General features: G+C 41.7%; 3 protein-coding genes across 7 annotated transcripts in view; 1 reads left to right on the forward strand and 2 right to left on the reverse strand.

Moving 5' to 3' along the window:
- Nucleotides 1–1,061: 1,061 nt before the first annotated feature.
- Nucleotides 1,062–23,648, reverse strand: SRPX2 (sushi repeat containing protein X-linked 2). 3 transcript variants are annotated; one of them, XM_081223295.1, is made up of 11 exons: nucleotides 23,276–23,648; nucleotides 21,358–21,440; nucleotides 16,820–16,900; nucleotides 10,356–10,547; nucleotides 8,065–8,241; nucleotides 7,661–7,787; nucleotides 7,380–7,501; nucleotides 6,110–6,289; nucleotides 5,319–5,452; nucleotides 2,701–2,822; nucleotides 1,062–1,590 (listed from the first exon to the last, which is right to left on the reverse strand). In XM_081223295.1, the coding sequence occupies exons 2-11, from the start codon at nucleotides 21,437–21,439 to the stop codon at nucleotides 1,410–1,412; spliced, it is 1,398 nt and encodes a 465-aa protein (XP_081079421.1). In that variant the 5' UTR covers nucleotide 21,440; nucleotides 23,276–23,648; the 3' UTR covers nucleotides 1,062–1,409. The 3 variants fall into 3 exon arrangements, with proteins under 3 accessions (XP_081079421.1, XP_081079420.1, XP_081079422.1); XM_081223294.1 differs by having other exon boundaries at nucleotides 21,358–21,590; XM_081223296.1 differs by lacking the exon at nucleotides 6,110–6,289 and having other exon boundaries at nucleotides 21,358–21,590.
- A 7,681-nt stretch (nucleotides 23,649–31,329) lies between these two features.
- TSPAN6 (tetraspanin 6) lies at nucleotides 31,330–37,387 on the forward strand. Of its 3 annotated transcripts, none has more exons than XM_081222442.1 (8): nucleotides 31,330–31,881; nucleotides 32,776–32,817; nucleotides 33,219–33,293; nucleotides 34,146–34,244; nucleotides 34,534–34,668; nucleotides 34,989–35,072; nucleotides 35,779–35,884; nucleotides 36,522–37,387. In XM_081222442.1, exons 1-7 carry the CDS (start codon nucleotides 31,795–31,797, stop codon nucleotides 35,845–35,847), a joined length of 591 nt encoding a protein of 196 aa, XP_081078568.1. In that variant the 5' UTR covers nucleotides 31,330–31,794; the 3' UTR covers nucleotides 35,848–35,884; nucleotides 36,522–37,387. The 3 variants fall into 3 exon arrangements, with proteins under 3 accessions (XP_081078568.1, XP_081078569.1, XP_081078567.1); XM_081222441.1 differs by having other exon boundaries at nucleotides 31,332–31,881; nucleotides 32,776–32,964; XM_081222443.1 differs by lacking the exon at nucleotides 32,776–32,817 and having other exon boundaries at nucleotides 31,331–31,881.
- A 26,025-nt stretch (nucleotides 37,388–63,412) lies between these two features.
- Nucleotides 63,413–70,913, reverse strand: part of TNMD (tenomodulin) — a gene marked incomplete at both ends in the record, with an annotated part of 17,549 nt that continues 10,048 nt past the window's right edge. The window contains 5 exons of the mRNA XM_081222665.1: nucleotides 63,413–63,622; nucleotides 64,104–64,270; nucleotides 66,146–66,299; nucleotides 70,083–70,184; nucleotides 70,843–70,913. The exon at nucleotides 70,843–70,913 is cut by the window's right edge and continues 70 nt beyond it. Of these exons, the coding sequence (XP_081078791.1) occupies nucleotides 63,413–63,622; nucleotides 64,104–64,270; nucleotides 66,146–66,299; nucleotides 70,083–70,184; nucleotides 70,843–70,913 (704 nt within the window). The remainder of the gene's footprint in view (nucleotides 63,623–64,103; nucleotides 64,271–66,145; nucleotides 66,300–70,082; nucleotides 70,185–70,842) is intronic.

Consider the following 70,913-nt stretch of genomic DNA (forward strand, 5'->3'; position numbering starts at 1 on the left):
TTTAGGAACACTGACTCTGGAGCCAGGCTGCTGGGGTTTAAATCCCGACTCTGCCACTTCTGAGCTGTGTGATCTTAGGCAAGTTGCCTAACCTCCCTGTGCTTCCATCCCTGCGTCTGTGAAATGGGACTCATAACAGGACCTACCTTACAGGGTTCTTGTGAAGATTTCAGTCAATCCAGAGTGTTTAGAACGGCACCTGGCACATAGTGAGTGCTCGAGCATTTCAGCACTGCCTCTCCGCCTAGCCTGCTTCCTTCTCCCCTCTAATTTCCCACCAGTGAACCCCTGGGGAAAGTGGAAGGTGAATGGCTGCTGAGTCTTAGCCATGACACTGGGTTCCAAGAGAGTAGAAAAGAAGGTTCCCAGCAGCCTGGGGAAGAGCGCTTTTCTTTCACACACTGATGCACGCTTGAGTGCGGCCAAAGCCAGAGCAGGGTGTCTGAGTGTGGCTCTGCTTCCCAAGAGCTCAAATAGCCCACATTTCCTTGCAGGCCTGACCCTTAAGGCTAGCCTTTGTGCTGCTGTAGCTCTCACCTGCTCTGCGCCCATCTCTTCAAAGTGGGTGGCTGAGTAAGTTAATACATGAGGCTGAGGCTGTCTTTTTTCCTTCTCCCTGATTTAGTTTATAGTTGGTGGTTCTGAGGTTTCCTAGGTCACGAACTGGGAGCTTCTCTGAGGAAGGGGCAGCATTGGCTCCCTTTTTGCTATGAGAACTGGAGGCTCAGTAAGGAGAGAGACTGTTGCCCATGAGCTGGTTGGAGGGGCAGGAGAAAGCCTTCTGCTCTGGCCTGATTTTTCTTCCCAAGCTCCCTCCCCCTGCAGCAGTTTGCTAATTCTTAGGTGAAGCGATGGCTAACAGAACATTTGTGGCCCAGTACCCTAAAAAGGGAAAGGACAAACAAGCTCAAGAACGTTTTGGTGCTCCCCCCACCTCCAATCACACAGTTAACCTGTAAGGAAGATCAGCCACACTTGCTAGTGTCCTGGTTGTCTGTTGTGATGGTGCTGCCCTCTGCTGCCACTTCAGGGTAGAGAAACCATTTAAAACACAGACGGTCAGTGAATGAATTTAGAATTTACTTATCTTGAAGACTTTGGAGAGCTGGGCAGAAGCCCAGGTTAGGAAAGCAAGACCTTCTGTCCACAACCTGCTGCCCAGGGCCTGTCCTCAGTCCCTCCCTAGCTTCTTATGCTCCTCCAGTGCTACCTAAAGCAGAGACTTGCTTAAGGAAACTATTCCACAGCCCTAAAAAGGTGCCTGGAAATGTCCCAGGATCAGGGAACCTCGCCCACCTCAGAGTCCTTTCCCTAGAGCTGTGGAAAAGCATGTTCTCCTTTTATTAGGCCCCAGTTTCAGCTGACTGCGGGACCTTTCCCCTTGACCTCAACCATACCCTGGCTCAAGTTCACTCGCATATGTCCCTTTGCATCCTGCGCTGCGTCAGCTCCTGGTTGCTCAGTAGATAGTCATCAATGAAAGTGAAGATTTCCTCGGGAGTGACAGGTTCCATGTAGCGTTCCCGGTCAATTCCCTGCTTGTCAATCAACACCATGTTGAAGTAGGAGCGAGTGAGGTGCTGAAATTGCCTAGAGAGAAGAGCCCAGGGAGGTCTGAGACCTTGTCTTGACGTCATCCCACCAGGCTCTACTACCCTCTGACCTTTCACAGTTCCACCGATGGACTAATTTTTTCCCCACCCAATCCCTTGGCCCCATCCCCGCCACTACCTGTCTCAAGTCTCTTTGTTTCTCTCTGCCCAGACCCGAGTCTTGCTGCCCCTACGTGTCTAGCTCTCTTAGGCTGTCCCTTCCTCACCCCAGATGGAACAGCTTTGTTATTACCAAGCTGTGTTTGCCTCACAGGCCCCCTTAAGCAGGGCTATCACATACAGCAATGCGGGCTCCATGGAATAACTCCAGGGAGCACCAGTCACATGCACTATGCTTCGACTAGTGTTTCCTAGAGTTGGGCTGGGCACAGCCTGCACAACAAAACATGGCAGCCCTGAGGTTGATGAATGTCGCCTGGTCAACCTTGAAGTTGAGCAACATCACCAAGTCTGCAGTCTCCTTCCTCTGAGTGTTTCCCAGTCTCTCTTCTATCTGGGACTGAATCTTTCTGTCCCTACTGAGACTGAGCCCTAGGGGCAGGTATTGTTTATAGAACAGAGATCAGTGATGGCTTTATTGGCTCTGAGTATATGTGGAGGCACTGGAAGGGTGATAATAGATAGATAATGAGAAAAGTCAACTTCTACCCCCTGTTGCCTATGGTCTTCTCTCCCCCCAGGGGCAGATGGGTATGATTCAGATTTCAGTGCCTAAAATGTGTTTTGCTCCTTTGGAGACTGAGGGCAAAGGGATAAGGCCATAAGGCAACAGGATCAGAGGCTTATCTGAGTCATGTCTGGGTCTGGGTCTCAGCCCTGGCTGTGCTTCAGAGTCACCTGAGGTGCCTCCTAAAAGCACAGTCCTGAGGTGGTTTGGGGTGGTCATCTGTATTTTAAGCACCGCCCAACCCCCAATTTAATTCTGACACCCTGCCACTCTCTGACCTTACCTAATACATCCAAAGAGCTCAAACACAAGGAATTCCCCAAGAGAGTAGTGTCTGCTGATTGTCCCACAACCCTCCTGTGACCAATGTCCTGCCTAGAGTTTCTGCCCAGCCCTTCCCTGTGGCCTCCCAGCCCGGACCTGAGCTCCTCGATGATGCTGGCTGACAGCTGTTGCTCCCGGATGCGCCCCACTTCCTGAGGTGGCTGCCCCACCAGCTCAATGATGGTCACGTGCCGCAGGTCCAGTCCGCAGATGGATTGCTGGGAGGGGAGAGAAGAAGGTTTTCTGGAATAGGCTGTCAGACTCAAACCTAAGGCTACTTAGCTGATTCCTCCTGGGACCACGTGGAGGCAGTGTGGGAAAGGAGGGGCTTCTTCCCCAACCATCACACCAGGGGGTCTACGACCTCTTCCCTCTGTCATTCCTGAAGCACTTGCCCTAACAGTGTTTCCTTTATTCTAATGAAGCGTGGGACACTGGTTACACCATGTGGGGTAGAAATGTAATCGATAAATTGCAGGAACATCATCTCTCCTTGCTTAGTTTTGCATAGGTTTTTAAATACATAGGTTCTTTTTAAAATTGAGATATTATTATTATTATTATTATTTTTTATTTTTTTGCAGTACGCGGGCCTCTCACTGCTGTGGCCTCTCCCGTTGCGGAGCACAGGCTCTGGACGCTCAGGCTCAGCAGCCATGGCTCACGGGCCCAGCCGCTCCGCGGCATGTGGGATCCTCCCGGACCGGGGCATGAACCCGTGTCCCCTGCATCGGCAGGCGGACTCTCAACCACTGCGCCACCAGGGAAGCCCGAGATATTATTTGACATATAACATTATATTAGTTTCAGGTGTACAATATAATGATTTGATATTTGTCTATATTGCAAAATGATCACCACAATAAGTCCAGTTAACATTCATCACCACACATAGTCCCAGTTCTTTTTTCTTGCAATGAGAACTGTTAAGATCTACTTCCTTAGCAAGTTTCAAACATACGATATAACTATAGTCACCGTGCTGTACATCACATCCCCAGGACTTATTTATTTTATAACTGGAAGCTACATAGGTTCTTAATGGATAGCCATTGTGATAGGATAACAATGACTATTGTTCATCAAACACACATACCTAATGCTTCGCGGGAATAATTGAATTTAATCCTCACAACACCCCTAACAGGGTAGGTGGTATCATTCTTATTCTATAGAGGAGAAAGTAACTTGCCCACATTTGCATGACAATAAGATGCTGAGCCAAATTCAGAATGAGGGCCAAGGCTGCCTTCCCCAAGTGTGTGCTCCTTACCACTAAGCTACATGGCCATGGCCTTCTCTCAGTCTCCAGAATTTCTCCAAAATGGCACCAGTGCCCTTTCCATTACCCTTTCTCACGTTCCTCTGCACTGGGCAGGACACCCTGTAACCCTACCCCGGCTCTTTGTCCTGCCTCATCCAGCAGGGGCGCCTCTTAGCCAGTTACCTGGGGGGAGGTTTAAAGCAGCAGTGAGCACTGCCTGGTGCCCACCCCTTGTTTAATCTTTGGGCTACTCCTCTAGACCTGGCCCTCAAAGTCACAGTCCTCCCTGGCTGGTTTCTGTTCTTCTTGCTTTCTGCTCAAGCTGAGGTATTGCCTTTGTCTGCCTTTTTGGGATCCCTGGAGGAACTAGGTCCTTTTTGGTCTAGATACCCAGGGTCATTCTCTTGATACAGCTGCTTTCATCCTGGGCCTCTGAATATTGACTTGGCAACTTGTGAGATTCAATTTTAGAAACTCCCTAAATAACTTCTTCTTTTACCTGGGTATCCAGCCCCTTTCAGCTTATCAGAGCTGGTTCTCCAAGCCTTGTCAGCATAACTTGAATTCTCTTCAAGAGCCTAGTCTCTTCTTCATTTTTATCATTATATTATTTCTCTCCTTTTTACTGAGGTATAGTTGATTTACAATAGTATATAAGTTTCAGTTGTATAACATAGTGATAGAATTTGGTCTATTCCTTTCACAAGTCCCAATGGTCAGATCTGTTCTGTCCTTTCCACTTCTCCTTCCCCCACAAGTGGCTTTAACTAGATATCTGGTAGAATGTTAAAAATCCTCACGCAATTCCCTCATATTACTTTGCAAAATCACAACACTTTTCCTTCTCGTCTGCTATTAGTCGTGGTTAAGAGCACAGATCCTGGAATCAGACTGCCAGGGTTCGGTCCCGGCTCGGCCACTTACTAGCTAGTGATTTTGGGCAAATCGTTAACCACTCTATGCCTCAGTTTCCTTACCTAAGAAATGGGGATAGTAATGGTACCTATTTCATAAGGGTTGCTGTGAGAATTAAGTGACTGTGTGTAAAGCACATACTTGTATACCTGGTCCTTATATAGCACTTACTGTCTGTCTGTTAGTGCTATTATTCCTTGAAAACATAAACATAATTAATTCCCCACATTTACATTTGATCATCCATCTTACAAGTCTCTCCAGAGTGTTTTGCCACACAGCCTTCTCATGCTTCACCAAGCCTCCTGTAACCCACCATTGCAGTGACCTCACTGTCTTTTCAGTAAAAGCAGCAGTTTTTAAAATGTGCTAAATTTTTCTACAGTAAAACTGACCAAATGTGGTCCACAGAGTCTGAGGAAGTAGCATTTGTGCTGCAGAAAGAGCAAGTCTTTGAGAAGAGGTAGGAGAGTAACGGAGTGGGGTAGGGGGGAATGCAAAGAAGCTAAGCCCTGATTAGAGGAGTGGCTCTCACCTGTAGCATAGAGATCTGCATTTTATAATATCGGTTGGAGGGATCAGGAGCCGAGATGATGAGGAGTCGCCGTTTCTCATAGAACTGATCCAGAAGGCCAGCAGCCGAGTTGACATTGACATTAATCTTCATAGCTAGGGCAGAAGCACATGGCCAGTCAGAGTATGGACTGCTCCTTCATCCCAGCATGGATAACAACATCCTGGGGTGTTCCACCCTTTCGGGTTAACCTTTTTTGGTTGTTTCTCCCTTTCTTTTTTTTTTTAACATCTTTATTGGAGTATAATTGCTTTACAGTGGTGTGTTAGTTTCTGCTTTATAACAAAGTGAGTCAGTTATACATACACATATGTTCCCATATCTCCTCCCTCTTGCGTCTCCCTCCCTCCCACCCTCCCTATCCCACCCCTCTAGGTGGTCACAAAGCACCGAGCTGTCCTCCCTGTGCTATGGGGCTGCTTCCCACTAGCTATCTATTTTATGTTTGGTAGTGTATATATGTCCATGCCACTCTAACACTTCATCCCAGCTTACCCTTCCCCCTCCCTGTGTCCTCAAGTCCATTCTCTACTTTCCTTGGGGGAAATCCCGAAAGAACACTTGGAGATTTTAAACCCTTTTTCTTGGAGGTGGAGTATGCTAAGGGCGAACACTGGCCCTGAAACATCTCAGAATCCCTCATTCCCACATCAGACACATTGCTCTTGGCCCCTGAGTCATAGACATTGGGAGATCCCCCAAAGTAGCCCTGATCAATATGTCCACTCTCCCCATTTCCTAGTTTCACTCACGAGCACAGATAGGTGGTGATCCTGACCACTGGCGGCTGGACTGGCACACCCGGGACGGGGTCCCTTGGCGCTCATACCCTCCATCACAGTGGTATTCACAGGTGGCACCATAGTTGTCCCCCGCTGAGGTGCAGGTGAGGTAGCCATGCTGTGGTGGTTTCAGAGTTGGGCAGCGTCTCACTATCAGGGAGGAGTTCAAGTTAGGGGCTATGCTATCTCTTTTAGAAAAAAAAAAAGGCTAAGAGGATGCCTATCCTGGGTTGCCTAGATCAGCAGACCCAGAATGATCAGAATGAGTGACTTGTCTGTGTTTCCAATGGCCAGAGCTAGAGCCAGAATTTTCCTTCCTTACGGAATTAAATCTGAAATGTAGACAAAGGTGTTTATAAAATGTGGAAGCACAGGTGAGTATACATATTGTCATCAAAAGACTATCAATCTGTAAGAAGAAATTGCCATTTTTGTTTTCAGACTTTGGGGACACCCCACATAAAGATGACTACCTTACAAATTACTTTTAATATCAAAAAGAAATTGGAGGAGACTTAAATATCCATCAGTGGGAGAAGTGTTAAGCAAAGTATGATATATTCTTAGAAGCAGATTATTGTACTGTCATTAAAACACTTCTGAAGAAACTTTAAAGAATATGGGAAAATTACTTGTGTTATAATGAAAAGTAAAAAAGGGTGACATAAGATTGGATATGCAATATGATCTCAATTATATATTTTTTAAAGTATGTGTGAATAAAAGACTGGAAGGAAAATACCAAAAGATTAACAACAATTGCCTCTGGATGATAGAGTAATAGTTTTTTTTCCCTTTATATATGTCTTTATTTCCCATATGTTCAACAGTGAGCATGAATTAATTTTATGATGAAAACAAAACAAAACAAAAAGCAAGAATCGGGCAGCCAACACCACCAATTTCAGCAGAGGAGGAAGATGGAGAATGAAGGCTGATTAGCTTTAATCATTAATTTGAAGGCCAAGAAAAGAAATGGATAAGAGTGCCTTTGTGGATTTTATGTAGATTTAGGAGAGTGAGAAAGTCTTGTTGGGAAACAGAGTTTCTGAAACATGTGTATGCACATGTCATGCAGGTTTCCTGAATGACCTGTTTAGTGAACTTATTTTTCCCATCTCCCAATATATATGCATTGTCTGTTTCAGGCATAGAGAGGAGAGGGTTGTGATGGGCATCTGGAGGGTAAGGGAAGAGCAGGAATAATAAGCAATGCAGAAATGGAAGACTTCTTTCTAACCTTGTACTTTTACAATGAACTTGCAGCTGGCCCGGTTGTAGGCTTGGTCATAGGCAGTGTAACGAATCACGTGCTCTCCTTCGGGAAAGTGAGAGCCAGGCTCAGGGCCCCGAAGTGTCACCCTGCATGGGACAAAGTGAGAGAGCCACTGAGGAAAGTGACTCTTAGAACTGGGGTCTGGGGCATATTATCACTGTACCCTCAGTCTGTGCGGTTCAGTGTGGGCAGCCTGAGTGCCTGGGAGAAGCTGGTGGGAAGCATAGGAGGCATCCATTACTCACCTGGTGATGGTGCCATCAGCCGAATCTTTCACCAGGGGTGGGTCCCAGTATACTCGAGCAGTCAGTTTCTCTGGCTCTGCCATCTTCTCACGGGAGTGGGGACAACGGATCTTGGGGGGATCTATGTCTGCCAAGGTCAGAAATCAAGTGTTGACTCGCGGGTCCCCTGCCTTCCTTGGAGGGAACCCATAGAAACAATGCCACACCACTGGGTAGGTAAAAGATGCACTCTCAGTTCAAGATGCTCAACAAAACTGGGGAGGCCCAGCTCCACGGGAAGTGATCACTTTGTTAAGCCCATGCCCAGGGTACCACTCTTGAAGCGAGCAGGAATGCCTTCTGTGGTGGACATAATGCCAGGCTGGCTCTTTGCAGCAGGACAGCTGGGAGCAACCAGCATTTACCTACACATACAGGCTCGCCTCCACTCCATCGCCCATCTTCCATGCAGATTCGGCTGCGGTCACCTTCTAGGTGGTAGCCACTGGAACAGCTGTAGTCACAGCGAGAGTCAAGAAGCACCCCATTTGTGCATGTGTAGGTGCCACTCATGATGAGTGGCAATGCGTGGCATCTCATCTCTAAGAGAGAATGAAGTGGCAGGTTCAGTGGCCTGTGGGGTTATGTGGAGGTGATGCCTGGGCATCTAGCACAGGGAGAACCGTATTGGAAACAGCAGAAAATACAGAAAACCCTACACCAAACTGCCCTGACATTTTTGTGCCTGATTGCCTCTTTTTCCTAATTGCCTTCTTATTTTGATATTATGAAGTATGGTACTGCTCTTGGTGGCTGGGGCTGGGGTGGTGGTCTCAAAGAAGTAAATTACTCATCAAAGTGCATGGATTTGAGAAACGCACCTGAGTTTGGATCCCAGCTCCACCACTTACTAGCTCTGTGACCGGAGCAAGTTACCTCATCTCTCCAAGCCTCAGTGTTTTCGTCACTAAAATGTGTATACCATGAAGTAGGATTGTTGTGCCGACTAAAGAGAAAATGCATATTAACCTCTGGGCTTATTCGGAGCCTCAGCAGCTGATAGTTTTCCTCTCTTGTTCCTCAAATGCTAGACGCCCTTGAACAAATTTAAGGCTCCTTTTTTGAGTATAATGTTGGTACTACCACAAGCACTCCTCAGCTGAGGCTCACTTACAGGCAGGCTAGTCCTCTGTGCCAGTGAGGATACAAGTCAGGCCAGTGCCTGGAGGGCCAGCTTTGGTGGCATTTGCTTAAAGATGAGTCCGTGTGCTTTAGACATCACGTGTGCCAGAAGCGGAGACAGCTTCCATGAATTGATTGTGAGCCTGTGCTTGCCAAAGTCTAGTTTGAAATACCTGATACCTGAAAGAAGTAGGCCAGCCATATCTTCCTTTAGGTTGTCTAAGTTCTAACCCTCCTTAACTTCAATTATTGGAGCTTTGAATAAAGATTCTATGGGCTATGTTTGTTTTGCTTCTTGGTCAAACCAGACTTGAGGATGATTGCCTTTTATTTTTTCCAGTCTCCTTTATATAAAGACCTAGGCCAAAATGACCTCCTTGAAATCAGGTCCAAAAAAAAACGTTTGTCTTTTCAGCTGAATTTGTTTTCTTAGTATTATATGACAGTGAAAATGATAGATCCAAAGTGTTTGCCCTTGTGTCTCTTATGAGGAAGGACACAGCCAGATTCAGTGTTTAAATATAGTAATTAACTCATTCTAGGCACCTGGAAATCTGTACATCTCCATTTTTTAACTGGTTTTATGTTCATTTGTAGACTTATTTTAAGTTTTATGTTCATTGTAGACATTTGTAAGGCCAATTCAAATTCATTTTGGAAATGATGGTGTCTAAGTCCTAAAACAAATGCATTATGGTCACCTAGAGGGGCGTGGTAGCTTCCCTCTTTCTGGCTATCAAGCTTCTCCTGTCCTCCACAGCATCTTCTCTGACCAACCCCATTTCTCTCTGAATGCTCAGCATTCTGCATCCCCTTACACTCCATTCACGTGCACACATTTGTGTTTCCATCCCATTAGTCTATAAGCAGCCTGGTAACTGGGGAACTGGCTCCTGAAGTGACCAATACAGGGCCCTGCACACATGGGTGTTCTACAAATGGCATTCAGTGATAGACATAGGGACAGACAAAGCTCAGCTGCCAAAATGAGGTAGGCTGTAGGGCTTGAATAAGAGGTAGGGATTTGGGAGCTAAGGGGGACATGATGTGAAACGTGCGTATTAGCATGCCCACATTCCAGCCTTAGGGATTCTTCTTGACTTTCAGAAGAAAATGAAGACTAGTGGATGTCTTATAGTTTCACTGCCAAGGCCTTCTAAGGCCTTAGGTCAGGAAGTACAGCAGTTTGCCACAAGTGGGAATGAGTCTGAGACCACGTATGCTCAGAGCTCCAGAGGAAGGCCCAAGTCTACATCAGGCCCCAGGCGTAAGCCTTCCATGCACTCCTCAACCTCCTGAGCCAGAAGGGCTGGTTGCTACTTAATGCCCCTATTGCTTGACCAATGACCACAGGGAGAGAAAATGAGCTAGAATGTTAGGATGGGGAAAGACCCTGTTGGGAGCCTGTGGAAGATTCTCAGTTTGCACTTGACAGAGGTCAGAGTAACACCTCCAGGCATATATCCTGGGTGGCTGGCCAGCCAGCCTCTCTCACACACTCATGTCAACATATGCATGCACAGACACCACTTACGCCTGCAGTAGGCAGTTCCAGACCAACGGCGGTTTGGCAGGCATTGCACCGACCTCCTTCCAATCAGTCGAAAGCCCCGGTCACAGGAGAGCTCACAGCGAGTGCCCAGGCTGCTGTGATAATTTCCTCCTCTCGGTGAGTAGCATGTGGCTTCTCCATCCTGGATATTTAATGTATAACACCATCGGGGGACTGTAGCAATAGAAGAAAAGTAAGCTAGAAGTACAGTAATCAAGACAGCGTGGTATTGGTGAAAGGACAGACACATAGATCAATGGAACAGAACAGAGAGCCCAGAAACAGACTCACACAAATATACTGAAATGATTTTTGACAAAGGTACAAAAGCAATTTAATAGAGGAAATATAACCTTTTGAACAAATGATGCTGGAGCAATTGAACTTCCATAGGCCAAAAAAAAAAAAAAAAAAAAAAAAAAAGGAAAAGCAAAGCAAAGAACCTCGACCTAAGTGTCTCATACCTTAAACAAAAATTAACTCAAAATGGCTCATGGACTTCAGAGAAAAAAGTAAAATTATAGAACTTTTAGAAAAAAAATAGGAGAAAAATCTTTAGGATTTAGGGCTAGGCAAAGAGATCTTAGACATGATGCCAAAAGCACAATTCATAGAAGAAAAAAAATCAAGAAACTGAACCTTGTCAAAGTTAAAAACTTTTGTTCTGTGGAAAGCACTGTTGATAGATGAAAGACAAACCACAAACTGGGGGAAAATATTTGCAAACCATATATTGGACAAATGACTGGTATCTAGACTATATAAAGGACTTGGAAAACTCAACAGTAAAAAAAGCAAACAATCCAGTTAGAATATGAGCTTTAGATATGAACAGATATGCCACTGAAGAGGATATAGGGATGGCAAATAAGCACATGAAAAGATATTCAGCATCATTAGTCATTAGAGAAATGCTAAATCAAAACTACAAAAAGATACCCTTGTACACCCATTGGGATGACTAAACTTAAAAAAAAGGCAATTCTAAGTGTTGGTGAAGATGGAGAGAAACTAGAACTCTCATACATCGCTGGGGGAAATACAAAATGATGCAGCTACTTTGGGAAATTATTTGGTAGTTTCTTAGAAAGGTAAATGTACACTTGCCAGGTGACTCCACAGTCCCACTTTAGGTATTTACCCAAGTGAAATAAAAACCCATGTTCATACAAAATACTGTACACAAATGTTTAAAGTATTCTATTCATAATTGTCAAGCACTGGAAACAGCTCAAATGTCCTTCTGAGGGTGGATGTTTAAACTAACTGTGGTTTATCCATACAAAAGAAGGCAGTGCTGATACATGCAACAACTTGGAGGAATCTCTAATACAGTTTGTGAAATGAAAGAAGCCAGAAGCAAAAGGCTGAAGGCTGTAGGATTCCAGGTATGTGACATTCTGGATAAGGCAGAAATATTGGGATAGATCAGTGATTGCCAGAGATCAAGGGTAGAGGGGTGGATAACCTCAAAGGGACAGTCCTGGGCAAATTTTTGGTACTGTGGTACTGGTGACCTGACTCTTTGCATTGTCAAAACACCAAAAAGAGTGAATTTTTACAGTGTCTACATTTACAATAACTGTTAAAAATAACACAAAGATGTAAGCTAGAGAGAGGAAGGGAATGCCATGTCAAAGTAGGCTGCTTAGGAATGAAAGTCCAATCCCAGTTCAATACTGAGCACAAAAGGTAATAGGGCTGTTAAATCATAAAGCTATCATAAAGATGCCTCATCTGCTACACAAAATAAATGACTCTTCAGTGGGTTCAGATTTTAAAGGGGAACATATAAACAAGCAGAGGGCCACCTGCCCAAGGATGCATACATAGGCTGACACAAGTTTCTTAGCCTGGGGCTGGGAAGGCTAAAGCCCAATATGAGCTAATTTGGTTCCCAAATCCTAAGAGACAAATAAAGGGGGGCTTTGATAAAAAGCTCAACAGGAGCTAAAGGAACAAAGAAAGGCTAGAGCCTCTGTTTGAGGGCAGCTGGAGAATGAAGACAGATGACAGTAAGAAAAGTAGCCTTTAAGCCACAACAGCCTTGTGGCTTCTAGCGTTAGCTTTGAGCCTGTGGCTGTGACACACAGCTGCCATCTGGAGACACCATCTCCAAATGACAGAAAGTCTCTTAAGCACTACAGTTGCAGAGCTGTTGATTATATGGTCACAACACATATCATCAAGACTTTACATTCGAGGCTGGGACCTCAACAATTACTCTCATCCTATTTTTCACCCATATTCTGTCAAGGAAAATACACATAAAATTGGAATGGATAGAACAAGCAAGCAATAATAAAGGGAAATATATACCTCAGGATAAATGCTGAGACAGTAATAGAGGGTCTAGCTATTGTAAGTAAGTCCAGATTTGCTGGCCTCGAGGAATACTGGCATAAAGAGAACATGTCAGATTTGTGATTAGCAGAGGCAGGGGGTGGGGGGAGGGGGAATTGGATGAAGGTGGTCAAAAGGTACAAACTTCCGGTTGTTAGATAAAGAAGTGCTAAGGATGTAATGTACAACATGATAAATACAATGAACAGTGCCGTGTGTTATATGTGAAAGTTGTTAAGAGAGTAAATCCTGAGTTCTCATCACAAGGAAAAATATTTTTTTCTATTTCCTTAATGCTGTATCTATATGAGATGATGGATGTTCAATAAACTTATTGTGATAATCATTTCATGATGTATGTAAGTCAGATCGTTATGCTGTACACCTTAAACTTATACAGTGCTGTATGTCAGTTATATCTCAATAAAACTGGAAGAAAGGAAAATAAAGATTTGAACCATGAGGCACAGCAGTTTACCAAAAGGAAAAAAAAAGAACACGTTGGAAGGCTGGAAAGAGCAAAAACACTATCCCAATTTTCTTTTTTTCCAGATTTGTTGAGGTATAATCAACACATAAAATCGTATATATTGAAGGTGAACAATGTGATGTTTTAATATATGTATACATTGTGAAATGATTACTGCAATCAAGTTCATTAACACATCTATCACCTCACACAGTTACCATTTTTTTTTTGTAGTGAGAACACTTAAGATGTACTCTCAGTGAATTTCAACTATGAAACATAGAATTATTAACTATAGTCCCATGCTGTACGTTAGAGCCCCAGAAGGAAGAAGAAGGCAGCCTCTGGGAACTATAGTCTGGTGAGACCGACAGCACTGATAGCAAAGTGTTCTAGAATATTTAAACATAGGCTTATGAGCAGTTAGGAGAAGAGGTGGGGATCTCCAAGTGACCCCAAAAACAAGTAATTGAAGACTGACCTTGTTTCCTTTTTGGGTATGGTCACCAGTCTAGTAGAGCAGGGGAAATGGTAGGTGCATTATGTGGAAGTCAGTGAGGCATGTGACAATGCCTTTCACGCCATTGATGTGGATGAGATGAAGAAATACATCCACGTGGGAGAGGTGACAGTGCAGTTATGGAGATTCATAACTGGCTGAACAAAAGAGTACTGATGGGAAATTGAAACTAAGAACATGGTAGGAAAATTGTTAGTCATTATGGAGTAGCTACGGTGTGCTAGTCACCATGCTTTATATTTTCATTTTCCCATCATCTCATATAGTTCTCCCAATAGCTCTGTAAGGTACAATATGTAGGTATTTATCCTTATTTTGCAGATGAGGAAGTAACTTGCCCAGGATCCCTCAGCAAGTAAGGGACAGAGCTGGAATGTGAACCCCAGGTTTGTCTGGCTCTAAAAGCCATTTTTTTTCTAACTATAATTATCTGTCATTGCAGCATGTTAGGCTGCTGTTTTGAAGTATACATTTACATTTTTGATTAGGTACTATAGCCCTATGTTTCAAAACCCCAAACGTATAAAAAATTATGCAGTAAAATTCTCCCTCCCACCCCTGCTCCCACACTTACCCCCACTAAGTCCCCCCATCAGGAAACACTGTTAATAGTTTCTTTACACATATACAGCGAATCTTATTTTCCCCTCCACTTTATCACATAGAGTAGCATATTATGTCTACTGTTCCCACCAATGCTTTTTAAAATAAACTTAACAATGTGTTTTAGAGGTCTTCCCCTATCACGCCAGAGCAAGCATGAAATGTAAACGGAATAACATTTATAAAATACATAGCACAGTGACTGGCACATAATACGTGTTTGTCCAGGGTCAAAACTGCTGGAAGGTGGAGGAGCTGGGATTTGAGTTCAGGCCTGTGGCCTCTGCGATCCACATTATCTCTTTCTAGAGATTATAAAGAAAACAATGTGCTGACAACAGGATTGAAAGTGCCTTCTTCGTGATTACCTTCAGATAACTCAGGCAGAGTTATCAGCTTGCCCAGAGCTGCAGAAATCTGGGAGCAAGTGGTGGCCCAGAGGATTGGGACGTACCTCAGAGAACGGTTTCTGACTCTAAGCTAGGAGTCAGTTTAAGAGAATGAAAGAAAGTTCAAGATTAGTGAAAATGGTACCAAAGTACATGCACACTTTGCTCTAAAATATTGATCTGCTTTTTCCTGGTTAACTCTTGTTTTTGTTTTTTTTTTAAACCTTCTTTGCAAAAAAAAAAAAAAAAGGGTTACCTTTTTTATGAAAGAGATAGAATAAGCATGGCTTTGAAGTCAGACAGACCTGGGCTTAAATTCCTGCTCTGCCACCCCTGAGCTCTATGATTCTCTAAACTGAACTTCCCTGAGCTTAGTTTCCTGATCTGTAAAGTGGGGGTAATAAACCAGTTTCATAGGACTGTTTTGAGAATCAAATGAAAACGTGTGTGTGAAATATATCTAGTCCTGGGAACGGGAATGATATTCCCTGAATCAGTGTCTGGGTTTGAGCCACCGGCTCATCCCGTCTCAAGCAACAAAACGCTGCTGCCATCTGGAGATGCCATCCCCAAATTACAGAAAGTCTCTTAAACACTACAGTTGTAGAGCTGTGGATTATGAGGTCACAAGACCTTACAAGGAATGCTGGAACCTCAGGTTGTACTTTCCTGGCCACCCCTCCCCCCTCAACATAGATAACCGTACTGAGTTAGTTTTATGCCCTGAGACGAAGTCCCAGAGATAGCCATGAGACACTTGACCCCAAGGCCAAAGGCCACCATGTGGCTTATTTTTTTAATGGCTTTATACACATTTAAAAATAACCAATGAGGCAGATTAATATTAATCATAGGGCTGTTGGACCCTCCCTCCCGAAAGTACCTTCTGCACCTGTTGCTTTTTCCTATCTACTTCTCCCATTTACAGTCTCCTACAATCTGGCTTCTGCTCCCAGAATGCCAACCAGCCAGTAAACATTTCTTGAGCATCTACTTTTGACATAGCTCTATGGGGTGTCATATGTGGCTCCTTCTGTTAAATAGGTAACTATTTTGTTGAGGGTGATAAAAAGTAAACCAAAGAGGCAGTATATAATGAATGCTGAACGAGCGGTCCAGACAATAACCATTTAATTCAGAAGAGGTATACAGTAGGTACTCAACAAAGAGTCATTGAATAAATGAATGAAAGAATGAATGGATGATGGAGAGTTCAGCATGGGCCAAAGCAGTTAGGGAACAGTTAGGGAACAGCATGGCTTGCAAAGCACAGAAACAGCATGGCTTGCAAAGCATGGCTTGCAAACAGTTAGGGAATAGCATGGCTTGCAAAGCACAGAAACAAAGAATCTTAGAGGTGGAAGGGATATCAGACATTGCGTGGTCTAAATTTCCTTCTAATGCAGGAATCGCTATTCAGCATTTTTCACAGATAGTCCTCCTGCCTCTCCTTAGAAGGGTCCCTAGATCATGGAGCCTTTCCAAATTTGGTCTCACTCTTCATATTTATCTCCTACTACTCCCTCCACATCCCATCTCCTCTAGTCAGGCTGGATTCTTCCTAGCTCCTTCCTCTTACACGTTAGTTCTTACCTCTATATCTGTGGCCATCTGCTTTGCTGAAGGCCCTCCCATCCCCTTTCCAGTTCTCAGATCCACACATCATTCAAGGCCTAGTCTCAATGTCATCTTTCATGACCCCTCCCCTGACTTCTTTTTCTTAACTCCTATCGCATTTACTGCTAGCACAGAGTTTCACACTTACTTGCCCTCTGCCTGCTAATTTTATTGCACCCTCACCCATATCTCCGAGCAGAATGTAAGCTTCTTGAGGGGGACAAAACCCTACCTTAGATTTTATATCACCCAAGGCTTTCATTACATAGGATTAGGTATACAGTAGGTACTCAGTCAATAATTATAGATGGGCAACCTTAATTCTAGACAGGTGAGATCACACAGCAAGTCAGTAACCAAATTCATGACTGGAGACCACAGCCCCTGCTTCCCTGAGCTGCAGCTTTGGCACAAATGAGCCAAGCTGGGTGAGGATGCTTCAGGCAGGGCCTAGGCCTTAGGCCAGATAAGGCCCTTCCTGAGCCTGAGAAGCAGTGAGGATTACCTCGGTAGTCTAGGGCAGGGGCCTGTGGGACCTCTTCAGCATATACTTCATTGTAGCTTTCATCTGGGTAGTAGCCTGAACCTAGAATGAAGAATATATCAAGATGACATATTGGTTTCTTGCACAAGTCCTTCCCAACCTTTTCCCCTTTCCAACTTGGTCCCTTTCTGAGGACATGACACTCCATGGGTGGGGAGCTAGGTGGCTATTTAGTGGGGAAAATCCTGCCTTGTGAAGCAGCAGAACTATTGTGGGCAAACGTCCACACCTCAGGTGCACAGAGGGTGAACTCATGTTGGGGGAGAGGTGGGTGGCTTACTGGTAGCACTAGAAACCTCCATTCAAAAGAAAAAAATCAAAATTCTTGACCAGCCATGAATCCTGCCCATCTGGACTAGAAATGACCCATTTCCTTGATGTAACACATGAGTTTTGGTGAGACACTGATGACCAAGCTCTGAGGATGGACAGTTGTTGTCCCAGGTAGGAGGAAAACATAGAGCCTGAGCAAGGGTCTTTCCACTAGTGATGGGCCTTCTCACAATCCTCAGAGGGAAATAATTCCTCAAGCTCCCACCAGCCCACAGGGCACCAGCCTTTTGCCACCTGGTTGCCAGGGCTAGGGTTGGCATGCGAAGGCAAAGAGGGAGGGCTCAAAAGGCGAGGGGGCATGAGAAGAGTTTCACTTCCTGAGCAGTTTGTCCTGCTTTGGAGAGATATCTAGTTCTTCTAATCATCAGGCGCCTTAGTAGGGGGCTGCTGAGCTAGAGAACATTCCACAACCACCCTCATCCCGTTAAGTGGGCCACTCCCTGGTGGAGGCCAGTCTATGGCTGTCCGGGAGACTAAACAGTGCGTTCCACCAGACGGCAGGAAATGGGTCATGAATACGAACTAATTGGAATACAACTTAGTCCTTTCCGGAGGGAAGTTGCCGGAAGCCCTCTTTCCAGCCTTCCAGAGCCCTAAAGCACACACAGAAATAGAGCAGCCAGCCGTGCTGGAGTCAGAAGACAATTCAGCATTCCCAGGAGAGGGTGTGCTTCCAGGACAGGGCTGGGTTTTAGTGCTGAAGCCCTTTGGCCTGTGTCAACACTCCGACCACAAGCTCGCCTGCCTCCTCTCTGCGCAGAGGCACAAGGCCCCCTGCACTAAAGGGTGGAGCAGAGCGCAGATGATGAGGCTCTTCCAGTCCCCACAGGCATAGGCTGCGGGTGGGGGCGTGTTGGGAAACCAGTCCAGCTTGATGAACAAGGGAATGAATCAAACTGAAAGTTTGCCTTATGAAATCATGTCCTTGTTGGTTTGCCCTCATTCCAGAGGAAAGAGTTCATTTTTTTCTCCTTCCCTTTATTTTTTCCTGGTTTCCCATTTCGCTTCTTCTCCTGGATTTCCTTTATTTCTTCTTAGGCCTCCTCTCCCTTGCTCCCTCTTTCCCCACCTGGGAAGTTTCTTTGTAGGGAGGTGGGAAACAGAATTCTTGTCAGCTGTTTCAGTTTAGTATCAAAGCCTTACAGCGCCTGTAAACAGGAGGACAGATGTGCACGATTCTCTAAACGCTTTGGTCCCCCTACCCTTGTTCCAGAGCTTGCTTGTGAAGAAATGCCCAGCAGGGAGCAAGCCTCTGTTTACCAGAAGAGCAGACAAGGATGTCCAAGGCCTGTGGCCAGATAACAACAACCACAGTAACAACGGCTGCTAACGTCACTCAACACCTACTCTGGGTTCAGTTTACCAGAAGAGCAGACAGGGATGTCCAAGGCCTGTGGCTGGATAACAACAACCACAATAACAACGGCTGCTAACATCACTCAACACCTACTCTGGGTTCAGTGCGTTACATACGTCATCTCATTAGATCACCCTGACATCTCAGTGAGGTAGACACCCATATTGCTTTCATATACACTTGAGGTAACAGGCTCAGAGGAATTCAGGGAGTAGCCCAAGGTATCCCAACTAGTAAGGAGCAGAATGGGCATTCCAGCCCAGGGCGGTTTGATCCCCTCGAGACCAAACTCAGACACTCCACTAAAGATGGCGGTAGGGGAGAGCTTTGGACAACGCCCAACAGGAATAAAAATCCAAAATCATTCTCGCAATTCAGCCTTTTTTCACTCTATGTGTGCGGGATCGAAGGCCACCAAGCATTTCACATCATTCCAGAATTACAGGGGATGTGGGAAAGCTGAGGGGAAGACTCAGTCAGATAATTACAGTCTTCACCAGGGTACAGAGGTGGCTGGCCCAGTGCCAAGTCTGCTTTGTGACAGGAATAAGTTGGGGCCACCTTACCACTTTAAGCTTTTCCATTTCCCCTCTTTGCCTGTCTTTGTGTATTTTTTGGCAAATATTAAGATACTGAGATGAGATATGGGAAACCAGAGGGTCCCCCCTTCCCACCTTGTTCTATCTGCTTGTCCCTCTTCAGTCCTGGTTGGGAGAGATTTGGGCAGCATTCCTTGGTTCCTTTATGCTGATCAGTGGTTACTCTGTGGTCTGTTACTGGGTTCCTCCAACTTCCACAGTATAGTCAGACCCTCTAAGCACTACCCTTCACAAAGGTGTGGTTGGAAATGTAACTGATAGTTGATGACAATTTTAAGGTCCCCCCTAATGCTTTGATTATGATAAGAAATACTGTCTGACTTCCTGAACTGCACAGATATGCCAATATGCACTTTTAACCCACTGTTGGCTTGATTTATATTCTTAACGCTTCCCACCCCCTGCTGATTATTCTTGGATCCTTTTTCTGATTAGCCAGGAATCCACACTTGGCTGCTTTCCTGGTACTATTCCCATTGGAGGACAAAGCTATAGTCATGAACAAAACAGTGCTGAATGCTTAGAGAGTGGTCATTAAATATCTATTGAATGGAGAGATGAACAGGTGGGATGGAGCAAGCTCCGACAACTGAGCTAGTGATGTAGGGGAGGATTATCGGGAAATTTCCAAATTTCTCTCATCACGTAGCCTCCTAAGAAAAGAGAAAGGCAGAATGAGTGGGTTTGCAGGGCTGTCAGAGACCTCACCAGCCTGGGGTCCTGAGAAGGAGTGATGACCAGAGTGATTCTTGTGAGAAATGGGGAGTAGCCACCTTTGCAAACAGCCCTTTGAGAGTTTCAAATGAATCCAAGTCTTTAAAAAAACTTGCACTGTCCTTAAGACTCCAACAGTTCAGGCTTCCACCCTGGGAAAACTCAAGACCTTTGTGTGCCATGAGGTTTCTTATAGTTATTCAAAATGGGGCTTGAGCCATTTAACCTCCACTCCATAGTCTCATGGTCTTTGGCCGGATTTTGGTGTCATGTACTTGAACTGAAGCTGGGGGGAGGTTGGGGAGGACGGCTGCACATGGTATCTCCTGGGGACTTGGGGCTCCTATAACCCCAAGCAGTGTGCACTCTTCCAAGGGCTTGACTTGAATTTCTTCATCTCAGTGTCAGCCCTTATGCTTCACCCCCTACAGAGCCAGGTTAAGCCAAGGAGGGGAAGAAGTGTGCATATTTGTTGAAAGCTTGATGCAGCTGTTCCAAACAGAGCTACTGCCAGAAGCCTCCACCAGGAGCTAAGGGCATGTGGAAAATTTTAGCTACAATGACTGCAGCTGTGATGGAAGCAGTTTCTTATTTACTCATCTTTGGATGTTTTTCTAACTCCATTAGTTGGGCCTGTCTCCTGCCCCTACTCCCCCCAGCCCCCGTGAAGGCAGACGCTGCAGGCCACAGAATATTCTTAGCACTTGGAATGCCAGCTGGGCCCCATCAAAAACCCCTGTCTGGCACCTCATTATCCTTCCTTCATTCCTCCCCTTCCCCTCTCCCATGTCCTTGCTGGGTCTGTTCTCTTGAGCTCCCTATGTCTCCCCAGGGGCAAAGGATGAAACATTCAGGGATCTAGAAATGCCCATCCCTTCCAAAATAAGAAACAAGCCAGAAGAAACTGAGGGATTCCTGTTTAAGAGAATGTGGTCTGAATTGTCACTAACAATCTTCAGCAGAAAAGGGCTATAAAAATCTCATCCTATAAACAAGGTCTGGGAGGAGGGAGAGAAAGAGAGAGAAAGTAAGTGGAGAAGCAGGTAAGATAGTGGCCTCAAAAGCCATGTTGACCAACCTTATTTTTTAATATTTATTTATATTTATTATATTTATGAAGTATAGTTGATGTATAATATCATATAAATTACAGGTGTACAATATAGGATTCACAATTTTTAAAGATTATACTCCATTTATAGTTATGATAAAATATTTGCCATATTCCCTGTGTAGTACAAATAAGCTACAAGGATATATTGACCAACGTCATTTTTATGCTGGTGCAGCCTGTTTTCAAAAATCTCTTATCAGTTTGCCTCAAAAACCTCCCTCGGTAGCCTTTTGCAATGTTTAACCATCTTTGTTGTTGAGGATAGTTCTTCTCTGTATCTAATTTAAGTGCCTCCTATTGCGGTCTAACCCTTCCCTTCTCTAACACTTGCTCTAAGCCCTGCCCTTCCTGGAAATAATGGGCAACAGCTCCTAGAGCTTACCTGCATACCATGTTGGCGTCACTGCTGGAGTGAGGAAGAGCAGCAGGGAGAGCGCTCCTCTTCGAGTTAGTTGAACGGCCATCCTTGAAAGGGGGAGAAGGGGGAGTGGGAGGGTCGTTTAGGGAGACAAGAGTAGGGGTATGTGGCCAGAAGCACCAGGGCAAAGGAGGATGACTTTCAGAAATCAGCCATCAGTGAACTTCCAAAAGTGAGAGAAAGCAGAAATGCAGTATCTGCAAGGAAGAAGAGAGATTTTTAAATTAATGAATGCCTGTTATATGGTCCCCCTTGTAAGGATCTTCCACTTTATAGAATAACAACACTCTGTTTGTTAATTTTGGTCTTTTCCTCCCAGGAGGAAGAGGACATAAAACAACCAGTTCTCACTTGACCCTGGTGATATCTGATGCCAATGTTCCATGGTCCAAGTTACAGAGAGGGACAGTGAGGTACCAAGACGAGGAAAGGGCCAACATTAAGTCATATAGAACCAAGAGGGAATCCTGCAATCTAAAGGCACCAGTTGATGGTTTCATCCACTTAACTAGTACTTCCTAACCACAAATCTGGGAAAGTGTTAGCATATATGGACTAAGAACTTGAACTCTAGAGTTACACAGATCTGCATGTGTATCCAATTCTGTCCCTATTAGCTATGGGGCTTTGGACAAATTCCTTACCTTCTCTGAGCCTCAGTTTCCTCATCTATAAAATGGGAATAACAATAGTATCTACCTTATAGAATAGACTATTGCCTGGCACATAGGGAAGCAATCCATGTACATTAGATATTATTATTACCAACTCCATCTTGAACAGGACTGGATGTCTCCTTTCTGCAGTCTCTCAGGTGGTGAGTATACCCTGGCTCTGTTCTTAGCTTTGGGCTTTGAGGCTTAGTGGTTTAGTAGTGGCTTCTAGCTTTCAAGTCCAGCCTAACCTTCTAGTTTTACCCTGCTGAGCCAGCAGGAAGTCAGTGGGGTTGGAAAGGACCTACTGAGGTACGTGAGGAGAGGGTAAGCAAGCTCCCACTGCCCTCTTACTACCCGTCCTGTCCTCACTCTAATGGGATGAGAGTTGTGTGGTTCCCAGTAGGCAAATACTTCATAAATGACAGTATTAAAACTTGCTGCCCATTGGTATAAACTGGCCACTGGACTTCTCAGCAAGCACCCACAGGCTTTCAATGAAATGCCATGCTCGGGGGAGGTGTCAGCCCCAGAAATGGAGGAACAAAAAGATGGCAGATTCTGGCCAGCCTCCCTAAGGGGCGTGAGAAGTCCAAGAATGGCAAAAATTCACTCTCCAGTTCATTACTCCCTGGCTTCAGATTTTGTCTAGAGAGTTTCAAGGAAGCAGGATGGGAAGAAGTAAGAGCAAGCGGGGGAGGCAAGGAAAGTGGAAAGATGTGGAAGGGAAGCTTAGCAAGAAAAGACAATCTGCCAGAGCTGAAGGCAAGAGATAAAAGCAGAAAGAGGGAGTGAAAGGATGAGAGAGAGGAGATTAAAGAGAGATTCAGGAAAATGAACAGCTAGATGCCCTAATCATTGACCCCTCTCCCACATGCAGCTTCCATCCAGTTCCTTGGTTTGGGAGCAGGGGCTTTCCTTTGCAGACCCAGTGCTCTGAATCCGTGACCCCTTCCCTGCCCACCTTCTCCCCAATCTCAGACTGAAAACTTGACTCATCACAGGGGTCAGCCATCCCTCTGCTGTGGGCCGGGAAGGTAGTGGGAACATATGTCTGCAGCCAGGTCACGGCTCAAATGGAAAGCAGCATGTGGTCCAGTTTCATAAAAGAACTTCTTCCTCCCCCCACCCCACCTCCAAGCCATGTTGCCCAAGTCCTGGGTCTCGTTATCCTCCCGGGTTGTGAAATGGGGTAGTGTGGTGTGGACGGATGAAGCAGCAGATCTTACCTGTTGTACGGTTTTTTTGTGTTCTCCCTCTCTCCTTCTCTTTCTCTTTCTCCTTCCTCGCTGCTCCTCTCATCAGTCGGAAAAACTTCGACTTTTTTACATTCCTAGAACGAGTGGCTCCTGGTCTGTCGGGGCCTCCGGGATTCTGTTAACACTGCCCAGATGTTAGGATATCAGCATCTGCCAAAAGTTTCCTTAAAGCTATATTATCCCCAAAGCTATAGCTGCTCCTCCCTCAGAAAAGAGTTTTAGAGAGGTGGGGGAGAAGGAACTCAAGGATGAGAGGAGCTCAATCCGTCTGCTGCAGAGCAGAGGAAAGTGTGAATGACGCTGGCCCCAAGCCTGTGAGTATAGTAATGACTAACAGGCTGGCTAAAGGGCTTCCAGAGATGTGGTGCACTGAAGAACACTGTTTTTTTTTTTTTTTTTTTTTTTTTTTTTAAATGACTCAGCATGACCTCAGGATTGAATGAAAAGGAATTCCACAAACTCCTAGGAGAGGGGAAGAGTGGAGCTGATTTTGACATTCCCTGCAGATTTCCCCTGTAATTCCTTAGTACTCTTCATCCCCAAGTTGCCCTGCCATCCCTATGTACAGGGTCAGATCCACTTTGAAACCCTCTCTGATGACCTAACTCCTATGGACTTCAGTTTCTGATAAGATTATGTTGCTGACAAAAAATACCATGCACTTCTAGCCTGCAGAATCAAAACTGATTTCCTGTAATAAGAGTGGAGACAAAGGATGCTTAGAGAAGCTTTAGGGGGAGGTTGTTTAAGCCAATTGAGATGATCTATCTGTGCATGGGCAAGGTTATAGCTATTGCTAAGCTGTTTCCTGGTGATCTTTTATGGAGGGCTGTGTTTCTCTTCACTAAGCAAGCTCTGTTCATTTTAGTATCTGATAATGAGACTGTTCTACCACAGTGCAGAACAGCTCCTGATACTTTCCCTCCACTTAGAGTTTAGTTTCCATCCTTTTAAATGCATTGTCCTGGAAGAAATTTTTTTGGCTGCTGTAGAAATGATTTCTTCCTTGTGTGTGTAAGCAAGCTGGTAACCCCTTCTCAGTCATGAAGTAATGAGTGTTTACCATGTGTTCAACAGTGTGATCATTGTATAAAGAAGGCAAAGACATGGTCTTGGCCTCATTCATTTAATGAGTTTATCAAACATCTACTGTGTTAAGGATGGTGGACAAAATCCCTGACATACTAATCCATAATTAATTAAACAAATATTTGTTGAGCATCTATTATGTGCCACACACCATTAGAGGTATCAATACTTGATAGACATCAGTGTGTAAAATGGAGATAATCCTTGCCCTCATGTATTGGAGGAGACACACAGTCAACAAAAATGTTCTTTTTTATCTTTAACAACTTTATTGGAGTATAGTTGCTTTACATTGTTGTGTTCATTTCTGCTTTACAACAAAGTGAATCAGTTATACATATACATATGTCCCCATATCTCTTCCCCCTTGCATCTCCCTCCCTCCCACCCTCCCTATCCCACCCCTCTAGGTGGTCACAAAGCACCAAGCTGCCCTCCCTGTGCTATGTGGCTGCTTCCCACTAGCTATCTATTTTACATTTGGTAGTGTAAAATACCAAATGTAAAAATAGAGAGTCAATGCCACACTCTCACTTCGTCCCAGCTTGCCCTTCCCCTTCCCCGTGTCCTCAAGTCCATTCTCTACATCTGTGTCTTTATTCCTGTCCTGCCTCTAGGTTCTTCAGAGCCATTTTTTTTTAGATTTCATATATATGTGTTAGCATATGGTATTTTTCTCTTTCTGACTTACTTCACTGTGTATGACAGATTCTAGATCCATCCACCTCAGTACAAATAACTCAATTTAATTTCTTTTTATGGATGAGTAATACTCCATTGTATATATGTGCCACATCTTCTTTATCCATTCATCTGTTGATGGATACTTAGGTTGCTTCCACATCCTGGCTATTGTAAATGGAGCTGCAATGCACATTTTGGTTCATGGCTCTTTTTGAATTATGGTTTGCTCAGGGTATATGCCCAGTAGTGGGATTGCTGGGTCGTATGGTAGTTCTATATTTAGTTTTTAAAGGAACCTCCATACTGCTCTCCATAGTGGCTGTAACAAAAATGTTCTTAACTACAACTGTGTGTGTTTAGTGGACCAACCTTCATTGGACATCTACTATAAGCTAAGAACTGGAGGACAGTGATGAGTAAAAACTGTGTGATTCTTGATCTTACGGAGCTTACTCTCCAGCTCCCAGAGGGTTTATGTTTACTACGGGAGAGAAGGGGGACACAAACAATTAGAAAATTGTACAAGGCCATATAAATTTCCAAAAGCTATTGAATACACTGTGAGGTCTCTGTGGGAAGACATGGGCTGTGGTCTGCTCTCAGGCAAGGAAAACGACATGTACAAGGGCTCATTGTTAGCTCAGAGGGGAGATGGGTTCAGGGGAGCAGTAGGAAACAAAGTTGAATAAATACAGTAGGGCCAGATTGTGAGGACCTTGAAATCAGATATAGGAGTTTACATTAAACTTATGTGTTAGGAAATAGTGAATCTATTAAATGAGTGTGTGTGTGTGTGTGTGTGTGTGTGTGTGTGTGTGTGACAGAGAGAGAGAGAGAAAGAGACACAGAGAGATGGAGAGAGAGGGAGGGAGAGCTAGTGAATGAGCAGAGGAATAAATTCTACCAGGGTTGTTTTCTTTCTAAAAAATCCATTCACGGACTCCCTCTTGGCAAAGAGTATAGTCCCAGCTCTTAGCAGGGCACACCGTACCCCGCACAAGCAAACCTCACTTATGTCCTCAGCCTAGTTTTAAACATTCACCTCATGACTCCCCATTCTGGACACATTGAACTTCTTGCTCTTCCTTTCACACTGTGGTAGCTTGGAGCAGATATATTTACTCTACCCTGTAACCCTTTCCCTTCTTTCCTGGGCTGTTGAGACCGTATCCATCATTGCTGCTGAGAAGCTTCCCTCAGCCCACCCCAGCCAGAACTGGTTTACTTCACCTTCCTTTGTACCATATCACTTTGTACATGTCTCAATTACAGAATTTATCATACTTACTGTCACTGCTGATATATGACAATCTCTGTCCCCTATTCTCCTAGTCTGTTCATCTCAGACTCATCTCTGTCCCCTACTAGCCTGTGAGTGGGACCACGGCTTAGTCTTCTTCATTCCCCCAGCACCAAACACAGAGGCCAGCACGTGCTAAGATGAGGATGCTGCATAAAGCCTCATGTACCACTTAGGGCTGGAAGGAGCAGGGCAGAGGGGTGGTAGAGAGAGATTAAAGAAAAAAATGAAGGAGAGATTATGGAAATCATAGGGAGATCAAAGTAAGGGGATAAATGAGACAAGAGGGGCAGCATTTGTATGAAGCACTGGGATGGGTAATATGAAGACCTTGCTCAAAACAGGTGGGGTCAATTTAAAAAACCAACATTTCTTCAGCACCTACTATGTGTGGGTAACACTATGTTAGACACTGTGGGGATATAAAGTTAAACAAAACACCTTTCCCTATGATTTGGTTGGGAAGATAAGACAAAGACTGGCAACATTCATGCATACAAATACAAAGTTTTAAGGTTCTTAAAGTTCAGTATCATTTTCAACTTCAAGACTTTTAATATGAAGCCTCTCAGCAGTCAATAAGATATTGTTTTAAGAAATATTAGATATGGAAACTGACTTGCCTAGTTGAGATCTCAGCAAAGCTCAACAAGCCTCGACTTGACACAATTTTCTTAGAAAGTGGACTAAGACAAATTGACATGGAAATGAAAATTTTAATACCATTTAGGAGTATTTCTCATTTCTCTGTGTCTCAAACTGTATATTATGAGCCTTTTTGAAAGAGGCAAGATCAAGGATGGAAAGGGAAGCAAGGATTCATAGAGAACCCGAAAAGACAAGAGGAATAAAAAGATATTTCTATTCAGGAAACTAATTTTTAAAACTATACCTATGAATTATCTGTTTAAATGATGATATTTAAATTATGTGTTTAAATGATGTTTATCTGATGGCTGTAATATAAAATATGACACTTTAAGAAAATAAGTAGAGGGTGCTTTTATTTATTTTTTATTTTATTTATTATTATTTTTTTTGCGGTACGCGGGCCTCTCACTGTTGTGGCCTCTCCCGTGGCGGAGCACAGGCTTCGGACGTGCAGGCTCAGCGACCATGGCTCACGGCCCCGGCCGCTCCGCGGCATGTGGGATCTTCCCGGACTGGGGCACGAACCCGTGTCCCCTGCATCGGCAGGCGGACTCTCAACCACTGCGCCACCAGGGAAGCCCTAGAAGGTGCTTTTAGATTTTACGATAGGCACTTAGCCAAAGGTAATTGGAGGGATTCTAGAAAAGGTATTAGAAAATGAAAATGGTAAGATCATTATGTGAATAAAAGGTAAGATGCATTCTGTGCAAAATGCCTAATGTCTTTTTACTGGTGCCTAAGACAAGCAGTAGTAATGTCCCAAGGCATTATCAACTTAATTTTTCTGGTTTATGTCAGTGTGACACTGGGATGGCTTAGACATTTAGTTTTTAATTTCATTTAACTTAATCATACCGTGAGTGACTACTAAGTGGTTAGCCTCAGAGACCAGCTATGACCAATGAGCTGAACAAGGGTTGGCTGAGCACCAAAGGAGCTCATCAACTGAGCATTGTGTCCTAGGGTTCTGGAGGGTATAAAAGGGGGCGCAGTAGTTTCTGAACAATAGGATGTAAGACAGGTAAGTAGAGAAAAAGCAGGTACTGAAAGCAGGTACTGTAGTAATGGACTAAGGGTATGAGTTAACCTGAGTAGTCAGAGTATAAGCACTGATGTTAAAGAAAAAGGTATGTGTGTGGGCCGGGGTGGGCGGTTGCGGGGAGGACGCTCTCACTGAGTTGGGGTTGAGCTGAACCTTAAGTTGGGGGGGCAGGAATTTTGAGTTTGGAGAGTGGGAAGTGAGTAGGGAACCGATCTTATTTATTGGGGAAGATAATCATACTGGCTTATTGTGGAACAGAAAATTCACTCTGGAAAAGCTGTAGGAAATAAGTTGATACATGTGCTGGGGGAGGCATCATTTAAATGCCAAAGAGAAACATTTAAATCTGATCTCGAAAGTTACAAGAAGTTAATAGGGAAGGGACACAAATCTATACTAAATATTGAGTGTAAAATAAGCAGCAACAATACTTAAGGAAGGTATCTTCTTTTTTCCTACATTTTCGGCATCAGACATGTTCCTGTGCTCAGAAAAGAGGGAGAAATTAAGAGGCTGAACCAGAAGAACTATTGAACTCTCTACCACTCTGGGATGCACAGGATTACCTCCTAGGTGATTGGGCTATTGAGTGAAGGCAAAAGTAAAATTCTACAAAAAAAACCCAAGTACGAGGCAGAATTGGGGAAACCATTGAGGTTCTTGTGCTTCAGGGGCTCCAAAGAGCCCTTGTTTGTGTTTAAATGTACAATGGCAGCCATGTCTCATCACAGAGTGGGCCCCATTTCTGCTGAGGGAAACAGAAGTTGCCAGGGCTTAGTCCTAGGCAAGTTACTTAGCCTCTTTGAACCTGTCTCCTCATCTGTAAAATGTGGGCGGTGGTAGTCCTCATCTCACAATAAGGGCTTTTGTAATGTAAGCATGAGGCAAGGCTTGTTGATTGCTTAGCAACGGTGGTTGGTACATAGTCAATGTTCAATATTGCAGTCATTATTAATACTTTAAAGAATAATCTTATAACCTAGAGAATTACTTGTTAAATTGCCTAGATGGGATGAGACGCCCCTTTGTCTGGGTTTGGACCCAGACCCAGGCCTAAATTTGAACTAAACTGAACTTCTGGGTTTGGTGGCATGGCAACAGGGCGGGGTGGGGGGGAGTAGCAGGGTGGGAGGCTCTGGTGCAAGGTGTTGTGGCCATAGGAATATTAAATTCCATGTCAGCTTTCGGTTTAATTTGGCACCAACTGCTATTCAAACAAAGCAGCGTTGTGAGTGGCAGAGGAAGGGAGAGGAGGAAAATCAACACATTCTTGGAAATAAGATGTGGCTTTTGCTTTGACTATTTTGTTTTTTCTTCAGCCACAGAAGTATTTATTTGCTCTCAGGCTCCCAATGAAAATCCCTTTCAGGACATGGTACAAACCTAAGCCTCAGATAAAACTTCCATTTAAGATGACAAGAATTTAACAAGACTTCCCTGATACTTTTTTGTTTTAATATGAGAACCCCTCAGATAGTGCTATTTAGTTTAGGGAGACAGCTTTAATTATATTTAGAGCCCCCCTCAACCTCATTTCCTGTAGCTATGGCATATGTGGTACTTTAAAAGTTGATGTCTGCCTTATGCCTGATGACCTTGGCTTAGTGTTTACAAGATGTATAGATGTATCATTTACCCATTCTCTCCATGTATTTATGTGTTAGGCTTTTCTAATTTTAGGATAAGATTTTAGTATAAAGTGTAGCAGTGCAATAATTCTCCAGTAGTTGCTCTCTTGGACCTCAGACATCTGGCATGGTGCTATAGGAGCTGGTCTTAGGTCAATATTTGAAGCACAGGGAAGCTCTGTGTGACCAAGTTAATGGAACTTTCCTGTTTTCTGGTTCTGTGGTGTATGTTTAAAGCACGGTTTCGAGCAAAAAGTTTAGGTATCCATCTCTCCTTCACTAATGCAGGACTTATTGTCATAGCAATACAGTAAATGCCCATTTGTAACGTTAAGCTTGTGTCAATGATGATGTAAATTGGTTGGTTAGGAAACTGATACTGTCTTCTAATCCCACGCCTCTAGAAATAACACACACACACACACACACACACACACACACACACACACACACACGACACAGTTTCTTCCCTCAGAGAGCTTATACTTTAGTTGAGAAACCAGACCTTAATAGATTAAAAAAAATCCCTCTCCTGAGGTTTCCAGTATTTAGGAGACTGTGAAGAGGGCTTTTTTTTTTTTAATTCCACTTTATCCCAAAGTCTGACTTTGGGCTGCCTGTGGACATAAGGGACCGGAAACTTTCTGGTGATTCATTCTCATCCTGTAAGCAGTTTAAGTCCTTAGGAACACATGGTCTCAAGTTCTAGGAAGATCTAAGCAATTGGGAGAATTTCTTGGGGATGAGCAGACACCAAATACCATATACAGCTTGTATAATAGGGGAGATGATGCAAAGCAGTTATCTCTAGTTTTGGCTTTGCTATTAGTTGTATGACCTATGGTTTCAGCCTCTTTGTGATCAGCTGGTTCTTGATCTGAAAAACCAGAAGGCTGGAATAATACAGTGCCTTTCAGTTTTAACATTTAAAAGGGGGTCACATTTACCTGGTATTCTCTGTAGTGCCTTCCCTTTTTGAAGTTTGTAGCTAATAGCTGAACTTACATTTCAGGATTAAGTACTTTAAAACACTTTTCCTCAACTCCCAAGTTACTCAGAGGATAAGGGAGGAGAGGGATAAAGGAGCTTGGCAAATTCTTGTAGAGAAATTCTAAAATTCATTATCTTTCATACCTACGTTTGGAATTCGTACAAGTGATTATTTCTTATTATTCTTATGCCCCCTCCCCACCTCATAAAACAATGTTCAAAAATCGAAAAGCACAAAACAGGAGAAACAAATCAGCGTAATTCTACCATTCAGGTAAATTGCACTTTTCCTTTCGGTTTTTGTCTAAAAACATGTGACTGGACGTATCGCTCTGTGATCTGCTTTTGTTTCTCTTTGGAAATATATATCTTGAGAGTATTTTGCTATGTCATAAAGTATTCTTAGGTCACTTTTTTTCTTTCTTTCTCTCTTTTTTTATTTTTCAGTACGCGGGCCTCTCACTGTTGCGGCCTCTCCCGCTGCGGAGCACAGGCTCCGGACGCGCAGGCTCAGCGGCCATGGCTCACGGGCGCAGCCACTCCGCGGCACGTGAGATCTCCCCGGACCGGGGCACGAACCCGTGTCCCCTGCATTGGCAGGCGGACTCTCAACCACTGCGCCACCAGGGGAGCCCCAGGGGAGCCCCTTAGGTCACTTTTAACCTCTTTCCATTTCTGTTTTTCCTTCTGGGCTCCAGGGGCTGGCGAGGCCGAATCTCAAAGCGCTGCTGGTGCTGCTGGTGCTGCTGGTGATAGAAACAATATGATAGAGTTATAAGGCCAGGGGGAAGGGTGGCGGGCGGGAAAGATTCCTTGAGCGAAAAAATGAAGCAAGCTCCCCTTTGAAGATCTAAGAAATTTCCGACACTAGAACCTTTTGTGTAGAGTTTTCGGCAACCTTCGGCAGGGGGCGCTCGGAAATTGCCGTCACTTTCCGGACAGCCTCCCGGACCTTGCCCTCTAGAAAACTGTACAGTGTTTCCGGCTCTTCTCAGTCGCAGACGCTCGTAACTTTTCGGCACTTTCCGGGGAGACTCGGGGGCTCCGCGCCTCGCTCACTCTGTTCCGATCGCCTGGCGCGGCGGGGCAGGGTCTCGGGCTAGTCATGGCGTCCCCGTCTCGGAGGCTGCAGACCAAACCGGTCATCACTTGTTTCAAGAGCGTCCTCTTGATCTACACATTCATCTTCTGGGTGAGAGACGGAGACACCCGGGGACGGGAGGGGATCCCGGGCTGGGGTCGTGAGGAGGGAGCTCGGATCGGAGGTGGGGAGGGAGGCGCTGGTGGGGCTGGGGCGGCGGTCGCTGCTGGGACCCCGGCGCTGGTGACGACGTGCTGGGGCTCGAGCTCGGGCTCGGGCATCTCGCCCGCGCGGGTCGGGGTGTCGGGCGACGGCAGCCGAGAGGCTGAGCCGGGACCCAGACGTGCCTAGCGTTGGAATTCGATGCGAGGGGCGAGTAAGGGAGTGAATCCCCCCAGAGCAAACAGAGGGTGTCCCCGGACCATTGGAGAGGCAAGGCTTTCCCGGCCCCAGTGAGGGCTCGCTTGCATAATAGTCTTTTTCTTTTCACTGCTTCATAAGAGGGGAGTATTTCGCCGGTAAGTATGGTAATGGCTCCACTCCCGCCAATCTGTCCTTGGGCTTGCTTTGTGTACCATCCCTTTGTACCCTGTGCTCATCTCTGAACTGGGGGGAAGGGGAAAGTTTCTGGAACTCTTAGAAACACTCCCCCCACCCCCACCCCCATCTGCGGAAAGGTTTTCTTCCTAAGGCGGGTGTAAAACAGTTAAGTTTTGATCCCTAGGGCAAAAAAAACAGGTAAAGTTTAAGAATTTTGTCAAGGTGCCTTCTCTAGCTGCCCCTTGGTTTTGTCCTGGCCACAGTGATCCAGCGTGTGGATTTATCAAGGCCTGTTCTTGTGTACAGCCCCACCCCCTTGTCTACCACATCCCAGCCACAGCTCTTTGGCCACAGACTGCTACGTGAATTCTCACACCTATTGTTTCTTAAACACCTAGTGGTTTGTGGTTTCAAGATGTTGCTGTATACAGTGTGTAACTCTCAATTCTCTGATTTCCCACATAGATCACTGGTGTTATCCTTCTTGCTGTTGGCATTTGGGGCAAGGTGAGCCTAGAGAATTATTTTTCCCTTTTAAATGAAAAGGCCACCAATGTCCCCTTCGTGCTCATTGGCACTGGCACTGTCATTATTCTTTTGGGCACCTTCGGCTGTTTTGCTACCTGCCGAGCTTCTGCATGGATGCTAAAACTGGTGAGTCCTTGCTTTCTTAGAATTGGTTGTTGGTTTTTGAAAAGGCTTATATGTTGTAGGCTTTGTTTCTTGGAACTAGGCATGGCCCTTTTTGATTTTTCCTCTTCCTTATGAAAACTTAGCAAGTAACACTGTAGCTGCCAATTCCCACCTTTGTGTTTTCCCTGCCCTTTTCCATAAAAACGTGCTGAACATTGACTCCCTTTGCAGCTGTGATGTATAAACTGACTTGGACCTTTCTTTTTATCCTGCAGTATGCAATGTTTCTGACTCTAATTTTTTTGGTTGAACTGGTCGCTGCCATCGTAGGATTTGTTTTCAGACATGAGGTAAGCCTGAGTTTGGGAACCTTAATATGTGAAAATTTATCCTCTAAGAGATAAAGCTGGATAAATTTAAGTAATAGAGTTAAGCGACAGCTTTCACTAGTTTAAAAAATCACTTACAGCTGTGTTTAAAGCTGACTTTTTCAACCTGTAGCTGACAGTAATAACTTTCTGGTAAAAAAAAAAAAAAAAAAAAACCTAGCCCACTTTTTTGGTAAAGACTGATAGTCACCAGAAGAAAATTGAAGGTACCCATAATTATTTGTATTTGCAGTCATTTTTCTGTGTATAAGTACCTATTAAAGTGTACATAGTACAATATATAACTTTAGCGATAGGAAAATATTTAAAGCACAAAATTGATAACACAAAATTGATACCTTCTCCACTCATCAAAACCTTAATAAATCTGGGGTTAGGAAGTCATTCAATGAGTACTGAAGGCTCATCAATGAGAGTGGTAGTGCAAAGTGGTAGTGCATTCTCCCAGAGTGAGATTGTGTAGCTTAAAAATCCCATAGGCATCAAATGTGTACTCAGTTGAAAGTGAAGAAAGATTGAGGGTGGGAGGAGATACAGCAGAAGGAAGCTGCCACTTGAATAAATATATGTTCCCATAGCACTTTGAACGTCTAGTTGTTATCATCTTTTACTGGAATGTTTTGCTTAGGAATCCCCTTAGCTAAACTTACATTGCTTAGAAGACAGGATTGGACCATAGAAGTTAATTACCATACACATTGCTGCTATCAAAGATAGGACCATTGGTCAGATGTGGGAATTTCTTATTTGACCTAGAAACCAAAAGGACATTCTAAAATCTTTGTTTACTGGCCTTGTGTTTCTTTGCTGTAGATTAAGAACAGCTTTAAGAATAATTATGAGAAAGCTTTAAAGCAGTATAACGCTACGGGAGATTATAGAAGCGATGCAGTAGACAAGATCCAAAATACGGTAAGTGGTCATAGGTGGTGGCTTCTCAAGAGGGGAACACATTCCTTATTCCCTCAGAGAAGAGGATAGGGCCCTGCCTACCAGACGTTGTCCATTTGTACTGTAGCAGTGAAAGTAAGGCCAGTCCCAAAGTGCTAATCTCATGAATTATAATGCCAATAGAGAACAGCTGCTTTAAACTATGTCTTAAGCTAGAGATCACCAAGTATAATCTAAGATGATGGTTTAATTGTTTGACTACAAAGTGGTAATATGAACTATAAATGCTTCCGTTGGATTTTTTTTTCAGTTGCATTGTTGTGGTGTCACCGACTATAGAGATTGGAAGGATGCTAATTATTACTCAGAAAAAGGATTTCCCAAGAGCTGCTGTAAACTTGAAGGTTGTTCTCCTCAGAGAGATGCAGATAAAGTAAACAATGAAGTAAGGAGTAAAAAAAGAATTTAATTTTTACTCACAATACATGTAATCTGAAATAGGGCAGAGCAGGTGTTATTCTCATTGAATAAATGAGGAAACTGAAGCTCAGAAAATTGGTGACTTGATTTCACACTTATGCATAATCCAAAAGGTGGAACCTGTGTTCCTCAAAGGAGACAGGATTTGTTATGAAAGAATAAATTTTAATGAAAGAACAATCAAAGGCTAAGGTAGCTCATCTTTCACAGAGATGTGTGATCAAAGTATTTATTATGGTTTGAGCTGTACTTAATGTTTTTTTTTTTTTTTTTCTCTTCCATCAGGGTTGTTTTATAAAGGTGATGACCATTATAGAGTCAGAAATGGGAGTTGTTGCGGGAATTTCTTTTGGAGTTGCTTGCTTCCAGGTAAGTCCTTGTAGTTAGGAAATGTTTCATCACTCTTGTTAGGTGTAAGCTACAAGATTTCCACTTTGAAGGCTTCAGTTTTTGCTTCAGGGCGCTGGTTAGCAAGGGCATTTTTAGAGAAGTCATATTTTCACAAAACTCTCAGTTGCTCATCACAGTAGAGATGTAGTAGTTTTGCTCTTTTCATTCCAATTTTTGGTTGTCTTGCATCTTACGTTTTCCCACAACTACAGAGTTCTCTAAGACCTGCCCTGCTAAGTCTGTCTGAATCTGCACTAATAGCCGCTAGCCACCTTTCAAAAGTTATGTGGCTAGTGGCCACCGTGTTGGACAGAACAGGTATTACAGAATATTTTCATCATCACAGCACTGTTTTAGAATCCTCCAAGAGAATCTCTGCCTTGATAGATGGAGATTTTACTCGATGAGATGCATATCCTAAGCCATATCCTTTTTGCTCTGATAACTGAGAAGAAGAGTAAGGAAAGTTTCCCCAAACTTCAAGATTTTCCTGAGTGATTTTTGTCAGTGGTGGTTGTGAAATTCCGATCACAGTAGTAGTTAGACTTCACTTATATGCTTATTCTAGAAAAAAACTTAAGGAAATTGGTAGTGAATTAGAAGTGAAAGGAGAATATACCTGTATCCTGAGGTCTTTAAGCTTTGTGTGTATGTGTGTTTAATTTTGCTTGTATTTTGTTTCCAGCTGATTGGAATCTTTCTAGCCTACTGCCTCTCTCGCGCCATAACAAATAACCAGTATGAGATAGTGTAACCAGCATAATACGGGCCTATTCCTCTCCAACTTTAAGGTATGTTCATTTTGATCCTCAGTCCTCTCAGTGTTAGTACTTACTCCAGCCTATACATGTGATGGATGGACTGAGTTTGCCAAGAAGGTCATGTCCAGCAGTGCATTCAAATGTTATTGTTACTGTGCAACCCTGCATAGGCACTTGTCTCTCAGTACAAGTCATGGCCAAAAAGGACAGAAGGGCCTCTCTGGGTTTACCTGCACATGTCAGCCTAAAGATCCTAAGTGGTCCCCTTTCTAACAGATTTGGACCTAGTGTAGAGAAGTGAAGAATCCCAATAGTGACCTGGCAAGTACACTCTGCTCTTGGTCAATATTGGCATTTTCCCCTGGTCTTTTACCTAATTCTCATTTATTGCAGTCCTCTGGTGGACTGTTACTAGAGCCATAAACTCATCTAGCTTAACTAGATTTTGGAGAAACATGTGCTTCAATAACTTCAGTATTTGAATGGTAAAACGTGAGAACTGTAGCTGGCTGAATTAATCCCTGGGGCACCCTTCACATTTGAATTGAGCCACTGACTGGGAACACATGAAGGTCTTCATTAGCAGACTGGATTAAAATGTGTGGAAAGGAATACAGATATTGAAATTTGGGTTATAAGTAAATTAACTTTTTTTCTTTAATTTTAGGATTTTAACATCCCCACCCCCAGCCCTGTGAATTACAAGATCGCCTGGATGGAAGACTGACATTTCTTACAGATAGATTGAAAAACTATACCAGTAGTCTGATTCGATCAAGACATTTGCTTGATATGTTTGAAGTCCACCTTTTGTCCCATTCATGTTAGATAGTTGAAATCCCCATGTCACTCTGAAACACTGGAAGAGCTTAGTAAATTGTAAATGAAGCAATACTGTGTTCCTCTTGACTTTTTTTTTTCTCAGTGTGTGGCTTTTGAAAGTCACTGTGAGTTTGCTGTCAATGTAGTGTGATCGAAAATTGATCCCTCCAAACTGGACCTTTTCCCAGCCAGGGTTATCTGGTGTGGTTGTATAATTTGCATCAAGAAGTTAAAATATTTTCATTAGTCTCTGTTCTGCTGATAGGCAGAGAGTCACATTGCATAATTTAATTCCAGCCAATAGTTGAATAACACCCATCATTAGAGTTGCCAAACGGTAGTAACGACGGTCTCTGACCTCTAAGGCACCCAAGACTATAAAAGGCACTACCAGTCCTCTGTGATACACCAGGTTGCAACACAGTTAACACTTTACATTTCTTTGCCTCGAAATTTAGGTATTTATACTAACATTTATATTTCCCCTATTGTTTGAAAAGTTCTAATTATTACTTAATGGTGTCAAGAGTTATTGTATTCTCCTTAGGAATTTAAAGCAACTCATCTTCATTAGCTTTAGCTGGTATTTCCTTACCAGGTTGATAAGAATTGTCAACATTAAGGTTAACTTTTAATAGTCTTAGTTTTGTTTTGTGCCTTTGATTAATAAATATAAATCTTTTACACAATAAATAGTGTTTTCCTCTAAAATCATTGTGTTTAACTTTTGGAAAATCTGGGATGGTTGTTTTCCACTAAGAAAGTTAAGCCCCATATTTCTACTTGGAGTACAGTTTTAGATATGAAATATAAAACTGAGGTCTTGACTCTCATTTTTAAAAAGTCCCTGTTTACATGAACTATTCCCTGTGAAAGGATTGCATTCCTTGCTATGAAATAGCATATGCTTAGCATTCTCCTAGAGATCAGACTCTTTTTATTGTATAGTTTACAGTAAGAAGTTGGATAGGGAGAGGTATAACTTGTACCTTCAGGCTAGTAAGGAAATTAATAATTAAAATTGGAGTTGGAATGGGGGAATTCTTTCTTTGGTTTTGAGTTTCTTTATATATCCATTAGTAGAACCTAGCTCATTGATTGCCACACATTCACACAGTCCTTGAATTTGATGGTAAAGGGGCATCAATCACAGTTACAAGGAAAGTGGATAAAAGCTACTAGTTGAAAAAGATTAATAATGAATTTTGGGGTACATGTTTTAAAGTATTTGGAATTACTGCAGAGAAAGAATATTCTCCATTAAAATATTTGATGGGTGACTTTTTATGTTTTATTTATTTTTGACTGCATTGGGTCTTCGTTGCTGTGCGCGGGCTTTCTCTAGTTGCGGAGAGCGCGGGCTACTCTTCATTGTGGTGCGTGGGCTTCTCATTGCGGTGGCTTCTCTTGCAGAGCACGGGCTCTAGGCACACGGGATCAGTAGTTGCAGCGCACGGGCTTAGTTGCTCCACAGCATGTGGGATCTTCCCGGACCAGGGCTCGAACCCGTGTCCCCTGCATTGGCAAGTGGATTCTTAACCACTGTGCCACCAGAGAAACCCTGATGGGCGACTTTTGACATAAGATATAGAGATAAAACAATTGAAAACTAGTGGCTTTCCAAATGCAGTGAATCAGAGTTATTGAAATAAGTGAAGCTAAAGAAGAAAGGACAATCAGATTGATTTTAAGGATAATCAGCAATTTTCAAATAGCTATTTTTCACTAGGGTGGCCTAGAAGAACCTTTTAAAGTTTTCTTTAGTTTTTTCAAAAGTTAAATATTTTCCTCATTATTAAAATGAAAAAACCCCCAGGACATATGGAAAGTAGGAAGAGAAAAAACACACTGCCTTGCCCTTAAGGTGGGTTGGTGTATTTATTTTTAAGGTGGGTTTATTTTGGATGGCCAATTACAAAAGTCCCGTCTAGTTAAGGTGTGCATGTGCACACTGGGCTGTAAAATCCGCCTCCACCTTTGCAGTGTGCCAAAGCTATCCTGTGGGTTGTCTCACTTCCAGACACCAGGTTGCCCACTGCAAGGCGGCTCTGAGCTCCACTTTGAGAAGCAGAGCTCCACAGGGTGTATTTTCTGAAAATGTGGAAAGCTTGGCAGCTTTGGCCTATTCCTGTGAGGGGTTGGATTTACGTTGTAGGCATCAAACTTTTATGGAAAATAAATCCCTAATACAAGGTATAAATGGCATTTCTGTTTTTCCTCAGAGTTCACACAGGATTCTTTGAGATGATGTTTTTAACCTCCTGTCAGAATCCAAGTTGGTACTTTGACAGTGATGCCAGCCAGCCAAACTGATTAAATTATGAGAGGCAAAGGAGTGTATGCACTTTTGTGTGTGTGAAACTGAGGAAACTTTGGTTCCTTTGGACTATTCTGTATGGCTTTTGTTTGTATGTGTAGGAAAAAAAATCTAACACAAGCTGTAACTACCATTCCTCACGCATACATAAGATACATTGAGATTTGATATTTTTAAAATTTGCTGTCCTTCAAGGTTGACACCTTGCCTGTGATGTGGCAAACCAATCTTTTTTAATTCAAAAAGGAAAACAAAAGGCGAATATATCAGAAAAGAATACATAAACTGAAACACTTTCAGGGAGATGAGACTTTCATTTTTAAGCCAGGGGTCTAAAGCTTTGCCCAGATTCCTCATGAGATAAAAGCCATTATGATTTAATTATGGCTTTTCTATTAGGTACCCCTACCCTGTGGAGCTTAGTAGACTTCGGCACTTATAAGAGCACAGCAAATGCTAATGAAATGAATGAGGGAGTGAATCTAATTACAATGGCTTCTTAATGTTCTGTGTGAAATAAGTTGTTGACCTAGATATCTCATTCTATATAAGCCACTGTTTATATAATAGAAACCACCTGCCCAGTCAGAAACCACTTAACCTCGGAAACCACTGCTAACTTCCTCCCCGTCAAATCACTTTGTGATGCTTTTCTTTTTTGAAGTCTTTGCTACATGCAAGGCCACCGAAGATTCTTGGGTTTTGTTTTGACCTTGTAATATCCTGCTTTTCTTCCCTTTTACTGCTGTTTCTGGTTTACTTTGCTGTTTTAATTTCCTCCTACGTTTCAAGTGTGGCTGCCCCCCCACAAAGTCTTGCATTTGGCTTTCTGCTCTTAGGTTATGCTGACCTTGGAGGAACTGAATGTAGATAACACTTCAGTTGTGTGTTGGTAATTGTGACTTGCTTGTATCCCCCTTTCCCTCCAACACCCCAAAGCTTAGCATTCTGAACACTTAAAAATTCAAAAAACCCTCCTATAACGTGTAGTGCATGGATAGTAGGCACATTTGATGTTGACTGAACTGGTTCCTTCACCAGGAATAACACAGTTTATGGCAATCGAGGAAAATGGGCCGGTTGCTCTGAGAGTTTATCATTGGCTCTGCTACATGCATTCATCAGATGAACATGAGTTCTTTGGGTAAGACTGTTATACTTGATCTGGTGGTGCTCTCATTACCACGTCCTCAAAGTTTTTATTTAAAAAAAACGGAAGTAGTGACTTGTAAATATTTCTCTCTTCCAACAAGTTTTTCACCACCTTTGCTGCGAAAAGACAATCTCAGTAGCAACATCCTCAAAGCAAATCAAACTGGCATGGTGCTTGCCTGGATATAGACAATCAATTCATGAATGGGTGCACACACTGTGTAAGCAGGTAATACAAATACTCAGAATCATCGTTGGAAAGGTATGGACACAGGGCAACACACCTGGGGTACAGATTTAGATTTTGAGAGGTGAGGGACTTGAGAGATTTTCACTCTAAGTGCACGTCTTGACCTTCCTTAGAAGGAAAATGGCATCTAAGAGAAGGTAGACCCTTTCCAAAGAGTTATTTTTCCTACTCAGGTTCTTACTCCCCCCATCCCCAGCCTCCGGAAGGTAAGAGAACTAATGTTTACTGAGTACTTACTAATTGCCCAACACCTTGTAAGGTGCTTCAATAAACTACCCTGTGCAGGGAGGTAGAGCTATCCCCATTTTTCAGAAAAACCACCGAAAACCTGAAGATTAGGTTAAATAGCTTGTCCAAGGTCACACAGCTAGTAAGTGGCAGATCTAGGATCTGACTCTGAAGCCCATGCTTCTTTCATTGAATTATGCTGCACCTTAATAACAAAAAGGCTCTAGGGATTATGTGATGCTGGTCCATGGCCAGAGAACAGGAGTAAGAAAAAGCAATTCTCCTCCAAGTATCATTTAATCAGTCTTTACTGAATATGAAATCTTTAAAAAGGAAAACTTCATGAAAAAGAGTATCCTGTTTTCTCACAACATGCTCTTGTAGGGTGTTAGCATACAATAAGTACATACTGAAAACAAACACATCTGTAGTTACTCCCTGTCTCCACAACGTTATTGAACCAAAGAAATGACTACAAAGAGTTAATCACAGTCTAAACATTAACCCCTCCCATTGCCTTTTAAGCATCTTTTCATACTGTCAGAGGCTTCCTAAAGTTCATAAGGTAATATTTCCCACTTTAGTAAAGATACTCCACAACACTCAGCTGCTTTCATAACATATTCTCTTGCAACTGTCTTTAAACATTAAATGGAACCCCTCCCCCAAACCTCTGCTACACAGACACACATGCTGGAGGCAGACTCACTCTCAACTCTGCAGGCAGAAATCTGAACCTTGCTTTTGGCAAATAGGTTTGTTTGCACATGCGCACATGCATGCGGAAAATCTATCCCCCTCCTGGACAGCAGCAATTTCCAAGACCGACAGGCCTCATGGTGCACCCCAGGGCGTCTAGGGAGTTCAGAGCTGCACACCACAGCTCACTGCAGCCTTGAATTTAGCCCAATCGCAGTCTGACCCAAGCAGGGGAACAAGCAACACAGGCCCTTCTTTCATCATCTTCCTCAGCCCCCACCCCGACCCTTCTTGGCCTTGAGCCCATGCTGGGCCTCTGACACTGGCAGAAGGAAACCTAACAGAAAGCATGCCATGGTAATTATTTGAGGACTTGGCCTGAAGGCCTGAAGACATACCCAGAAGAATTCAGAAAATACCAAAAAGTTTAGGGAAAATTAAAAATGTAAAAATTTGACAGATCAAAGATAGCCAATGTTTTGATTTAAAAATAGATGTTTCGTATCTACCAAACGAATGCATGAATTATAAAATGTATAAAAAATTCAGAGTTCAAGTGGTATAAAGTAATAAAGTAATAAATTTGTTTCCCTTTCCTGCCCACCCTCATTGCCACTTCCCAGAGTGGGAATTACTGATAAAAGTTCCTTGTGGGAAGGGGACCTTCAAGATGGCGGAGGAGTAAAACGTGGAGATCATCTTCCTCCCCACAGATACATCAGAAATACATCTACATGTGGAACAACTCCTACAGAACACCCACTGAACACTGGCAGAAGACCTCAGACTTCCCAAAAGGTAAGAAACTCCGCACGTACCTGGGTAGGGCAAAAGAAAAAAGAAAAAACAGAGACAAAAGAATAGGGACGGGACCTGCACCTCTGGGAGGGAGCTGTGAAGGAGGAACAGTTTCCACGCACTACCTTCACTGGCGGAGATGGGGGTGGCGCAGGTCAGGGGCAGCTTGGGAGCAGCAGAGGAGAGAGCAGCAATAAGGGTGCAGAGGGCAAAGCGGACAGATTCCCACACAGAAGATCGGTGCCGACCAGCACTCACAAGCCGGGAGGCTTGTCTGCTCACCTGCTGGGGTGGGCGGGGGCTGGGAGCTGAGGCTCGGGCTTCGGAGGTCAGACCCCAGGGAGAGGACTGGGGTTGGCTGTGTGAACAAATGGGACCTAATGAAACTTAAAAGCTTTTGCACAGCAAAGGAAACCATAAACAAGATGGAAAGACAACCCTCAGAATGGGAGAAAATATTTGCAAATGAAGCAACTGACAAAGGATTAATCTCCAAAATTTACAAGCAGGTCATGAAGCTCAATATCCAGAAATCAAGCAACCCAATCCAGAAATGGGCAGAACACCTAAATAGACATTTCTCCAAAGAAGATATACAGATAGCCAACAAACACATGAAAAAATGCTCAACATCACTAATCATTAGAGAAATGCAAATCAAAACTACAATGAGGTATCACCTCTTACCAGTCAGAATGACCATCGTCAAAACTCTACAAACAAGGGCTTCCCTGGTGGTGCAGTGGTTGCGAATCTGCCTGCTAATGCAGGGGACACGGGTTCGAGCCCTGGTCTGGGAGGATCCCAGATGCCACGGAGCAGCTAGGCCCGTGAGCCACTACTACTGAGCCTGTGCGTCTGGAGCCTGTGCTCTGCAACAAGAGAGGCCGTGACAGTGAGAGGCCTGTGCACCGCAATGAAGAGTGGCCCCCGCTTGCCACAGCTAGAGAAAGCCCTCGCACAGAAATGAAGACCCAACACAGCAAAAATAAATAAATAAATTAATAAACTCCTACCCCAAACATCTTCTTTAAAAAAAAAATCTACAAACAATAAATGCTGGAGTGTGGAGGAAAGGGAACCCTCTTGCACTGTTGGTGGAATGTGAATTGATACAGCCACTATGGAGAACAGTATGGAGGTTCCTTAAAAAACTAAAAATAGAACTACCATACGACCCAGGAATCTCACTACTGGGCATATACCCTGAGGAAACCATAATTCAAACAGCGTCATGTACCACAATGTTCATTGCAGCTCTATTTACAATAGCCAGGATATGGAAGCAGCCATGTGTCCATCGACAGATGAATGGATAAAGATGTGGCACATATATACAATGGAATATTACCCTGCCATAAAAAGAAACGAAATTGAGTTATTTGTAGTGAGGTGGATGGACCTAGAGTCAGTCATACAGAGTGAAGTAAGTCAGAAAGAGTAAAGTAAGTCAAAAACAAATACCATATGCTAACACATATATATGGAACCTAAGAAAAAAAATGGTTATGAAGAACCTAGGGGCAGGACAGGAATAAAGACACAGATGTAGAGAATGGACTCCAGGACACAGGGAGGGGGGAAGGGTAAGCTGGGACAAAGTGGTAGAGTGGCATGGACTTATGTACACTACCAAATGTAAAATTGATAGGTAGTGGGAAGCAGCTGCATAGCACAGGGAGATCAGCTGGACGCTTTGTGACCACCTAGAGGGGTGGGAAAAGGAGGCTGGGAGGGAGATGCAAGAGGGAGGAGATATGGGGATATATGTATTTGTATAGCTGACTCACTTTTTTATAAAGCAGAAACTCACACACCATTGTAAAGCAAGTATACTCCAATGAAGGTGTTAAAAAAAAAAAAAGAAATTTCCTGGTGATTCCTTCCACATATTGCTTGCCGTATACAAGTGTATCTGTATATTCTTTTTTTTTTTCCCTCCCACAAATGGAAGCCATGGTTAAGACCACAGACTGTGGAGTCAGACTGACGGTTTGGATCCCCAGCTCTACTAATTACTGGCTGTGTGCTCTTTGGCAAGTCACCTAATCTCTCGTGCCTCAGTTTCCTAATTTATGAAAGAGGGATAAATAATATTACTTACTGCATAGGGCTGTTATGAGAATTAAATGAGTTGCTAGATGCTAAGCACTTAACACAGTGTATAGTACATAGTAAGCGCTATATAAATGTTAGTTTCAATTTTTAAAAATTTCATTGAGATATATTTTATGAATCATAAAATTCATCCATTTCAAGTGTGTCCAGTGATTTAATCAATCATAGAACATTTTCATCCCCACAATGAGATCCTTCATGTTCATTTATAGTTAATCCCTGTTCCCACCCCTAACCCTAGGCAACTGTGAATCTACTTTGTCTCCATAGATTTGCCTTTCCTGGGCATTTCACGTAAGTGGAATCATACAATAGATGGTCTATTGTTTCCGACTTCTTTCACTTCACAAAATGTTTTTGAGGTTCACCCATGATTTAACATGGATGTAGTATATTCCTTTTTATGGCTGAATTGTATTCCATTGTATGGATATACCATATTTGTCTATCCATTTGGCAGTTGGTGGACATTTAGATTGCTTCCAATTTTTGACTATTATGAAAAATGCTGCAGGAAATATTTCCATACAAACCTCTGTGTGGACATATGTTTCCATTTCTCTTGAATAGATACCTAGGAGTGGAATTGCGGGGTTGTATGGTGGTTTTATGTCTAACATTTGACAAACTGCCAAACTGTTTCCGAAGTGGCTGTGCCGTTTTGAATTCCCATCAACATCTAGTGACGGACGGTTCCCACTTCTTCATATTCTCGCCAACATTTGGTATCATCTGTCTTACAGTCATTCTAGTGAGCACAAAATGGCATTTCACTGTGGTTTTAATTTGCATTTTCCTAATGACTGTTGATGTTAAGTATCTTTTCATGTGCTTACTAGCCATTCATAAATCTTCTTTGGTGAAAAGTCTGTTCATTTCTTTTGTCCATTTAAAAAACTGGGTTGTCTTCTTATTAACTTGTAAGAGTTCTTTGTGTATTCTGGATACAAGTCTTTTATCAGATAAGTGTTTCACAAATACTTTCTCCTAGATTTGTTTGCTTTTTCATTTTCTTAATGGTGTCTTTTGAAGTACAAAATATTTGAATTTTGATGAGGTCCAATTTATCATATTTTTTTTTTCTTTTATGGACCATAGTTTTGGTGTCATGTCTAAGAAATCTTTGCTTAACCCGAGGTCCCATAGATCCTCTTATATTTTCTTCTAAAACCATCATATGTTTTTAGCTCTTACATTTAAGTCTGACAAGTTTAGAGTAAATTTTTGTGTATGGCCTGAGGTAAGGCACTAAGATAATCTTTTTACATGTGCATGTCCAGTCATCCCAGAACCATTTGTTGAACATTCTTTCCCCCAGTGAATTGCCTTGATACCTCTGTCAAAAGTCAGTTTACTTTAAGTATTAGGATTTGTTTCTGAACCCTTAATAATATTCCATTGATCATTATGTTTATCCTTATGCCAGTACCATACTATCTTTCTTGATAACTATAGCTTTATGTTAACTTTTGAAATTGGAAAGTGAGGGTCCTCCAACTTTTTTTCTTTTTCTCAAGATTATTTTAGATATTCTGGATTCCTTACATTTCCATATGAACTTTGAGCTCTCCTTGTCAATTTCTGCAAAATTCTGCTGTAATTTTCTCAGGGACTATATTGAATATATATATCAATTTGGGGAGAATGACTGTCTTAACAATATTGAGTCTTCCAATTCAAGAACATGGAATGCCTGTCCATTTATTTAAATCTTCTTTAACTTCCCTCAGTAATGTTTTGTAATTACTAGTATACAAGTCTTGTGCTTTGTTTGGTAAAGTTATTTCTAAGAATTTTATTTATTTGATGCTACTGTAAATAAAATTACATTCTTAATTTGAGTTTTGGATTGTTTGCTGCCTGTGCACAGAAATGCAGTTAATTTTCTTTACTGATCTTGTATTCTGTGGCCTTACTGTACTTCTGCTTTGTTTTGTGTATTCCTTAGGATATTCTATGTACAAGGTTAGGTCATATGCAAATAGAGATAGTTGTACTTCTTTCTTGCCTTATTTCCTAGAATATCCAGTACAACGTTGAACAAAAGTGACGAGAACAGGTATTCTTGTCTCTTTCCTGATCTTAGGGAGAACTTTCAGGCTTTTACAGTTAAGTAGGATGTAATGCCCTTTATCAGGTTAAGAAAATTCCTGTCTATTCCTAGTTTGTTGCATGTTTTTATCATGAAAGGGTGTTGTATGCTGTCAAATGCCTTTTCTGCATCTACTCAGATGATCATGTGGTTTTTGTCTTTTTTATCAACTGAGGTGATATCTTACATTGATTGATTTTCATGTGTTGAACCAACATTACATTCCTAGGTTAAATCTCACTTAGTCATGGTGTATAAACCTTTCTATATTTTGCTGGATTCAGTTTGCTGGTATTTCATTGAGAATTTTTGTGCTATATTCATAAGGGATATTGGTCTGTGGTTTTCTTATGAAGTCTTTGTCTGATTTGGGTAATACTAGTCTCAGAATTAGTTTTTAGGTGTTTTCTCCTATAAGTTTGTGAAAGGTTGGTATTAATTCTTCTTCAAACGTTTGATAGAATTAACCAGTGAAGCCATCTGAACCTGGGTTTTTCTTTGTGGAAAGTTTATTGATTACTACTTCAGACTCTACTTTTTATAAATCTCTTTAGATTTTCTATTTCTTTTAAAGTCAGTTTTGGTAGTTTGTGTCTTTCCAGGAATTTGTCTATTTCATGTAGGTTATCTAATTTGATGTCATACAATTGTTTATGGTATTCCCTTATTTATCATACTTTTTTTCCTCTAAAGTTGATAATATGTGTGGTCTTTCATTCCTGATTTTAGTCATTTGAGTCTTCTCTCCTTTTTCCTTGGTCAGTCTAGCTAAATGTTTGTTAATTTGTTGATCTTTCCAAAAACCCAACTTTGGTTTCACTAAATTTCTCTATTGCTTTTCCATTATCTAAGGCAATTAGTTCCACACTAATCTTTTTTTCTTTAAAAAACATTTTTATTGCCATATAATTGTTTACAATGTTGTGTTAGTTTCAGGTGTACAGCAAAGTGAATCAGTTATACATATACATATATCCACTCTTTTTTAGATTCTTTTCCCATATGGGTCATTACAGAGTAATGAGTAGAGTTCCCTGCGCTATACAGTAGGTCCTTATTAGTTATCTATTTTATGTATAGTAGCGTGCATATGTCAGTCCCAATCTCCCAATTTATCCCTCCCCACTTTCCCCCCCGGTAACCATAAGATTGTTTTCTACATCTGTAACTCTATTTCTGTTTTGTAAATAAGTTCATTTGTACCATTATTTTAGATTCCACATATAAGTGATATCATATGATATTTGTCTTTCTCTCTCTGACTTACTTCACTCAGTATGACAATCTCTAGGTCCATCCATGTTGATGCAAATGGCATTATTTCATTCTTTTTTATGGCTAAATAATATTCACTGTATATATGTACCACATCTTCTTTATCCATTCCTCTGTCGATGGACATTTAGGTTGCTTCCATGTCCTGGCTATTGTGAGTAGTGCTGCAATGAACATTGGTGTGCATGTATCCTTTTGGAGCATGTTTTTCTCCAGATATATGCCCAGGAGCGGGATTGCTGGATCATATGGTAACTATATTTTTAATTTTCCGGGGAACCTCCGTATTGTTTTGCATAGTGGCTGCACCAATTTACATTCCCACCAACAGTGTAGGAAGGTTCTCTTTGATCCACACTGTCTCCAGCATTTATTTGTAGACTTTTTGAGGATGGCCATTCTGACCAGTGTGAGGTGATAACTCACTGTAGTTTCAATTTGCATTTCTCTAATAATTAGTGATATTGAACATCTTTTCCTGTGCTTTTTGGCTATCTGTATGTCTTCTTTGGAGAAATGTCTATTTCAATCTTCCACCCATTTTAAAATAATTTTAACTTTATTTTTGGCTGTGTCGGGCCTTCATTGCTGTGTGCGGGCTTTCTCTAGTTGCGTCGAACAGGAGCTACTCTTCATTTGTGTTACATGGGCTTCTCATTGTGGTGGCTTCTCTTTTTGCAGAGCATGGGCTGTAGGCACATGGGCTTCAGTAGTTGTGGCACACAGGCTCAGTAGTTGTAGCTCGTGGGCTCTAGAGCTCAGGCTCAGTAGTTGTGGCACACAGGCTTAGTTACTCTGCAGCATGTTGGATCTTCCTAGACCGGAAACGAGCCCGGGTCCCCTGCATTGTCAGGAGGATTCTTAACCACTGTGCCGCCAGGGAAGTCCTTCTGCCCATTTTCTGATTTTTTAAAAAATTGAGCTGCATGAGTTGTTTGTATATTTTGGAGATTAATTCCTTGTCGGTCACTTCATTGGCAAATATTTTCTCTCATTCTGTGGGTTGTCTTTTCATTTTGTTTATGGTTTCCTTTGCTGCACAAAAGCTTTTAAGTTTAATTCAGTCCAATTTGTTTATTTTTGTTTATAATTTTCATTACTCTAGGAGGTGGGTCTAAAAAGATCTTGCTGTGATTTATGTCAGAGAGTGTTCTGCCTATGTTTTCCTCTAAGAGTTTGATGGTGTCTGGCCTTACATTTAGGTCTTTAATCCATTTTGAGTTTACTTTTGTGTATGGTGCTAGGGAGTGTTCTAATTTCATTCTTTTACATGTAGCTGTCCGGTTTTCCCAGCACCACTTATTGAACAGGCTATCTTTTCTCCATTGTATATTCCTGCCTCCTTTATCATAGATTAGTTGACTATAGGTGCATGGGTTTATCTCTGGACTTTCTATCTTGTTTCATTGATCTATGTGTCTCTTTTTGTGCCAGTACCATACCGTTTTGATGACTGTAGCTTTGTAGTATAGTCCGAAGTCAGGGAACCTGAGGCCTCCAGCTCCATTTTTCTTTCTCAAGATTGCTTTGGCTATTCGGGGTCTTTTGTGTTTCCATACAAATTGTAAATTTTTTGGTTCTAATTCTGTGAAAAATGCCATTGGTAATTCGATAAGGATTGCATTGAATCTGTAGATTGCTTTGGGTAGTATAGTCATTTTAATCTTTGCAGTGTTATATCATTCTTTGGCTTGCTTTGGGTTTAGTTTGCTCTTCATTTTCTAGCTTGTTAAGGTGAAAGTTTAGGTTATTGATGTGAGATCTTTCTTCTTTTTAAATTATAGGCATTTAAAGGTGTAAATTTCCCTGTAAGCACTACTTTAGCTGCATCCCCTAAATTTTGATACTTATGTTTTTATTTTAATTTAGATCAAAGTACTTTCTAGTTCCCTTGGAATTTCTTCTTTGAACCATGAGGTTTTTAGAAATGTGTTGTTTAATTACCAAATAGTGTTGATTTCCCTAATTTCCTTCTTTTGTTGATTTCTAATTTAACTCCATATTCATCACAGAACAGCCTTTTTATGTTTTAACTCTTTTTAAGTTTGTTAATACTTGTTTTGTGGCCTAGCATAAGTCTATCCTGAACAATGTTCCATGTGCACTTGAAAAAATATGTATTCCACTGCTGTTAAGTACAGTGTTCTATAGATTTCTGTGAGGCTGATTTGGTTGATAGTGTTGTTAATGTCTTCTATATCCTTGTTTATCTTCTGACTAGTTTTTCTGCCCATTATCAAATGCGGGATATTAAAGTATCCAACTATTATTGTTGCATTATCTATTTCTCCCTTCAGTTATATCAATTTTAGTGTCATGTGTTTTGAGGCTCTTTTGTTAAGTGCATGTTATCTCTTCCTGCTGAATAGACCCTTTTATCATTATAAAATGTTTCTCTTTGAGTCTAATTACAATTTTTGTCTTAAAAGCTCTTTTGTCTGCTATTAATATAGTGATTCCAGTCTTATTTACTGTTTGCATATCTTTTTGCATTACTATTTGTATATATTTTTTCCATCCTTTTACATTTAAACTATTTGGGTCTTTAAATATACTTGTAGACAGTATATAGATGAATTATGTTTGTTTTTATCCATCCTGTCAATCTCTGTCTTTTAACTGGAAAGTTTACTTCATTTATGTTGAATTTAATTGCTGATAAGGAGGGGCTAACTTCTGCCATTTTGCTATTTGTTTTCTGTACATCATATCTTTTTGTACCTCTGCTCTTCTGTTACTTCCTTCTTTTGTAATAAAAGGATATTTTCTAGTGTACCATTTAAATTACTTTGTTGTTTCTTTTACTATACATCTTTCAAGTTATTTTATTATTGGTAGCTCTAAGGATTACAATTAATATCTTAAAACTATGTAGTTTAGATTAATACTAACCTAATTTCAAAAGTATTCAGGAACTTTGTCCAATATAGTTCCATTCCTTTTGAGCTATTATTGTCATAGAAATTACCTCTTTACACATTTTTAGTCCACCAACACAGTTTTATAATTACTTCTTTATGCAATTGTATTTTAAATAGGGTAGGAGAGGACAAAATTTACCAAAAAGTACATTTATACTATCTTTTATATTTACCTACATAGTTACGTTTTTTCGTGATCTTTATTTATTTGTGTGGATTTGAGTCACTGCCTAGTCCTTTCATTTCAGACTGAAGGATTCCCTTTATTATTTACTGCATGTCATGTCTGCTGGTAAAAATTCTTTCAGTTTTTGTTCATCTGGAAATGTCTTAATTTTTCCTTCAGTTTTGAAGAATAGCTTTGTCAAATAGAGAGTTTATGGTTGACAGTATTTTCCTTTCAGTTCTTTGGCTATGTCATCCCTCTGCATTCTGGCTTCCGTGGTTTCTGATAAGAAGTCCATTGTTAATCTTACTGAGGATCCCTTGTACATGATGGGTCACTTCCCTCTTGCTGCTTTCAAAAATCTTTCTCTTTGTCTTCCAACAGTTTGACTATGATGTGTCTGGGTGTGTATCTTCTTGGGTTTATCTTACTTAGAGTTTGTTGAGATTACTGGATGTGTAGATTAAAGATTTTCATGAAATTTGGGGAGTTTGTGACCATTATTTGTTTAAATATTCTTTCTACCTCCTTCTCTGACCCCTCTTCTCCTGGAACTCCCATTATGTGTATGTTGGTGTGCTTGATAGTGTCTCATAGGTCGGTGAGGCTCAGTTCATTTTTCTTCATTCCTTTTATTTGCTCTTACTCAGACTGGATAATCTTAATTGACCTATCTTGTGTTCTCTGATTCTTTCTCCTGTCAGCTCAAATCTGCTGATGAACACTTCTAGTGAATTTTTCATTCAGTTATTGTACTTTTCAACTCCAGAATTTCTATTTGGGTTTAAAAAAAATCTCTCTTTTCATTGATATTCTATATTTGATGAGGCATCACTCTCTTACTTGTCTTTAATTCTTTAGACATGGTTTCCCTTAGTTCTTTGAACATATTTATAACAGCTTATTTGAAGACTTTGTCTAGTAAGTCCAATGTCTGAGATCCCTTAGGGAGAGTTTCTATTGACTGCTTTTTTCCCCCTGTATATGGGCCATATTTTCCTGTTTCTTTGTGAGTCATAATTTTTGTTAAAAACTGGACATTTTAGATAATATAATTTGGCAACTCTAGATCACATTCTCTCCCACCCCAGGATTTTTTTGCTTGTCGCTGTTTCGTTAGTCAGTTTGTTTTTGCTGTTCTTTTGTTAAGTGACTTTTCTGGACTACTTCTATTGTATTGCCTCTAGTGCGTGGCCATGCAATTCTCTACTCAGTTTAGCGATTAGATGATGATTCATCAAATATTTCCTTAAGGGTCTTGAATCAATAATTCTTCCATCCTTTTCCTTGGGGGTGGGGATCTGTACTGACAGGGGCATGCCTTCAACACTCAGGTAGGCAGTTTACAACTCTGCCTTAGTCTGTACTTCTGGCTTGCATAGAGCCTTAAGGTCAACCAGAGATGGGAGTTTGATGTCTTCTCAGGTCTTTCCTAGGCATATACACTGTGCTGCACATACACACAGACTTCTAGATACCCAGGATTATGTCAGAGCTCTTTAAAGGCCACTATTGGTCATATCCTTCTCTAGATCTTTTTTTTTTAATTAAAAAATATTTGTTTTTACAAACCCTTGTGTCGAGGACTGACCTTTACCTAGATCATTTTTATTTTTATGTTTTTGACTAGGCTCTTGGTTGCCCAAACTGTTATAGTTATCTCAGGCAGCTGTGATTAACCAATTGCTGCTGACTGCATTCAACAAATGCTCTGAAGATAGGGCTTGTCCTGTGGAGCAAGCTCTGAGTCAGGTCAAATAATGGAAACACTCTATGAATGGGACTTTCCAGGGAGCTGTGAGACAGGTTAAATAATGACACTGTTCTGGGGATGGGAACTTCTGAAGAGCATCAAACCCAGTTTTCTCTCTCTGGTGGCTGTAATGCTGTTGTTGTTTTCTTTACAGCTACTATGCTTGTGAGTTTGCTGTTTTTCGAGGCTACTGTGGAACTGGGAAGAGGGACATGGGAGTAGGTCAAGTTAAAAATGCCATAAAATGTTCTTATAGAGGTTAAACAGTTTTTCTTGATTAAATGCCCCTCAGATTGCTTCAGGCCTTTGAGTAATTTCCAGATTTCTGAAAAAGTTGATTTTATAATTTTGCCAGTATTTTTGTTGCTTTTATGCTAGAGTGGATTTATAGAAACCCTCATTGGACATTCTAGAAGTCCTCACTCGGACATTCTAGAAGTCCCACATGGTTAGCTATTACTTTATTATTCAAGCTTCTCCTCAGCTTACTTTTTTTTCCCATTTAATGATGCCTCTTGATTTTTCTATATCAGGTCATACAGACCTTCTGTATTGTTCAAGAGTAGGGATGAGACATATTTATTTAACGAGGCCCTATCACTGGACCATTTACTTTTTTTCCCCAGTACAGTCAATGCCACAAATACTCTTTTGAATTATCTTTTATATATATTGCGAGTATATGTCTTTAGGTTAAATTCCCAACTGAGGAATAGCTAGTCAAAGAGTATGTGCAGTTCTAATTTTGATTGATATTGCCAAATTGCCCTCAAAATAGCTACACTAATTACACTATCTCTACTACTATATCAAAGTGCCTTTTTCACATATATGTGCCAACACTGAGATTCCTAATTTTTGCTAATTCAATAGTTCAGAAAATGGTGCCTCATTTCATTACTTCACTTATTTATTTTTAAATTGGTTTTAATGCTATATATATGATTAAGCAGCTTAGTATAAGGCCGACTCTCTGCTTACCTCATACATATGGTGTGAAAGGTCCTTTGGATTGAAGCTTTGTTATGATGAGCAAGAGGAGAGGAAAAAAATGTTGTAGATGTGGGAGCATCACAGAATATGCCTTACTACCAAGGTGGCGTTTCCAGTGGTTTGCAGAAGCTGTCTGGGGATAAAGCCATGAATCAAAACCTGCTTCTGCCATTGTTTCATGGATTTGGATAACTTTACATCATGAAAACGCATTGTGATTGTTGGAAAAACTGAAGTTCTACACCCTGGAATTTGGCAGAATGACTCAGGATGGTAAACGCAGCTCCCTCTTGTAAATTGCTATGAGGCACTGGTAAGCTCTGACTAGAACTTATAGCTGCTTGTGTACATTTAAGCTAGCTACTGGTGACCTTTTTCTTCCGCAGCTGCAACTAGAAAAAATTGCACATGCTTTGGGCTCACAAATGTTTTGTAGAGGATATGAAAAGAATGTATTATGTCCTGGTTGCTTTAAAAGTATTGTATGAGAAAAGTATAGAGAAGGAAAGAGTGATGTTTAAAGTGAGGTTACAAAGACAGGGGAAAAATCAAAGGTCTACAATGGAGGGCCTGATATACCTAAAATGCCAGGTAAAGTTCAGAGAGATTTATTATGACAACTGTAAAGAAAACATCTCCCTTGTCTAGGCTGATGTTTTCAATTACATTTATTGTCTTTTGGGCATTAGCATGGTTTCCAAAAGCCATGCCAAGTTTGGTCAATGCATAGCTTATTCTTTTACATCTTCCATATATGGCCATCCCAGACTATGGATATTGTGCTGCGAAATCAGGCCAGTACGTAGAGGAACTGAGTTGGGAGCATGCAGGAATTAGGGGTGGAGGGGAAGATGAGCAGCCCTCACTATGCTACCACCATTAACTCTGTGGTGACCTTGGAAAATTTGCTTAATGTCTCAGTCTTCAAATCTCTTGAGTGAGGCAAGGAATTAGCAGGGAATATGGAAGCATTATAAAAGCATTATGGTGGGTTTTACTATGATCACATACTCTTCAGGGAAATTGAACTTGATCAATTAAGTCTCTGATAAAGGGCTATACTTTAAATCTTTTTTTCTCCTCACAATAATTCTGTAATTTTGTGCCTTAGTGAGTAAAGTAAAAATCATATAATCACAAAGAAAAAAGAAAAGCTAGTACTTTCCCTTTTAAATGTAGATAGTTAATATAACATAGTGGTTTGGTGCATGGGCTTTGGAGCCAGACTGCCTGCCTTCATATCCTGGCTCTGTCACTTACAGAGTCTGTGACCTTGGGCAGTGTCTCAGTTTCTTCACTTGTAAAAGAAAAATAATAATAGTTCCTACTTCATACACAGGCTTAATGTGAGGATTAAATTACTTAATATAAGAAAAGCACTTAGTACTGGGCAGATAGAAAACACTCAGTAAATATTAGCTATTATTGTTATTATAACAATAAAATTCTCTCCTTTGCCCAGGCATCTAAGAAGAGCCAGGAAGGCAAGTAGAGGCAGAGAGCTGGTATGTATGGGAGCAACGAAACCAGAGGCATTCCTACAATCCCACTAGGGAGGTCATGGTTCTGATGATGGTGTTGCTGACATACAAGCCAGGAATTATTCATACTATCAGGGATATGTCAATGTTATTCAAAACGTGTTCCTTGAACCACTTGCATCAGAATCACTAAGGGAGGGAAGAACTGATAAAATGCAGATTCCAGAGCTTCATCCCAAACCTACAGAATCAGAATTTCTCGTCCTTGGAGCCAAGACTATACATTTTAAACAGGTACCCCAGAAACTTCTGATGCAGGCTAAAGTTTGAGAACCACTGGATCAGGCTATATTTAGATATGGTTTGGTCAGAACACAGTAAGCAGCTAGTAACACTGACAATAATGTCAAATCGTAGTAATATTTGAATTCATATTGAGCTTGACCCAGGAGCTGCTCTGACTTCATTTGCTTCTGCTCTCAGGCTAATCTTTTATGTAATTTTGGAACTCAGGTGGCAAGATATCCTGTTTCTGGGCATGATAAACAAATTTTTAATTCCTAGTTCTATAAGGCTTTTGTCAAATAAAAGTTTGACTGTTGGCTGTAGCTCTCCATTTTACCAGTAGGGAGCACAGTCAGTCTATTGATCTTAGGCTTGGTATAAAAAAGAAGTCTGAGATGGCCTCTTCTCTATTTTAGTATGGAAATCTTTTCCTGGGGGTTGAATAGTAAGTGAAAAGGTCCATTTCTGTGTGGGGTAGGAATGTGACCCTCTGGGTGCAATTGTTCATTTTTCAAAGATGACACAGAATGAAACTTTTAAAATGAAAAGTTTTATTTCTGAAAAATGTGGTCTCCTAGACATGCCACTCTATAAAATGAAATAGAGCCCTTCTTTCATGAGAAACATGCCTTCCAATTGAGCACTTTGGAATAGGGTGTGAAATGTAGAGAAATGTGTAAGAAAAATTATGAGATGTTGAATTCTTCTATTTTTGAAAACAACATGCTTTGGCATGTAGAATTAGACACCTGGAGGGAAATACTTGAAAGCTTGATGAAAGATAAATTTCAATTTTCTGTGGTTCAAGGTGCTTTTTCTCAGCTCCTACAGACCATTTAATTATCACCTAAAAAGAAACTGTAATGACAAGGGTTTGGGGGCTTTGGGAAAAAGCTAAAACACAGATCAGCTTTCCCTCCCCTCCTCCCAATCCCCCAAAGTCAAAATATCTGAGGCCATGATAGCAAAACCCTCAAATGAAAACCTTTCTCACTGTTTTCTGTACAACTTCTCATAAACTCAAAGGGAAGGATTTATTCATTAATAAAATGTAGACACTAGGAAAACAAGTTTTAGAAAAAAATTGGACTGAAAATCAAGACAAGTAGAATTTCTGTGAAAAAAATCTCTCAAGACTTGAAGTGGGCTTCATTCTTGAGGTGGCTAAACATAACAGTGCGTCAAAACACTGGGGAATGTTGGTTAATATTTTTTGAATGCCCACAATGAATGTGCTGTAGGGAATCAGTTTGTGTTCGTTGGCCTGAAGACTGTGAATAAGTTTCAAACTAATAAATGTTTTTCTTTATTTTTTCTCTGGTGGCCTAAATAGTCATCGTAGTTTCTCTGAATATAAAGGCTTATGCTCCTGGGATTGGTCTATAAATTGGTTACAGCCTTTTATATCTCCAAAGCCATATTCATTGGGATGATGGATGGGATCCATTGATGGGGTAAAAAATGAAGATTCAGAAAAATAAGTGTGGATTATCGGCTACTTGAAAGCAAAGGGAAATTTCCCTGGGTGACAGTAAAATAGAACTTGTTTCTTCTGGCTTTAGACTCTCACATCTGCTCTGTATATGATGTGGCATGAAATTTATTCTGCTCTACTAGATACATTTTAATTCCCCAGAATGTAGAAGATGAACTTTCTCTAGTCAGCTTGTCTGTCAAAACAAAACTTCTTTGATGAAAAATATTCATTTTATAAAGTCCTTCCTCCAAAAACTGATGAGGAGTTTTGAAAAGAAAAACCTATCCCCATGCTTTTCTTCAAAACAGTGCTCTATTTTGATTCCAAAATAAGAGCTATAGTGGTTTGAAAGTATTTTTCTTCTCTCCTCTTTCCAACCAGTTCTAAATCTCCTTGTACGTCTCCTCCACCCTTTTTCTGGTAAAAATGAAAAACAAATAAAAATCTTGCAAGAGATAATGGTAAATATGGTTATTGGCTTTGTGACATACTATCTTTGTTTATAATCTACAGGCTACAGCAAGTGTGTTCCATTGTATCAACTTAGATGTGTGGGGTTAGTCCTCAGCAAAATTGTGAAGTAAGCAAAACTGGTTTTGGCTCTCTCCCTACCCTCAGCCTTTTGACCTGTAGTGTCCTGTGGATGCTTTTTCTTAACATGTTCTTTTGTTTCCCCATTAATATTTTTGGTTCCCTTTACTTATGACCACATTCTTCAGAGAAACAAGTCTCATAGACTTGTTTGTGATCATATGGTAATGGGTCTTCATTTGTTAATGTTTTACCACTTTCTAAGTAATATTTGCATTTAACAGAGATTTTGAGAGACAGCAACTTAATGCAAAAAGGATGACTTTAATAATAGGGATTCTAGATCCTGTAACAAATTATTTTGTGTGGCCAATATTGGCAACTGCCTCCCCCAGCATGACTTCTCACTTCTTTCTCAGTAACAGAATCATGATTTCATTTGGTGTGATAATGCGCCCAGAACAAAGACTATTACCAGTCTCCTTTGAAGCTACATTTGGCCATGTGGCTAAGTTCAGGCTGACAACATGTAAGCTGAAATCTCCCTAAAAAGATAGAGGGTGGCTTTTTGTCCTGACCAGCTTCTTTGTGATGACAATCTGGAATGTAAACATGGTGACTAGAACTGGAGTTAGCTCAAATCATGAGTTGTCCTTGAGGATGGAAACCATATACTGAGGATGGTACAAGGACTACCTACTTCTACCTTGTTTCAGTTATGTCATTTGGAGATTTTCTGTTATATGCAGCTGAACTTGATTTTAAGGGACAAACATCTTTTGGAAATCAGGGCTTTGTGGTATCTCTTAGCAAAATTGGTAGGTTAATTCTGAGAAAACCGTCACTGTTGGCTTTTGAAAGAGATAAGTTCTTGGTCTCTGAGAGCATATGGAGAATTCTTGCTCTCCTGAATCCTTCCGAAAAAAAAATCTGTCTTATACTTTCTTAATTGTTTAGAGGGCACGGATTTTTTTCATTCCAAATATATTGTGAATGAATAGACAAGAAAGAGGATAACCTATCTGCCATGGCACAGTATCTAGCAGAGTGAAATGCTGGGTTCTTCCTATCTTGTTGATCATATTAGTGTAACAGTTACCCTAGATTGACATGGCCGTGATAGAAAGACGCTCTCACACAGAGAAGTAGTCTGGAGGAACAGAAAATGTAAAAGGTCAACCACAGACCATTCTGATTTGAACAGGATATGATTTAGTATAACCCAAACATCAAAAGCTATTATTGGGAACCTGGGGGATTTACATCACGGTGGTACACCAGACAGATACACAGGGCTAGGGCAACATTGCTGTGAAGAGGCAACCCCTACCCCAAGGGATGGATTTCAGTGGACACAGTGAACTTGTGGGTCAACATGCCACTTGGGCCCCTTTGCAAAATAAACAAGCTCAAGTCCCTGTGTTCTATTTGTAGCTAGTCACACTGCTGCTTTTTACTCTCTGCTTCAGCAACTCAACCATAACTAGGGCCTGGACTCTACATCCCCTACCTTTGGCAAATGTCTTGTTCTTGGCTCACTGATGATTGATATGGGTATGAGCTTGAATTGTGTTTTAGTAGCCAACATCTCTGTAAGACCAGAAGAAACACTGCTGTCAGTGGAAAGTTCAGAATGGCAAATGATAGCACGAGCAGGGAAGGATAAATATAAACAATATATTCATAACACTGTTAGAGTTCATCTCAGCACTATGGACTCACTGGTGTTTATTTGTTTGGTTTGGTTGAGGGATTTATTGTGGCTTGGTTGGTTTCCTGTGGTTCAATGCGCCTCTATCTTTCTGAGCCTCTTCAGCAAGGACAATAGGTTCGAGTGTCAAATAAGTGCATGGAAGAAAAAATAGGCAAATGGGACCCAAATATCAAAGCAGTAAGTATTCAAGTGACTATTCACTCCTTAGGCTAGAAATGCCAGAGTTGATTATTGATCTGAATTGCAGTACTTGGGTAAGTAGCTTTCAGGCAAATTAATTAAAGATACCAGAGGAGACTTAGAAGCAGGATTTTTGAATGAGCCACGGACAATAATTTTTGTGTGTACATTCATACCTGGTTTTTAATATGGAACCACTTTTCTTTCTTGTTAGGAAACAGCATGTTGTCAGCAAAATTAAGCCACGGAATGAAACTTCTTCAAAAAAGGAAAGCCAAAATGAAATCGTTTTTTAAGGGTATAAATAAAATAGATCCACGCATTTCCTGACAGCCTGAATGAGAAGGTCCATATTTATCTCAGTAAGCTTTCAGCGTTAGACTTTAGGAGCCAAAGTGACAGTTTTGGGCTCAGCCAGACAGTGAGCTTTATATATAAAGACTCAAAATAGATTTCCTTTGCCCCTCGTCCTGCCAAAGAGCCATTTTAGGTGTGCAGGAAGGCACTGAGCACACTAATGCATAGTGCCCTTCTGCTGAGTGGGAGCAATGGATAACTTCACCTCACCTGACTCATCTTGATTGGAATTTAGATTCCCAAAGAATCGAAAAGGTGATGTGATAGTTCCTGTGATTTCACAGCAGATGTGTTTTTTGCCTTTTTTTTTTTCTTTTTTATACATGGAGTCATTGAAAATTGAGAAGAAAATGCAAAAAGCCTGCATTTGTATAAAGGAAATAGATAATTGAGCTGTGGGCCATCGTCGATGCTTCTGATCATTCTGGGATTAGAGGAATTCTTCATACTTGTAGAAACAGAGTGTGTCAAAAGATAAGAAGTACAAAAATGGATTTAAGTAAGATAAGAACTTTCATCCTAAATTTCAACAGAACTCAAGGCCAAGTTTTTGTAATGACATTCTGAAGAGTCTTATAGCTGTGCTCTCTTTTTCTTCTACCTTACTCCCTCTCTTCTTTATCATTTCCTGCTTTCAACTAAAAAATTAAAGACCACTTACATGCTTTTGATACTGTGCTGGGTTCTGGACAGAGCAAAATGGGAGAGAGTATGGGCCCTTTTTAGAAAAGAACTTGCAGGTTAAACTCATATGTAAATGGTATGTGCATTGAGTGATATATTAACTTATACAGGCATAGAATAAAGTAGAGAAGGCTGAGGTTTCATGTTTAGGTAAAAGGAAAAATGGGATTTTTAAATCTCTTCCAATTAGTGAGAGAAAACTCTGTAAAGGAGGTGGGATGACTGCACAAATAGAGCATGAAGCTAATGTACCTGAGATAAGCAAAGGGGGAGGGTAGGGTAGTGGGAAGATAAAAGGGATGTGGGATGGTGGTTAAGGGTGGTTTGAGGAAGGACTATTTGATTGCAGGTGAGGCCCGATCTTTAATATAGTAAGTACACATTATGGACTTTCAGGGAAGGAAATGGCATTCATAAAATCTATAAGTGAAAATCAACTTTGTGTAAAAGCATTTATTCTCGTTTCAGTCTGTAGCCTGGGAACTTCAGCAGGGAGGAGGTTGTAACAGCTGTGCAAAGAAATAACCTGTGGCCTGGACCAGAGCATAAATTGAGTGGTGGTTTAAGAGGACAAGCTGGAAGTATTTGGTGAGCGACTGGAGTGGAGCACAGGGATACATTAAAACTGGGAGGGAGGGGCTTCCCTGGTGGCGCAGTGGTTGAGAGTCCGCCTGCCGATGCAGGGGACACGGGTTCGTGCCCCGGTCTGGGAAGATCCCACATGCCGCGGAGCGGCTGGGCCCGTGAGCCGTGGCCGCTGAGCCTGCGTGTCCGGAGCCTGTGCTCCGCAACGGGAGAGGCCACAACAGTGAGAGGCCCGCGTACAGCAAAAAAAAAAAAAAAAAACAAAAAAAAAAACTGGGAGGGAGGGAGACGCCAGAGGGAAGAGATATGGGAACATATGTATATGTATAACGGATTCACTTTGTTGTAAAGCAGAAACTAACACACCATTGTAACGCAATTATACTCCAATAAAGATGTTAAAAAAAAAAAAGATCAGAGGAAAAACAAAACAAAACAAAACAAACTACTGCAAGGTCTCTGGCCTGGGAGGTCGGAGCTCCTTTGGCATCATTCCTTGTGATGAGAGGCTGGCCTTAGGGAAGGGTGGTGGAAGGAACAGAGGAAACTCTAGCTTCAGTGGGGTTGGTCTGAGGGAAGTATAAGGCATGATATAAGGAGTCTATCTGCGCATGCCTTGAATAAGGGGCAAAAGTCTATGATGGGAGAGTAATACCGTACTTTCTTCTTGTCCAACCTGGCCTAGGCCTATATGAAGTGACAGACTCATGTGTTTGGGTTTGTTTGTTTGCTGTTTTGGTTTCTTTTTCCCTAAGTGTGAGATGATGTGAATTTTTTTTTAGCATGTCCTTGTATTTTCTTTTGAAATTCATGGTCTGCTTCATTAAGGGGATCCACATTTTCCCAGTGTGAGATTATGTGGAGGTCAAGGTATCACACTTGAAAAAGAAATGCTTCCTGAATTAATGTGAGTAGGAACCTTTAGCCCTCACATGTGATATGAAAACTTCTATAATTCTTGTATGTGTGTGTGTGTGTGTGCGCACACACACACATGTATATAGCATGCCATATACAACTGTAGTTAGTTGTGTATAAGTTTCTGTATATGGGCTTGTATACTTGGGCATCTTATTTTTCTTGGGCAATAAGGAGTATGCCTTCTACTTCATTTGTATCCCCTACAGAGCGTAGTATATATAGTACAATGTAGACTGCATCAAATTGAGTGTCACGGGAACTTAAAATTATTGGTCAATCTTAAAAACCAATGTTAAAAATGAAAAATTTATTTAAAAATTATAGAGAACATTATAAAGTCATACAACCTCAAATTAATCTCCTATCTTTTACATTTTTCTATTTCAACTACAAATTAATGCCCGTTGTGATAAATGAAGTATTCCAAAATTATCAGATGTTTTCTAAATCATGAATAAAGAAAGAAAATATTTTCAGTGATGTTGCATTGTTCGATATATTTTATTGTGCTCTCATCCTGTGAAAATTGGTAATCTAAGTATGGCATGTATGTTAATTATGAGTTAATGACTGGCTAATCTTAACTCAGCCTTGGGCAAATCTGCTTCTATTTGCTTCCTCAACTGTTCAGTGGGGGAAAATGACTCCTGGCCCACAGGCATCTTGAAGATTTTACTCTTTGAAAATGGAAAGTGCCAGACAGATATTTTCATGACACAATAACTTTGAAGTTGAGCAATGAAGGGGCTACCTTCCAATGAAACTAGAAGGGGTGACAAATGGGTATAACAAGAATTTTGAAACTAGAACTGGCTGGGACTCCAAATTTAACATTACCCTCTAACCACTTCTTCTCCTCTCTGCTTTGCCCCTTTTCCTATTCCCAAGCAAAGTATCAGGTGATCCAAAACTAGGCCTTACCCTTCTTTTAAGAAAGTGCCATACTGCTAGTTTTTGTGGTTTTGGAGGAAAAAAAAAAATCCCGTTTGACTCCTCACTTCAGTAATGTCCTATAATGCCCGTTTCTGTGAATGATATTTACGGGTCCCCATTTTCCAGGTTATTGCCTTGGAAAGTTATGTAACCAGACACTGATCTAAAAGAGAAGTCACACCTGAAGTTTATGAAGTATTGAATTTGTCCAAAGTTGAGTTCTTGTTCACAGGAGGAGAGCCTGGGACCTTTTTGCTAGGTTAGCTTTCTCCTTTGCTGAGTCTGAGCACCTAGAATATTTTAGTGTTGGCCTGCTGTGACTCACTGCCTGTCCAGTGGCTTAAGAGATGCTTAAGCAGGTCCACAATATGTCTCTCACATAATTAAACACTGGGGTATGCACAAAAGGACACATTTTTTTATGCATCAGTTATGGGGTCATTTTATCATCAGCCCCTATTTCCACTTTCTCAATACAGCCTAGTAAAATACCGTATTTGAGAATCCTTATGCTTTGCCCTTTCCTACTCTCCAAACCTGATGAAATGCAAGTTTTCATTGTTGTCTTCCACGTGAGACAGATCTGCTCTATTTCAGTTGCAGGGAATATTCTTAACAAACACTTACCCAGTGTGTTCAGCAGCAATCAGGCCATTGATGATGATGTAGAAGTTTATTAGAACATGAAGAGAAGAATTACCTACAAGTAATTCCGGAGTACTGGCTACCAGGAGCCAAAAGCCTCATAGGCAGAAATTCATTGAATAGCATGCATTTATTATATGTTGGCTGCCAGAAGTTTAAGCACTTGAGCTCAGACTTGCTATTAAACCCTCCCCAGCATGCGGGCCACCCACCAGTTGCAAGGCATGATGACACGACAGATAACCCGCCCTCCTTGGTAGCAGTATGGATACGGGTAGTAACCTAGTAAAGGTTCACAGACGCGGCGGCAGTAGCGGTTGCCTCGACGGCAGTAAATACAACAATAACCTCTCTCATCCAGCATGGGGTCGAATTCTATTCCATTTTCAGTCTGAAAGAAGAAGAAGCCAGTGTTGGAGGGGGCAGGTTCACTAGGAAGAGGTCTACCAAGCAGAGGAGGAGTATAAGACTATAGGAGTTGGGGAGTGGTGAGCAATTAAGTTCCTGAGCCTGATCTTGGAGATACATCAATGGATTAGATCAAGATTGATTTTATTTTTTTTTTAATTAACAAAATTTTAGAACAACTTTATTGAGGTATAGTTGATTTACAATGTTGTGTTAATTTTGCTGTACAGCAAAGTCATTCAGTTATACATATATTCTTTTTCATATTCCTTTCCATTATTGTGTATTACAGGACATTGACAAGATTGATTTTGAATGAGTCTTCTAGGGATTCCAAGCTTCTTATATATTTTTTTCTTAAAACAATGACCATTATCCTTTCAGTGACTTTGATCTGAGGGGTAGTGAGTTTTGTGAAGGCTCTTTGTTTTTCCTCTAACAAGATAAACGTGAACAGAACTCACATAGTCATTGATTGGGAGTTCTTCCTCGCTTGCTGCTTGTCTGACATGACGGGTCTTCACCTTCACTTGAGGGACCACCCACTGCTCATTTTGTTCAATGCCTTTTTTTTCATTGGTAGGAAAGTGAAGGTCTTCACCATCCTCCTCAAAGTCTTGTAACTCTGAAACTAAGGTAATAAACACAAAGTTGTGACACAACTGCTTTGCTTGGGGAACTAGCATTTGGGGATAGAGATTTTCATTGTGTCTTCTCACTGCCATCATTTAGGCATGAATGAACCACTTTTCCAAGCTCCTGCAACTGATATCTTACGGAGATCTTCCAAAAGAAATTTCACCATTCCCATGTACATAGACTTCTTTGCTTGCTTGGCATCACTTACTGCTTTGCCTTATTAGCATATTAAATTAATAACTGAGGGCAGGGGACTTTGGTGTCTCCCACAATGATTTTACTCACAGCAGGAGCTCAGTAAATATTTTTTTGGTTACCTGGTTTGATTCAGTGCCCTCTGTCCTCCTTCCTCATCCTTTCTCTTTCCTGTCTTAAAAAATTTTAAACTTGGTATTTAGAAATTATCTTAGATTTACAGAAGAGTTGCAAAGATAGTACAGAGTTTCTGTATACCTTTCACCCAATTCCCCCTAATGTTAGCATCTTACATAACCACGGTACAATGATCAACACTAAGAAATTAGCATTGGTACAATACAATTAACTAAACTACACACTTTGTTCAGATTTCATCATGATTTCCACTAACGTCCTTTAGGAGAAGAATGTTGAAGCAGAAGTTGTAGTAATTGCACTTAGTTGCTTTTTGTTTGCTGGTTGTGTCTTTGTTGCTGCGAGTGGGCTTTCTCTAGGTGTGGGGAGCGGGGGCTACTCTTCGTTGCGGTGTGCGGGCTTCTCATTGCGGTGCCTTCTCTTGTTGAGGAGCACGGGCTCTAGGCGCATGGGCTTCAGTAGTTGCAGCACTAGGGCTCAGTAGTTGTGGCTCACGGGCTTAGTTGCTCCGTGGCATGTGGGATCTTCCCGGACCAGGGATCGAACCCGTGTCCCCTGCATTGTCAGGCGGATTCATAACCACTGCACCACCAGTGAAGTCCCTAGTTGCCTTTTTTTAAGGCCAAAGAGTACCAATAGATGCCCGCATTGGTTAGAGCATTCTCTCTTGGGAAATGTAGTAATCTATGCTGTCCAGAATGAGGGAGGCCAAGTTCTACACTAGGTGGGCAGAGTAAGATGTCCAGGGACTTTGCCCTCTCTCTGGGCTGACTGGAAGTTGAGAGCTGGAGTCTTTTTTTTTTTTTTTTTTTTTTTTTTGAGGTACGCGGGCCTCTCAATGTTGTGGCCTCTCCCGTTGTGGAGCACAGGCTCCGGACACGCAGACTCAGTGGCCATGGCTCACGGGCCTAGCCGCTCCGTGGCATGTGGGATCTTCTCGGACCGGGGCACGAACCTGTGTCCCCTGCATTGGCAGGCGGACTCTCAACCACTGTGCCACCAGGGAAGCCCGAGCTGGAGTCTTTTACTCTGGACCTTTAGCACCCAATTACTTTTATACTGATTCCTAAAATAGCCACAGAGAAATTTGTGTTGCAGTGACTGTCCTATCATCCAGAGAGGATGCCACCATTTGACATAGAAAATCCTTCTTGAGACAACAGAGCATTGTTTTGGCTCTTCTCTCCTCTGTTCTTGGGTTGGGTACACAGTGGTTTGAGCCATAGTCTGGTAGCCCGACTGCAATGAATATAGATGTGCAAAGAGAGACAGATGAGCTTTTCGCTATCACTACTCACATTAGGGTGGCATTACCTTTGCTGGGATATTTAAAAGCCTGTCAGCATTAATTTATCTGATTTATAACTTGGCTGTGAAAAATTCCCTCCTCACTGGCAGTCAGCATGTACAGTTTCATGAAAGAAGATATAAGCTGATCATTTGTTTTCCTAGAAGTGTAGTCTCTGAATGCTGGGAACATTAACCTGTTACTGACTTTGGAAAACAGAGGAGGAGGAGGAGAAGGAGGCCATACCTGCTATTAGAGTGGGATTGATCCAATACATGGTCACATTATCACAAATCTCCAGAATTTTGGAATTTTTGAGAAAGTCTCGGTTTTCAATAGGCTTTTCTGCTGGGACCCAAATCACTGACTGTTCAAAGAAAGTTGTGGTAATTTCTTCATTCTGGGAGAAGAAAGTAGTTCAGGGTGGGGATAGGCAGAGAAATTAATAAAATGAGTGAGACATTATGGGATCCTGGAAAATACCAAATTTCGAGTCTGAATAATAAGTCCAGTCCCAGAGCTCCCAGTGAAGTAGATGCCCTTGGGAGTGTTAACAACTGGTCCCTCCCTCTCCTGTCTAACAGTAGGACTGCTCACTGAAACAGGAGCCTTCTCTGCTACCATTTCCCTTAAAGTCAGGAAGGCTTTCCATCATTTTCTGGGCCGCCCACTGGGCCATGTACGTTTTAATTTGGGCTTCTGGAACCCTGAGTGATTTACATTTGTTTTCTTTCTTCTAAATGGATGTTGTGAGTGCCTGCCTCGTTTTAGGTTTACAACTAGGATTGCAAGCTGAATTTGATCTCAAGCTGAAAAACACTCCTATAATCCAAATTGGTGAAATCACTGAAGAAGCAACAGAACCTAACATTTTGGTTTTACAAGACTGTGTGTTAATGGTATAGTTGTAGTACCAAAGATACTTTGTTTCAAAGTCAGGTCTAACTTGTGACTTCACTGGCCTTACTACTATTTTACAACTTTCATTCTAGATGCTTAGAATTTGTCTCACAGAATGTTTTTTGTTTAGGTAGCCTCTCTTATATTGTCAAGAATGTCCCCTTCTCTTCTGTTTCTAGTGTTGGAAGTAGTTGTCTTGTATACCTAGCTCTTAATCATTTGTCTCCTGGGCTTTGACATTTTTTCCCCTACTCTTTTTTTTTTTTTACATCTTTATTGGAATATAATTGCTTTACAATGGTGTGTTAGTTTCTGCTTTATAACAAAGTGAATCAGTTATACATACGCATATGTCCCCATATCCCCTCCCTCTTGGAATCTCCCTCCTTCTCACCCTCCCTATCCCACCCCTCTAGGTGGTCACAAAGCACCGAGCTGATCTCCCTGTGCTATGCAGCTGCTTCCCACTAGCTATCTATTTTACGTTTGGTAGTGTATATATATCCATGCCACTCTCTCGCTTTGTCCCCTACTCTTTTTTTTTTTTTTTTTTTTTGCTGTACGCGGGCCTCTCACTGCTGTGGCCTCTCCCGTTGCGGAGCACAGGCTCCGGACACACAGGCTCCACGGCCATGGCTTGCGGGCCCAGCCGCTCCGCGGCATGTGGGATCTTCCGGGATCGGGGCACGAACCCGTGTCCCCTGCATCAGCAGGCGGACTCTCAACCACTGCGCCACCAGGGAAGCCCTCCCCTACTCTTAATAAGGCTTTTCCTTTTCCCTTTTGTTTCTTTCTAGCTTTATGATTTCGGTGTTTTTATTCTTTGAAGTATGGCTTTGTATAATTTTTCTCCTAGTCACTTAAAACTCTCATCTTAGCTCCTTTGCCCTTGAGTCTGTAAAGACTTAGGATGCATTGAAAGGGACTGTATAAAATGAGGTTGGTACGTTGACTAGCTTTGTTAGCAAAATCAGGGCTATTTATATACCTGCTCTGCACCTTTAACATGTACAAAGTATGGATACAGTGGTGAGGGAAGTGCAGAATAAGAGGGTTTTTGTCATTCAGGACCACAAATTTGTCGCATAAAAAAAAAATCTGTAGCCTGAATTAAAAAAATAGGATTTTCTTGAAGATAAAGCAATTTCACTATCATGAGATGCATACTTGTGTTATTTAGGCAATCTGACAATATTAACTGAAGAATAAATTAGGGCCAAAATGAGACATTATGGGCCTTTGCCTTTAACTTTTTTTTTTTTTTTTTTGCCATGACACATGTGGGATCTTAGTCCCCCTGCAGTGGAAGCACAGAGTCTTAACCACTGGACTGCCATGGAAGTCCCAGCCTTTAACTTTTTCAGAAAAATAAATCTTGTTGTGTCAGTTTGGGAAGTCATTGCTGGCTGGCCCTACTCAAATGCTTACATTATTTTCTGTAAAAGCAGCATATGATATTGGATATAACAGCTTTTTATCTTCTTGATTCTCCTTTTCATCTTACTTTTGCCCCCTATAGTAATCCCTAATATCCTGGAAGTTGTTCTGTTCTTCAGATGCATCCAAATTAGGCTTATTAAAAAAAAAAAAAACTCTAAAACTTCACTTGCCATAGACCTTGGGAGCAGAGCATCGTCTTTGGGGGAAATCTTCTTTTTCTTAGAAATTCTAGGAACGAGGGTGTGTAACTTCTCTGGACATGAGGAGACTAATATCATGTCTGTGGGAGCCAGTGACAACCCTGAGACTTGGGTAATGGAAAGAAAAAAGTGATCCACACACCACCTCACCCCTCAAAATAAGAAAAGTAAAAGAAAAAGATAAATGGGTAGATGAGAATTAACATGGAGAGAATTGGGCAGGAGAAAAGTGAAAAAGAACCTGGGAGAGACAAAAGAAAATGAAAGAGGTATTTACAGTATACAGAGTGGCCACTGTGCCATTGGCATAATCTCAGTTTAGATTTGCCAGTTAAAACACTAAAACAAATCAACCCAACCCAATATTTGTTTCTTCTGGCTACAGTGGAGGTATGCTGTCATAGATAGCAGCATACCATAATTACAGTCAGGATATCAGGGAAAAATTAAGTCTCCTGGGCCTTACTGATGGCTGTATTTTAGGCAATAATCCTCCATCTCCCACTAGGCCTATAGTGGCCACTCAGCAATTGCACTGGTGCCCTAGGTCAGGGGTCCCCAACCCCCGGGCCTCTTAGGAACCCGGATGCACAGCAGGAAGTGAGTGGCGGGCAAGCGAGTGAAGCTTCATCTGCTGCTCCCCATGGCTCCCCATCACTTGCATTATCGCCTGAACCATGCCCTGTCCCCAGTCCGTGGAAAAATTGTCTTCCACGAAACCGGTCCCTGGTGCCAAAAATGTTGTGGACCACTGCCCTAGGTTACCTCACCATGGCCTGGGAGTGTGCTTTCAGAGAATTTGTATTATACTGTAGTTCTCACCTTCCTTCCTTTTGTCTTTCCTAGTGATATGTTAAAGGTGGACTATTCCATTAGCAGCCAGCATAAAATGGTAAGGTGAATGAACTGAAATCTTTTTTAATTTAATTTTTAATTTTGTATTGAAGTATAGTTGATTTACAATGTTGTGTTCGTTTCAGGTATACAGCAAAGTGATTCAGTTATATTTTATATATATATGTATATATATATATATATGTATATATATATATATATATATATATATATATATATATATATATATATATACTTTTTCAGATTCTTTTTCCCTATAGGTTATTACAAGGTATTGAGTAGAGTTCCCTGTGCTATACAGTAGGTCCTTGTTGGTCATCTATTTTATATACAGTAGTGTTGATCTAAAATCTTTAGAATAGGTGAATGTCACAGTGTGACAAAAGTGGCAAGGATCCAGGTGGACTTGGGGCTTTTTTTCAGGACTTTATCTTTGGCAGGATTGGTTTTGTTCGTCCAGCTCACCCCTTTTACCAGAAATCTTTGGTTTGGAAGCAAATGTACATAATGGTTACCCGGGTATAAAAGTACAGTGTTGGACTTAAAAGCATGAACTTTAGGTTTGTTGAAAGGCCTGAGTTCAAGATCCCAATCTGCTCTGCGCTAGCTGTGTAACCTTGGACAAGTCACTTTTTGGTCTGCATCTGAAAATGGGGATGATAATAGTACCTATTTATAGGGTTGTTGTGAGAATCAAATGAGGGTAAAGCATTTAGTACAATGGCTGACACAGAGTTAGCCCCCAATAAATTATGGCTTTTACTATTACTATTATTTTTCTTACATACCTCATCTATTTCTTCCTCTGGTTCAGAAAATTCAGGAATCACTTTAATCTGAGTTTTGATGAAGCATTTTTGAAGGCCTACAAAGTAAATGCCAGTGTATCCCTATAAAACAGACAAAAAATAACAAAACTTCCTGAAATAGCCAAAATTAATGAGTTTCATGGTTTGTCAGGGCCCCAGGCAGGCAAAATTTGAATTCAAAGGGAAAGCTTTGTCTTATAAATTAAATGGAGGCTACAGGCTTTTTTTTTTTTTTTTTTTGCGGTATGCAGGCCTCCCACTGCCATGGCCTCTCCCATTGCGGAGCACAGGCTCCGGACGCGCAGGCTCAGCAGCCATGGCTCACGGACCCAGCCGCTTCGCGGCATGTGGGATCTTCCCGGACCGGGGCACGAACCCATGTCCCCTGCATCGGCAGGCGGACTCCCAACCACTATGCCACAAGGGAAGCGCCCTACAGGCTCTTTTTAACTTGACTCAAATGTTCTAATATTTTAAGTGGGAAGCTTTAGGGGGAAAATATCCAACTTACATTTTTATTTTTATTTTTATTTTTTTTGTGGTACGCAGACCTCTCACTGTTGTGGCCTCTCCCGTTGCAGAGCACAGGCTCCGGACGCGCAGGCTCAGCAGCCATGGCTCACAGGCCCAGCTGCTCCACGGCATGTGGGATCTTCCCGGACCAGGGCACGAACCTGTGTCCCCTACATCAGCAGGCGGACTCTCAACCACTGTGCCACCAGGGAAGCCCCCAACTTACATTTTTAAAGTCATGTACTTCCAATGTTTCATCAGTGCCATTTCCACTTCTGAATATTTCAGTTCTGGTCA

Source organism: Mesoplodon bidens, assembly GCF_964165515.1.
Source record: "Mesoplodon bidens genome assembly, chromosome: X".
Lineage (NCBI taxonomy): Eukaryota > Metazoa > Chordata > Mammalia > Artiodactyla > Ziphiidae > Mesoplodon > Mesoplodon bidens.

What these genes read in the sequence shown, in the direction of transcription:
- SRPX2 (XM_081223295.1), bottom strand. Translation starts at nt 21,439, where the DNA reads ATGGCCGTTCAACTAACTCGAAGAGGAGCGCTCTCCCTGCTGCTCTTC. An exon ending in GCTGATGGCACCATCACCAG is followed by an intron (nt 7,502 to 7,660) that starts GTGAGTAATGGA and finishes TGTCCCATGCAG; the next exon opens with GGTGACACTTCGGGGCCCTG. An exon ending in GTTCATTGTAAAAGTACAAG is followed by an intron (nt 6,290 to 7,379) that starts GTTAGAAAGAAG and finishes CCTCCCTGATAG; the next exon opens with TGAGACGCTGCCCAACTCTG.
- TSPAN6 (XM_081222441.1), top strand. Translation starts at nt 31,795, where the DNA reads ATGGCGTCCCCGTCTCGGAGGCTGCAGACCAAACCGGTCATCACTTGT. An exon ending in TCTACACATTCATCTTCTGG is followed by an intron (nt 31,882 to 32,775) that starts GTGAGAGACGGA and finishes TTTCCCACATAG; the next exon opens with ATCACTGGTGTTATCCTTCT. An exon ending in TTGGAGTTGCTTGCTTCCAG is followed by an intron (nt 35,073 to 35,778) that starts GTAAGTCCTTGT and finishes TTTTGTTTCCAG; the next exon opens with CTGATTGGAATCTTTCTAGC.